The sequence below is a fragment of the Syzygium oleosum genome, unplaced genomic scaffold (assembly GCF_021117445.2).
Source record: "Syzygium oleosum isolate NSW1041296 unplaced genomic scaffold, Sole_v2.1 Sole_v2.59, whole genome shotgun sequence".
In the NCBI taxonomy this organism is placed as follows: Eukaryota; Viridiplantae; Streptophyta; class Magnoliopsida; order Myrtales; family Myrtaceae; genus Syzygium; species Syzygium oleosum.
In genome coordinates this window covers 1,135,806-1,206,522 of record NW_026607543.1, presented here as the reverse complement: position 1 = coordinate 1,206,522, position 70,717 = coordinate 1,135,806, and the positions used below count along the sequence as shown (strand labels likewise).

Sequence of the window (70,717 nt, the reverse complement as noted above, 5' to 3'; positions counted from 1 at the left end):
CAGAAGAAAGTTCAGGTCCTTGTCACTTCTTGAATATACTGTCATATCGTCAAAATTCCAACTCAACAACTTAAACTGTTAGGTAGAAAGAGACTATATGTATATGAGACAGATTACCACCACTTCTCACGTGCAGACCAAAAGAAGAACAAAATATGAAATTGGCAAACGGGAAATAAAACAGACAAGAACCACATGCCAACTGAAATATTATATGAGGTATGGAAAATTAAGACTTGGCTCTAATGCGTCCCAGAGAGTTCAACCCAAGAGACTAATTTATTGGGTAAAAGGAACCTATATGTATATAGAAGGCAGACAAATCCCATGAACAAGTGAAGTAACTATGGGATTCTCTAACCCATATGCTTAAGCCATTTTATCGAGCATACAGTGAAGGAGAGTGCATTATCGCAACCAATCTATGGTTAAAAAAGGCCAATATAGATACGAATTCTTCCTAACCTTCAATATGTCCCATCAGTTCATCATCCTCAAGTACAGCAAATAAGGCCACGTTACAGACCATTTATTTGAAAACATAAGCAAAGAAGAGAAACGGGACACTTACAGAATTTGGACCTCTGGCTTTTGCTTGTGCAGATGTCTCCACTTGCTCCATTCGTCCAACTTTATATCTTCAAAAACAGACACAGCAAACCTAATATACATTGATGCAGGAAAAGTAGACATGCAACACAGCACCAGATAAAGGTGTTCATCCTAAAAAGAATAGTCCATTATAACGTAAAGAGGATTCTAGAACCTATCAACACGGTGACTATGTCAGAAACAGATAAAGAAAACTCACTAATAACACAAACTCCTAATATTTTATCCATAAAGAAAAATTGGGGCAATTGACTAGGCTACATAATTATTATAGAAAGTAGGCCATTTTCTTACCCACGAGCAACCAGTTTCTGAACAGCATCGTCGATTCCACTCTCGGAGATTCCAACCTGGTTAGCAGGGTAGAGAAAATGAATATATCAAATTAAGCTCACTACTTTCTTGAGTAAATTGCGCACTTCTAATCGGTTCACAATATATCTAAAATGAGTTAAAAGATTCATCCAGAATACCTGCCGACATTTTCCAACACCACTTAATGTAATCTTCCAGTCAAGCTCTTTGTGACCAACGTCTGCATCCAGTTCATACAGCTCATAAAACTTTCCCTGCATCAAAAAGCATTCAATACCTTTTAGACATATGAGACCAAAGAAATATGCTGAATCATTACTAGAATTAGAGGGTGAATTCTGATCCAATAGCACAAGATGATTAAGTGACCCAAGACATGTCAAAAACTTAGGCAGAACTTGAAGCACATAGAGATTGGAAAGTACAAATAACTTTTCCTATGTGGAACAGATGTCTTGCCTGACATGCACCTAATGCACCAAACAAATATCAATGACTCTTTTTTATTATCAATTTTCAGTGAAGTGTTCTCCAATTGGAAATCTACAGTATGATCTAAATAATGTAGTATGAGAAGCAGAAGAAACTAACCACTTTAAAGAAAAGCACAACATCCATATATTGACATTTAACACTCCAATATTGTCTCTGACTAGCTGACATCTTGCTCAAAGCCTCAGGAGGTATGTAAAGCGTCCGCTTGTCATAGAGAGGATCATCAGGTCTTCTTCTGTTACCATCCCTAATTCGAGAAGGATCAAGCCATTCAAATTTGCTTGTAGGATCCTGTGTGTCTTTCTCATTCTTATTTGAGGGTTTGCAAATAGAGTCGGGAAGAATTTTCAACTTTTTGCCAGGATTGAAAGAGGATGAGTCATGTTTAGACTCGAACTTAGGAGTTTCCTCTTGAACTCGCTTAAATCGAGGCACAAGGGGTCGAACACCTGGTGTTTCGGGACCAAGAATGTCACTATCACTTTCAATTTCCATGAAACATTCATGATCGACCTTCTTGTTGAACTTGAAGTCATTGTCCGTTCTAGGATGTTCGCTGAGGTCACCGACTTTATCAAATAAAGGGGAAGCCTTAGATGTACCATAGTGCGACTGCGAATTGTTCCTGCAAAATATAAGAACGCAACTTTTAAGGAGCTCAACAAAGAAAAAGAAGCTAATTAGGGAAAAAACAAGTATCTATATATGTATGACAGTTGATGGACATAGAGGCATCACAATGCGCAGGATCAATATCAATACAACCGATGAGAACAAATAAAAGTAGCCCTTATCCACACACGCCCTCGCCAGGCACAAAAGGAAAAAATCCATAGAAGTTTTTTGTTACAGGAGTTATGGCGTTTGTTTGCCTTAGATCATTCCTAAACAAGAGCCTTATGCAGACTTAATACCTTCCTTGGAATGCAATGCAAGCATATGGGTTCTGACATTATGTGGCATAGTCAAAGGGATGCGAAGGAACTAGCACATCACAAGAATTTCAACCTACAGCATTGCTAAAGCAGGTATCACGTCATAAGCCTAAAATAAATTGCTTATCGAGAGACCGTAGCTTCGCAATGACACAGCTTGAACATAGGCCAATCACTAAAAAGCAAATTTTCACAAAATCAAACTAACATCTAGCTAAGTTCTATCAATGTGGTTTTCTCGCCAGAACACAGCAACCAAACTGAAAAAAAGAGTAACGCATATCATCGTATTCATCTCCACGCTATTCCTCAAGCTTAATCCAAGCAGAAACCCAGCTTCGAGCAAAAGTGCTCGCTAAAATTAAACGAAAAATAGAAGCAATACAACAAAGCAGAAGCACCAGACGACATAGAAAAAAGCATCCAAAAAATAACAAGCAAAACATCCCCGTCATTTCCCCGATGGATAGGGAAAACGCACCGATCGCTCGTCCTCTCCTCGCCGTCGACCCTAACGAACTTGCGCATGATGCTGGAGTACAGGGAGGGACCGCCGTCCTCGCCGCCCGACCGGAGGACCTGGCGCGGCGCCTTCTCCGGCGGAGTGTCGGTGCCGCGCACCTCCGCGGACGAGCCGGCCGCGCAATCGCCGGGGGCGGCGGCGCCCTGGAGGCCGCCGGAGCTCCGGCCGTCCGACGAGGGCCTGAGGAAGGAGAGGATGGACTTCTGGCGCTGCATCGCTGAGGTTTCTGGGCGCAGAAATGGAAGAAGAAGAAGAAGAAGAGAGAGAGAGAGAGAGAGAGAGAGGAGTGAGAAGAGGAAAGTAAAGAGTGGAACTTTGAGCGCGCCAATTTTAGCGCTCCCCGATTTTTCGAGGGCAGCGCCCCTCCGGTCGGACCGTGTTGGACCGGATAAAACCGAACCGGTTTTAGTGTTTATTTTTTTTTTTTTTTTGTTAATAGCACGAAAAACCCCGGACCGGTATACCTGTGACAAATTTACCTCCACCCAAAAAGCCCCAGACCGGTACACTCGCGACAAATTTACCCTCCGTTAGTTTTTATTAAATTAGATTAAATACCATGAAAAATCACGAACCGGTATACATATGACAAACGGAAGGTGAAAATCCAAACTGATACACCCGTCGAGTATCACATGTCATCTAACTCGATATTTTGATGGTAAAATTTGACAAAAACTAACGATAATACATTTGTTACGGTATACCGGTTTGAGATTTTTTAGAGTAGCAGATGTACAAATTTGAGATTTTCCTGATATTAATCCTTTTTTTTTTGTCAAACTTTTAGTGCTTTTCTCGTTTGTTGATTTTGTGTATCACCGAGCGAGCACTTGACCGTTCTCCATCGGTTGTGGCGGTTGTCGCCATACCTCGCTCACATCGGATGATTAATAGAGAGAGACACACACGGGTCTCCAATTTGAAAGTGATCTCAGAAGAATGCGCATTTACGACGGTTCGAATTCATGCGTTAAGCGAGGCGAACAAACACACATATCGCTCGAACAATTCAGTGCGGCGGCCTGTAAAGCCCACCTTCGACCTTCGCGCGCAGGTCGCGACTCCTTATCTTTCGATTTCCTTCTATTTTCGATCCCTCGCGCCTTACATTTCCCGCCAACTTACCCATGAGATTGTGCAGGTCCATAAATGATTTTACAGCTCCATACTATTCAAGTCCTCAAGGATGAACTTATTAAACTGAGCCCTTTCAAATTTTCAGAGCCAAGGAGAGTTGAAGATGGGAGTGACAACAGACTTGACGTGAAGATACTTGTGAAGAGCTTCCAAGCCCATGTCCCTTCCGAAGCCGCTCATCCTGCACCCTCCGTAAGGCAGATCGTTGTCGAACGCGAAGTAGCAATTGATCCAGATGATCCCTGCCCGGATCGACCGCGAGACGGTGTTCGCCACGTTAATGTCCTTTGTCAAAATTCCCGCCGCGAGGCCGTACTTGGTGCTGTTGGCTCTCCGTATTGCCTCTTCAGCAGTCCTGTACTTGCTCAGTTCTTTCATCAGCTAAATGTTTGTTGTTCACTTGCATCAGAACAGATAACCCAAATGTCTAAGGGGTTACAGAGTATATACTCACTTGAACTTCATGAGCGACATCACGGGTCCGAAAATTTCATCCTTCGCAATTGGCATATTCTCCTGATGTTTTCCGAGAAGATGACAAAAGCGCGAATCGGAACTTAAAATCCTTTTTTTTGATAATGTTTCTCTGTGAAAAGAGATCGGAATTTTTACCTGGACATTGGCGAAAATCGTCGGCTGAATGTAATGCCCTTTTGTGTCCAGAGGCTCACCCCTGTCAAAAGGGTGGCTCCTTCTCTCTTTCCGTGTTCAATGTATGAAAGTATTTTCTCGAACTGCTTCTTGTCCACCTGCGCCAGTCGTTAAATCGTAAGTGATCATTCACATAATGTCGCTCATTCGATGCCGGCTATTTCAGTTCCATCGACTTAAAGTGTCTTTTGCTTATATATTCCAGCTCTAACCTGGGGTCCTTGACGGGAATTTGGATCAAAAGGATCACCGATCAGCCAATTTTTTACCTTCTCCACCAGCTACGTCTCGAACTCCTGGTGGATCCCTTCTTGGACGTAAACACGAGACCCCGCGATGCATATTCTCCCTAAAGTCAAAGAGTTAAATCATGAGGTCTCTCTACTTCTTCGCCCCTCGGACTATGATATATCTTACTTGCAGGCATAGTTTTAAGCAGCTTACTTTGTTATAAAGGACTCCGAGGAGAGCGATATCAGTAGCTGTATCTACATCGGCATCATCAAACACTAGAAGAGGTGATTTCCCCCCCAATTCTAGTGACACCGGCTTTAAATTGCTCGTAGCCGCCGCCTGCATTACTAGGCGCCCAACTTCCGTGGATCCCGCGAAGCTGACATTTATGTTTTCGAGACAGATAATTGAAGGTTCAAATCCGAAACAAAACAAAAGAATGGTCATCATAGTTTTACTCGCATTTTATCGATCACAGGCTATTAGGGACAGATAGCATCCATAAGATTAGAACTAGGAATTTACCATATCAATGTCCATATGATTGGTAATAGCTGCACCGGCTGTTGATCCGAAACCAGTTACAACATTGATCACCCCGTCCGGAATACCGGCCTGATCAGCAAATCGATGAAAGAAACCCTCAAAAGTCAACACATTACGAATAAGACTTTAATGGAATCGAGTGTAATAGGTCTTGGTGTAAATTTTAGTTCCAAAATCAAAAGATGGAAGCAACAGAATCCAATCAAGCAGAATCAGCATTCCCTCTGTCAGTCTAGGAATACAAAGCGCACTACTAAGAATTGCCTTGCGATTGTCAATCTCCAAGAGAAGATGTCTTTGCCTCAGCTTCACATTTGGACCGCAATTGCAGGACTAGATTGACTTTCTTTCATTTTGGTTACGGAAAACCCAAATGCAATAGCTTCATGCTAAATATTCCCCTCTCTAAGAGGTAGGTAGGAATTCCTAGAAGGTGCTGCAGGATAAGGAGAATATGTACCCCAACACTCACAGATGCTTAGACAACTGCAACTGAATTTGTAAGCGGCGCAGGGCAGGATGAACGAGAAAAGCGGCGAGAAGAAGACAGAGAGGGAGGGAGGACCTGCTTCTACTGCCTTCCCAAAGATAGAAGAAATCTAGAGGAACACATACATAGCGGTTCTGACCTGACAGATCAAAAAGCTTTTAAGAGAAAAACTATGTGACAACTGTGTTTGATATTGTGTTCTGCTGGAAAACTCAACAATGTCTTTCTTTCCAATCTCACAAACTTGAAATGTAAACGTAAAGAACAAGGTGTCTGAAAATGGTTGCTTTACCTTTTTAGCTAGATGAGCATAAAAGAGGGCTGACAGTGGGGTCTGCTCGGCGGGCTTCACAACCATGGTGCAACCGGCAGCCAGCGCGGGGCTGACTTTCATGGAGAACATGTTGCTCGGGAAGTTCCATGATATGATGTGCCCGACCACACCAATGGGTTCGTGCAGCATGAACGCGTGGAGCTCGCTCTTCATCTTCAGCACCTCCCCGTGGACTTTATCCACGGCACCCGCATAGTACCCCAGCAGTGAGGCGGCGCAGGGAATGTCCAAGGCCTTGCCCCAGGAAAACAGCTTGCCGGCATCAATAGTGTCCAGAGCAGCCAGTTCTTCTATGTTATCGTCGATCAAGTCTGCGAATCTTGACATGATCCGCCCCCTTTCCTGGTCATGACACGAGTACAAGGGACACAAATAGACATGAACAATCAAAGATAGCTGTTGATGAGTCTATACAGACATTATGTGTGATACTGGCAGGAGATCTCTCTTTTCGTAATAAAGACGAGCCCACATTTTGTATGATGTGTGCTATATTTAGAATAGCAATATGAAGATACAAGGCACTACGTAGCCGGACATGTGAGGCCATGGGCCATGATCAAAGGCTTCTCGAGCGGCTTTGACAGCCAAATCAACATCTTCCTCATCACCTTCTGCAACTCTCGCTATCAGCTCTTCTGTTCTTGGATCGATCGTCTCGAAAGTCCTTCCTATCGATTCGTAACTAGGGGAAAAAGAAAACAAGAGGCCAAAGACATGCACTTGTCACAATCGAACCTTTCATCTTATATCCCGGGCCAATGGAATACCTCACTTATATCATGAACTAGGGAAGACGCAAGTCAAAACTCGAGTGGGATCGCGACAAGTTTTATGTAGTCAAGTGCCCGAAATTGAATTACCTCAAGTAAAAACTTCTGTTTACGGAGTAGTAGTATTCAAAAGAACAAGTGACTTGCTGCATACAACTTGTCTCCCAACTTGTCACCATTTTCCCTTTCGTGTTTGATGATAGATATGTTAGATTTAGAACACTAGGGCTCTGTGGTTCTAGAAGATAATTCATATAATTAAAACAAGTAACTCACTTTTCCGGACCGGCATTCTGAAAAAAAAAACTGCATAACAAATGTCATATGCGCAATTCATCTACAGTACTTTCTTTCCTAAGAACACAATCCGACTCGAGATTTACAATCCGTTTGGACTTGTCAAACGGGTGGGTCGAATTTAGATGAGTCAAAAATGGGTCCAACCCAAAAGGGAAACAATAATGTGTGGATGAATATGGTACCAAGATATTCTGTTTGTAGATCTCTTATATAAAATTCATGTGACAACTTACATTAAAATCCCATTTAGGCTGCGCATGGCAACCATTCTGTGCCCGGGAACAGATTCTGATCAGAAATGATTCTTTTTTATTATGTGCTCGGGAACTGATTCTTAGCATTTGAAGGCGTTTGGTAACGGCCCAAAATTTCTATTCCTAAAATAGTAAAAGAACAAAAATGCGTTTGGTAACGGTATAAAATTTCTTTTTATTAATAATATTTTAATAACATTCTAAATATTTTAATATTTCTTTCTTTTCTTTTTTTCTTCTCCTCCTTCTTGGCCATGGTCGGTAAAATATTTTTTAATTAATAATACTTTTATTAAAAATAACTTTTTTATTTTTTTTGGCCATGGCCGGTAAAAAAATTTCTTATAAATAATTTTTTTATTAATAATTTTTTTTTAAATATTTTACTAAAAAATATTGAAAATATTTTTTTCTTTTTTTTTCGCCATGGCCTGGTCGCTGGCCATGGCCGATAAAATATTTTTTTATTAGTAATATTTTAATAAAAAAATATTTTTATTGAAAATATTTTTTATTTTTTTTTGCCATGGCCTAGTCGCTGGCAATGGCCGGTAAAATATTTTTTATTAATAATATTTTTATTGAAAATATTTTTTTTATTTTTTTCGCCATGGCCTGGTCGCTGGCCATAGCCGGTAAAATTTTTTTAAGGGAAAAAACCCCAAACTTTGCCATCTGTGACACATTTACCCCGAACTTTTTTTTGTGACACCAAAAACCCCGAACTTTGCTTTTTGTAACACATTTACCCCAATGTATTTAGTCCATGGGCATTTTCGTCTTTTTTGCTTTTTCTTTTTTTTTTTTCTTTTTTTTTCCTTTCCGGCGAGGGGGGCCCTCGCCTGCGTCGAGCAAGGGCGGCCCTCGCCGGCATCGGGCGAGGTTCGCCCTCGCCTGGGTGAGCGAGGGCGGCCCTCGCCGGCTCGGCGAGGTCGACCCTTCTTGGCGTGCGGCAAGGGTCGACCTCGCTGAGTCGGGCGAGGGCCGCCCTACGGCCGCCCGGGCGAGGCGACCCTCGTCGGCGTCGAGGCGAGGTCGACCCTCGCCGGCGTCGAGCGAGGCCGCCCCGGCGAGGTCGACCTCGCTTTGAGTCGGGCGAGGCCGCCCTCGCTCGCCCGGGCGAGGGCGACCCTCGCCGGCGTCGGAGAGGGTCGCCCTCGCCCGATCCGGCGAGGTCGACCCTCCAGCCGGCGTCGGAGAGGGGCGCCCTCGCCCGATCCGGCGAGGTCGACCCTCGCCGGCGTCGGGCGAGGTCCACCCTCGCTCGGGCGACCGAGGGCGGCCCTCGCCCGATCCTGGCGAGGTCGACCCTCGCCGGCGTCGGCGAGGGCCGCCTCGCTGACGCCCGGCGAGGGTCGACCTCGCCGAGATCGGGCGAGGCCGCCTCGCTCGCCCGGGCGAGGGTGGACCTCGCCCGACGGCGGCGAGGGTCGCCCTCGCTTGGGCGAGCGGCGGCGGCCCTCGCCCGGCTCGGCGAGGTCGACCCTCGCCCGACGCCGACGAGGGTTGACCTCGCCCCGAGTCGGGCGAGGCCGCCTCGCTCGCCCAAGCGAGGGCCGCCTCGTCGGATCCGGCGAGGCCGCCCTCGCTCGACGCCGGCGAGGGCCCCCTCGCCGGATCCGGCGATGGGCAGCCCTCGCCCGACGCCGGCGAGGCCCCCCCTCGTAGGAAAGGAAAAAAAAAGAAAAAGCAAAAAAGACGAAAATGCCCATTGACTAAATACATTGGGGTAAATGTGTCACAAAAAGCAAAGTTCGGGGTTTTTGGTGTCACAAAAAAAAGTTTGGGGTAAATGTGTCACAAATGGCAAAATTTTGGGTTTTTGGTAGTTTTTTCCCTTTTTTTATTAATAATATTTTTTTATTTTTTTTCGCCATGGCCGGTAAATTTTTTTTATTCATAATATTTTTTTATTAAAATATTTTAATCTCGCCAGATACGGCGAGGGTGGCCCTCGCGCCGAACATTAGAAGCTATATTAAAAATCAAGAAAAAGAAGAAGAAAAAAAACTGATTCTCATCTTTGTTCCCAGAATTAAGAAGCTACTTTTTTTTTTATTCTTGATTCTGCTCCAAAACTAATTCTGGGCACAAATTTGCAAGGATTTGTGCCCAGAATCAGAAAATTAAACAAACAGATTTCTATTCCCAAACTAATTCTGGGAACAAAAAAAACATAATCAAACACTATTTGGCAAGTTGCCATGCGCAGCCTTATTTTGCAGAAAATGAATGATTTGAAAAACATTTTTCTAAAAATGATGATTTGTATCGCTTGAAATTATTAATGAAAGAGAAAAGTTTTCATTATCAACATCACTTTATGTCTAGCAACGAAAGAGCTCTCGAGAAAACTTTATAGAGACGGACCGAAGAACGATGAAGAGATGGAAATCCAGCCACCTTTCACGGAGTCGACGAATCGGCCATTGATGAAGAGCTTGGTGAACTTGATCTCCAGAACATGCGCCCGGGCTTCGCGAGGCTTCGCGCTTCCATTATCGCTGCTGTGCTGATCTGCCATTACAGTAAATGCGTCCGAGGTCTCATGTTCGTGCTAGAGACTGGTGGAATTCCTATACTCGTGGACTGGTGCTTCTTCGATTTGGCGTTTTTAGCACAGGCATCTGTTTTTCGAGCTAACACCCGAATATCGATAGAGATATTGTATATGATTTCCTTACGCGGGCTGTATAACGATGTGATTAGCTTCTCATTCTTAAACTAGTTATGCCCAAGGGAGCGAATATGCTTGGAAAAGTTTTTTCATGTTTTGCATGATTTGCTATCATAGACGGCCATAATCAATGGGAAAGTTTCCAAGTAAGGGCACAAAGTGGGGATTTCCAGGGCCGTGGCGAAATAATCGCACCCTTAGAAAAAATTGTCACTGCTCTAGTAGTTGGAAAGAGCTACCGGCTAAGATTTGGTCGGCCGGCGAGTTTGGATTCTTATTTGAGACAATATCCACTATGTACACGCTTTTGAGAGAATAACTCAACTTCAGGTTCTTATTTGAAATTTTTCCTCAATCAATGCGCACGGACAACAAGGGGCGAAGAAATGTCCGCACAAACAATTTAACAGTGTAGGTTGTACCTAACAAAAAAACTCTAGGTTACATTACATTTTGGTCTGCATTGATTTGGGTTGTATCGGAGTTTGGATTGATTGGGGTCGCGAATTCAGACATGTGATTTCAAACAAACCTTTCAACCGGTGTATGGATATGATATGATGTAAGTTTGAGAAAACCTTACCGACCATATACACTGATAACCTCTAGCCTTGGCTTTAATTACATAATTTATATTAGATTAGATGACTGCTTAGACAAAAATATTATAAATATATGTTAGTATAACGAAAACTCTTGAGGATAGACAACAAAGAAATTGCGCACAAATGCTGCCCGTTTTGTAGCATAAACCCGTTAACATCATGTGGGTGCCAAAACGATCTGCATTTTGTTACTTGTAAACTATACCTTATAATCATGTTTGATTTTGAGAAAACTTCGTCATAAAGGAAAACAGTATTCAAGAATTCATTTTCTAGGAAAATGCTTTCCCCTTTTCAAATTGGATTTTATTTTCCTAACTTTAAGCATGCATGTTTTTTTTTACCGTAAATGATTTTCCGTTAACCGATCAGTTTTAGCATTTCAAAGGCTCGAAAGTTCAGAAACTAATTCACGGAAAATACTTTCACACAAACAAATACACCCTTAATTATACATTATTTGAGCCATCATATGATGCAAAGTTTTTCCCCTCGTAAAATTCTCTCAAAGCCAGGGAGAGTTATAAATAGGGGTCACAACAGACTTAACATGTAAGTATTTGTGGAGGGCGTCCAAACCATAATCTTTGCCGAAGCCGCTCATCTTGTAGCCGCCAAAAGGACAGTCGTTGTCAAATGCAAGGTAGCAGTTTATCCAGATGGTGCCCGCTCGGATTGACCTCGAGACCGTGTTCACTAGATCTATGTTCTTGGTTAGAATCCCCGCCGCTAGACCATACCTCGTGTCGTTGGCCCTCTTGATCACCTCCTCTGTAGTCCTGCAATCCGTTGTAAAATGTTGAATGCGGCACAATATACTTTGATATTTCTCTATGTTTGTTTTAGCTACAATAGGGCTTTGCTCAATTGCATCAGAACCGGGGTAGATAGTTTCGGGGACCAATAGCGGGTTGTACTCACTTGAATTTCATGAGCGACATGACGGGGCCGAAAATCTCGTCCTTCACGATCACATTGTCCTCCTGATGAAGGGAGAGAATTAGACGAAAATGCAGAACAGACGGAAGTTTAGCTACTCTTCAACAAAGGTTCATGTTCTTAACGGAATGTGCACTGGATTGATAGCGTACCGTAACATTTGTGAAGATTGTTGGCTGAATGTAGTAACCTTTGGTGCCCAGAGGTGCGCCCCCGGTCAAAAGCGTGGCTCCTTCTCTCTTTCCATGCTCGATGTAAGAAAGTATCTTCTCAAACTGTTCCTTACTGGCCTACGATTTAGCGTAATTCGTGTCAGGCTAATTGTCAACCATATGCTTTATCGCAAAATCTAGCAGGTTCTTGCTACTTGCTAGTGTTCGTTCTTACCTGCGGTCCTTGACGGACATTCGGATCAAACGGGTCACCAACTGACCAAGCCTTTGCCTTCGCCACTATCTTCTTCTCGAACTCTTCATAGATCCGTTCTTGAACGTAGACACGAGATCCCGCAACGCATACTTCTCCCTGAAACAGAGAGTTGAATCGATAAACCATCACATTTTCGAGTATCATTCGAAGCTTATCTTTTTCTTTTTTTTTTGGTGACCGAAGATCCACCACCATTCCCCGGGGACGAGCCCGCACGGGTAATCGGGGCGCCTATACCTCGGGGGAGACTAGCCCAGCAACCCACCGCCAGGGCCCCCCACTTAAATTACGGAACCGAGCGGGGATTCGAACCCAGAACCTCTGAGGAGGGAAGGAAAGCACCCACCAACTCGGCCATGCGCAGGTGGGTCATTCGGAGCTTATCTTTGTCTTCGCAAATCCCATAAAAAGTTCAGACACCGTACCTTGTTAACGAGGATACCCGTCAGAGCAAGATCAGTAGCGGAATCTAAATCAGCATCATCAAAGACCATAATAGGCGATTTACCGCCCAATTCAAGCGACACTTGTTTCAAATTGCTCGTCGCCGCGGCCTGCATCACGATGCGTCCTACTTCCGTTGACCCCGTAAAACTGACCTGAAGTGAAGTTTTCATGCTGCATCGGTCAAAAGCTAAAAGTCGACGAGCACATCTATACTAAGTTCAACCGATGTTATGTCATTCCAAAGAAAGTATTCAGAATCGCACCATATCAATGTCCATATGACCGCTTATCGCCGCACCGGCCGTTGGTCCAAAACCGTTTACGACATTGATCACTCCATCAGGAACACCGGCCTGATACAAAGCAAACCAAAATTTTAGGCAGAAAAATTACCTGAACAATTTCCTGGGATAGCCTCATTTTTTTCTGAAAACTGTTTTTAGGAGCAACTTTCACATGGCATAAATTATGTTCAGTATTATGTTTTCACTTGCTCTTATATTGCTGTCTTCGAAAGTTTGATTAAAAACCTGTGGAACATTATTACTATAAAGCTTAACCATCACTTCTAGACTAACGAATGAAAATTCTTTCATTTTGTTTAGTGAAACTAATTCTTAGTAATTAAGACATACTTATTAGCACAATTATATGCTAGAAAAATGACTTATTCTCTCACAAATTAACTTTTTTGACTTGGATCGATGTACCTTCTTAGCCAAGTGAGCGTAAAAGAGAGCCGATAGAGGGGTTTGCTCGGCGGGCTTCACAACCATGGTGCAGCCTGCCGCAAGTGCCGGCGCAACCTTCATCATGAACATGGTGGCCGGGCCGTTCCAAGGGATGATGTGCCCGACCACGCCAATCGGCTCCCGCAGCGTGTACCCGTGAAGGTCACGCGACATTTTCAGTACCTCACCATGGATCTTGTCCGCTGCACCGGCATAGTACCTGAGCGACGTGACAGCGTAAGGGATTTCCATGGCCTTGGAGAAGCTGAATAGCTTCCCACCATTTATAGTGTCCAAAGCTGCCAATTCGTCTATGTTCTCTTCGATTAAGACCGCGAATTTTGACATGATCCTTCCCCTTTGCTAGTGATGAAATTTATAAACACATGTCACATAAAAATCAAAATACATGATCATTAGAATTTAGAATGAAATGTGGCTAAACTATGTGTTGGAGGTTTAGATAGAACTACATAAATTTCGCCATCTGTTTATTCTTTTGGCACTAGATTGTTATGATTATGAAACGAAAATTAAAAGGAAAAAAAAAACAAAAGAAAGGACTTATATTACTAACTGAAATCGAACAATGCTACACTCATTCAAGTTGTCTCAAACTATAAGTGGCCTTTTAAACAAATGAGCCACATTCAAGAACCTATACAGTTGACACATCGTTTTGTAAACCGATTTGTCTAGCATTTTCTATTGCGATAACACTAGATATGTATCTTCATGTATGCTTCTCTAGATGCAAGAAAATGAATCAAAAGCATATGTTCCTAGCAAAAATGAACTAAAACACATGTTGTCTATAATAACTAGTAGTCAAGAAAAACTGTACTTCTGCAGCTTTGGGAATATATTAGATAGATCATTCAAGTTGATTATGTGCTCTAGCTTCTATGATTGATTGAAAGTATCTTCTTCAACATAATTATTACAATGAAGTGTTCAATAATGCAGATGTGATGTGAGTGGGCCCCCCCAATTTAGTGATTTCAAAAAGACAAGCAAGTAGGAAAAAGACATAAAATAATCTTATCTCCATCATTATCATGGCCGAGAAGATGCAATTAAAATACGATTTTGAGAAATTTAAAAAAAAAAAAATAGTTCTGTCCTTTTCCCCAATCTTGTAAGGTTAGCGTTTTGCGGGGGATCATGTTCGGCCCACCAAAAGTACCCCCACCAAAAAAAATTATATCTTTAATTGGGTGTTGAATCAGGAGGTGTATCAATCAAGATAGTATTAACAAATCACAAGTAATGAACCTTAGAAAATTGTCTTAGGTTTTGTTATGTGTGCTTTTCTGCTAATTGTGTGAAAAGACAATGTTACACGTTTGTCATTATTTATAACAAAGTCATGATATGATTGGAAGGGAGGAGGAGAAACTGAACGGAAAAATATATTGTACTATCGTATCCGTTAGATGTATCATCTAATGGCATGATTCGCATTATACCTATCTCAATCGTATTTTTGTGTTTGAGTTTCGAATCTTTCTATTCTTATTATTTGGTGCTCTTCACGTGTCATTGCTAGGTGACGTGCTGGCTGACGATTTTGGGATATCTAGAAGGGGTATCATCTTTCTGCCCCTAGAAAGCCAAAAAAATTCCGCTCCTGACCTTGAGGGTAAGCTTTGGGACACCGCGCTTTACGCTCTTGACTTGTAAAGATTTTACATTGTAGTCACCCGTCATTTTTCTTAGCTTCAAGACTACACTCGAACCCGTCAACGATTCTTTAATGAAAATAGAGATCAAAGACAAAGATCACACGATCAATCACTAAAATCAATTTACTAAATGATGCATCAAATTCTAATTTCTACCCGGTCGCCTGGCTCATGAGCTCGAGGCTAGAAAGGAATGCAGTCATTTCGATAAAATTAGTTTTTTTTTGGTAGAATGATGAAATTAGATTCATAAGGTAATTTATGAATTGATTTTTTAGTGGTATTATCTTTTTAATTTGATGGAAAAAGAAGATGAGAAAGGGAGAGAAAAAGGGAGGGAGGGACGTACATAGCCGGGCATGCGCGGCCAAGGGCCGTGGTCGAATGCTTGGCGAGCAGCTTCCACGGCCAAATCCACGTCCTCTTTGTCTCCCTCTGCAACTCTCGCCGTCACTTGTCCATTTCTTGGATCTACCGTCTCCAATGTCCTCCCTGTTCATCCAGTTTCAATCGCCATAACAAATTAGAAACCCAAGAAGAAGAAGAAGAAGAAGAAGAAACCAACAAGAACAAGGCTTTGTTAGGACTGCGAGTGTAAAGACTCTCTCAAGATCAATCTTGATTCAGATGGCCATTTTTCCCTGTACATACTCTGTTTTCTGTACTTCCGAACAGAGCAATGAACTGTACTCATCAAAAAGAGAACTGCTTGAAAGAGAAACAACAGAACTGTTTGTTTACGGCGCAACTCTACTCTTTTTCCATCCTGCGAAAGAGGGCAAGCTAAGCAAGAACAGATCTTGACCAGCAACATCTGTCTGAGAGGAGAGTGTGGGGGAACCACGAAACCAAGCAATGGATCTTCATCGAGACAGTGCAAAGACTCGACGAGAAGCTGGCGATTTCTACCTTTGACGGAATCGACGAACTCGCCATTGATGAAGAGCTTGGTGAACTTAATCTCTGGGACATGATCATCATAAGTCTTCAGACTTCCGTTCGCATCGCTCTGGTTCTCTGCCATCTCTCTTCTCTGCACTCAGAATATCTTGCGTTTTTGGCACAGGAGGGAGGGCCTCTTTATATAATAGGTAGTCGTTTTCCTTCTCGCAATTCGTAGGAGTAGCTTGGGAAGAAACACTTCTTTAGCGTTATATATTTGTTGGTTATAGAATCAGTCATCCTACATGATTAATCTAGTTTCCCCGATCTTTTTGTCAAAGGAAAACCATAAGCAGACGGCACCGTCGGCGTGGTCTGCGCCACATATTTTGCTAAGGGAACCGGGCAACTTGCTTGTCCGGTCTCCTTGGAATATTAATAAGGATCCCCCCTCGGTGAAAAGGCATTGGGAGCCCCACGTCTGACGCTCTGCTCTGCTCTGCTGTATTCCCGCTACTCTCTTTCTCTTTTCTCTCTATGGAAATTAAAGAAATAAATGAATGAAAAACAGAGATCTCCAGGCAGTCGCAACTTCAGAGCGTCGAAATGAAACTGTTCTTTTACTGACCAAAGAAGAAGAAACACACTGCCCTTACCTTTTTCATTTCAATCATGCCAACGAACTCGAAAAGAAAAAACACAGCTCCTTTCCTTCTTGATCTCCCAGCTCAAAAAAATCGTATTCTAATAGACTTGTACGATCTCAGAATTTACAGAAAGAAAGAAAGAAAGAAAAACCATATGTATTTCCCCTGGCTTGAATAGCTCGACAAGAACTCGGAAAAAGAACAGCAAAAATAAATGCAGAAAAAAGAGCGCTGGCCAGTAATTTCCTCAAAACCGAGACTGAGTAATCGAGGATCCGGGCGGCGAATGCTGTGCACGGCGAGGGCGGCGTCAGAAGGAGAAGAGGTCGGGTTCGAGGACGGGGAGCATTCGAGGGGTGGAGTTGTGGGCAGGAGGGTCGACAGGCGAGAGCCTGTGCTCAGGAGCTTGAGTAGCAAGAAGGCAGCGTTGGTGATGGCGGGGACGAAGAGGATGGCGCAGACCGGGGGGGAGCACTCGAGGGGTCGATGGCGGATAGGACGGAGGCCCAGTTGCCCAAAGTCGCTGGAGGAATTGAGGATGTTGCTGCCTTGCTGGAGAGTGGAGAGAGAGATCAAGGAGAGGAGGAAGAAGAAATTAAAGCGAGAGAAGAGACAGTATAGCAGGAGCGTGAGTGGTGCAGATGAATGAAAAAGATGGAATCAGACGTGGGGCCAGTCATGTACACGTGGCAACTGATAAGTGGGGTCGAATAAATTCAACACGTATTTAATATTTTCTCTCCCACTCGGTTGCCCATCCCATCCGGGGTTATCCATCCCTTTTGCAAAATACAACATGCGGTCCAGCTTGCACCGTTACAATTTGCCCATATGACGGTGCCCGCCGTTATGCTAGCCAGGTCCAAGTTAAATCACTCGAAACCCTTCGATTGCCTATGTTAAGAGTTGAAGGCCTTCGATGTGCAGCATCGTTGGTGAGAAGATAATATGCATTTGACGTGAATGGACCTATTATACTGTTGGTACTTATATGGATAAGATTTTGCTCAAAGGTCATGTGAACGTGATTCTATTCTCTAGATTTACATGTTAATCACTAAGCTCTATAAGCTAGAAAAACGTTAAAAATATATCTCGAATTTGAAATTGACCAACAAACACGGTCCGAGTTAAATCGAGCAACTCTGGCGAGCGCCGCTCAAGACGAAGAATGCGGCTGGAAGGAAGCGCACAGCCGCAAAAGGGGAAGTCCAAAATTGCTGCCTTCATTTATTGAAAATAGTGAGGCCCTTTCTTTTGTTTTATTAGGGCGAGTCTTAATTGGTGTTGGATTCTCTGAACGTGAAAGGAGAATGGCAATGTAAGTGGGACTTCTTCACGTGTGAACCGTCGTGAAGAGAGACAAAGAGGAGATGAAGTGCAATAATGATGACCATTGAATGGTCATGGCCATTGAATGATGAAGACTCTCTCTTCTGCATTATAAAAGAGAGTGAGAGACGTCCAACGAAGAGCAGCGCCGAGAGAGCGCTAAGTCCTTTTGGTGGCCGAGAGACGACACAGAGTTCTTCTCGAGAGGATTTGTTCGTTGTAATTATATCCGAGTGATTTTAGCCAGTTAAATTCTTGTAAGTAGAATTTATTTAATTCCTTGAGTGAGATTTCGCTAGTAATTGTAAAAAGCTAAACACTGAGTGAATTATTAAGTGTAATTAAAGGTTGGGAAACACCGAGAGAGTGTTTGAGTGCTCGAGTGATTGTAATCTTCGTTGCATCGCTTATTTCTATAATAGAATTCCATGCTACTCTTCCCATAGACGTAGATTTCGATATTTGGATCAAATCACGTAAATTCGATGGCCAAATTTCCTTTCCTTCCTTCCGACTATTTATTCGATCCGCTTGCCTATTATTCTCAACAAGGAAACACTTTTGTAGTGATATTTATATTGGTCACAGGTGACAAAAGTAAAAACCAATCGTGATACACAATTAATCTAAATTCCACAATACACTTTTGTCTAATGACGTAAGATAAGGGCTAGTAATTCACACCAGCGATATTTAAGTTAAGGGCATATAATGTTAAAAATGTTACCCTTAGATTGCCTATATTAAGAGTTTAAGACCTTCAATGTGCAATGGGAAGACATGCAATCTGACGTGAATGAACCAATTTTACTGTTGGTACTTATACGGGTATGACTTCGCTCAAAGGTCATGTGAACGTAATTATGTTCTCCAGATTTACGTGTTAAGCACTTTGCTCCTTTAGCTAGAGGAAACACTTTTGTAGCGATATATCTCTATTTGTTTTAGATGACGAGAGTAAAAATATTCATGATACACAATTAATCTAAATTCCACGATACAATTTTGTCGAATGACATTAGATAAGTGCTAGTAATTCACACTGGCGATATTTAAGTTAAGGACATATAACATTAAAAATGTTAGTCACTCGAAAGCCTTCGATTGCTTATAGTAAGAGTTTAAGACCTTCGATGTGCAACAAAATTGGTGGAAAGATAAATGACATTTGACGTGAATGAACCAATCTTACTGTTGGTACTTATATGGGTAAGACTTCACTCAAAGGTCATGTGAACGTAATTCTACTCTCTAGATTTACGTGTTAAGCACTTTGCATCATAAGCTAGAGGAAACACTTTTGTAGCGATATATATCTATTGGTTATAGGTGCGATATATATCTATTGGTTATAGGTGACAAGAGTAAAAATCAGTCATGATACTCGATCAATCTAAATTCCACGATACACTTTTGTCGAATGACATTAGGTAAGGGCTAGTAATTTGCACAAGCGGTATTTAAGTTAAGGGCATATAACATTAAAAATGTTAATCACTCGACACCCTTCGATTGCCTATGTTAAGAGTTTAAGACCTTCGATGGGCAACATAATTGGTGGGAAGATATATGCATTTGACGTGACTTAACCAATTTTATTGTTGGTACTTAGATGGGTAAGACTTCACTCAAAGGTCATGTGAACGTAATTTTATTCTCTACATTTACTTGTTCAGCACTTTGCTCCATAAGCTAAAGGAAACACTTTTGTACCTATATATATATTGGTATATAGGCGACGAGAGTAAAAATCAGTCATGATACACAATTAATCTAAATTCCAGGATACATTTTTGTCGAATGACATTAGATAAGGGCTAGTAATTTGCACTCGCAGTATTTAGGGGCATATAATGTTAAAAATGTTTGATCACACAATACCTTTCAATCAACAACATTAAGAGTTTAAGACCTACGGCGTGCAACATAATTGGTGAGAAGATATACACAATCTAACGTGTATGGACCATATTAATTGATTGATATTTATGGGAAAGACTTTGCTCGAAGGTCATGTGAACTTAATTCTATTCGCTATATTGACGTGTCAAGACTTCACTCAATTAGCTATGTCTACCCGTTGATTTCTCTAATTGCGATGCAAACGATGTGTGTACCATCTAGCAATATCATGGCATCTTTTGACCAATTTTCATTCGAGGATGTGGTTTCATTATATTCACAATCTTTGAAAAGTTTTATCTCCACATTTTTTTTTTGGTCAGAGAAAAGTTTTATCTCCGCACGTAATCGTTCCTGACAGAGAGAGAAAAAGATGGATTTCTCTTATTTCTTTCCCCTACCAAAGCACTACTCGATCAATTATTGCTCTTTCGACCACCGCTCGGCTCCTCGTGGATGATATATGGAAGACTAGCCAAGTCAATGTGATGGTGGACAACGGAGGAAACGTAAGGGGTGCGGGTGATGGACGAACGAGAGATCTGCGTTCGACAACGTGTCCGCGAATGAGTACTTCCTTCTATGAGTGCTTGCGTGTTCTCTAACTTTCAAAGCGGAAATAATTACACAAATTAAGGGTGAGCGTGATCCGAACAGGCGATTCCTGACATGAAGTCAAGAACCGCCTACTAGGGATCGATTTCGAGAAATTGGAACTGAGAACCGCCCGTTAGTTCTATGGATCCACCTAGGAACCGGACCGTCGATCCAGTCCGGTTTCCGAGTGGATCCATGGAACCGGTCCCATCAAGTTTCACGCAAATAGAGGTGACCGAGAGTGAGAGAGGGAGGCGATGAACGGCTAAAGGCGCGATCGTGAGTTGATGGGAGTTGAGAGTCAAGCTTTAGATTAGGGATTTTATAGTTTTCATTTTTCTAAAAATGCTTTCTTTTTTTTTTGGGTAAAATTTTTCCAAAAAAATTATATATATGCATATATATATTACCGGTCCGGTCTGTGTGGGCGGGTGGGCAGTTTCACGCCTAGAACCGGGAACCGGATCAGTCCTCACGGGAACCGCCGGTTCCGGGCCAGTCCGGTCCTGTTCCGGGTTGTCCGAGCGGTTCCCGGTTCATTTGCATACCCTTAACACAAATAATCTCTGAATTTTACCACAATTATAATGTAGTACATGAATATTTAATTTACTTAATGTGATCAATGTACTTTAACCTAATGTGCAATGTGGTCCTGAACTAATTTGTTCAATGTAATCTTTGAACTTTTGATACATGTTAGTTCAGGAACTAGATTGAACATTTTCCAAAAGTTCATGGACCACATTAAACAAATTAAAAGTTCATTGACCATATTGAACATTGGATTAAGGTTCATGAATCAGATTGAAGAAATTAAAAGTTCAGGGACCACATTATAAATCGGAGCAAAATTTAGAGATTATTTACATTATTATAACCTATCTCAATTAAAGCTCAAAACCATGTCCTTTTACTCATGAAATTCGGCAAGTCCTCCCCCATATTGGCCGAATTCTACTGTCTTTACATGCCTAGTCCATATAATTCAATTAAGTCCACTCAACACCGCCAGTCTAATTAAAATTCATTTTTATGAACTTAATTATATAATATGAAATGCAAAATACTCCTGAGACTATATGTAATTTAATTTAATTTTTTGTTTAGAGGCCAAAGTCGGTCTCTAATTTTCTAGGAAATAAATACCTGATTGAGTTGCCAAAATTTATGTGTCAATAATGACGATTTTATTTTTGAACAATCTTGATAAAAAATTAATTGTCGATTCGTAGCTTTTCTGGTTTTCGACATGGATGAAACTATTAAATTGATTGGTACTTATATGATAAAGCGTTCGCTCAAAGGTCATGTCAACATAATTCTACTAGCTAGATTCATGTGCTGATTTCTTTTAAGTGCGATGCAAATGATATGTCTAGCATTTAGCAATATCATGACATTTTTCCTCCCTTTTTCGTTCAAGGATGTTATATTCACAATATCCTAAAAAACTCACACACCGTACTTGCTGTATCTAACAAGTATCCCTAGGTCACATTACATTCCGTTCCGTATCGATTTGGCTTGTATTGGAGTTTCGATTGATTGGCGTCGCAAATTCATTCGCGTGATCTCGAGGAAACTTTATGACCACTGTTTGGATATGATATGATATAAGGTTAAGTTAGATTAGATGATTCCTTAGACAAAAATATTATAAATAAATGTTAGTATAACGACAACTTGAGGAAAGATAACAAAGAAATTGCGCACAAAAGCTGCCCGTTTTGTACTATGAAACCCTTAACACCATGCGAGTGCCAAAATTAGGGGTGTGCAAAAAACCCGATACCCGCCCAACCTGCCCAGGACCGCCCGGAACCGGACCAGGACCGGTGGGTTCTAAGGGTTTCGGTCCGGTTCCCGGTTCCAATTTTTTGGAACCGGTGGGTACCGGTCCGGTTCCCGGTTCCGGGTGTGGAACCGCCCACCCACCCACCCGGACCGGACCGATATAATATATATAATATAATATTTTTTAGTTTTTCGTTCTGAGTTCTGCATCTGAAGAATTTCTGTGTCTGCTTCTGAAAAATTTCAGCTTCTGCATCTGCTTCTGAAAATTTCTCCGTCTGCGTCTGAATAATTTCAGCGTCTGAATAATTTCAGACATAACTTAGATTATGTGGGTCTTCAATAATGTATTTACCAGCTTGTAAAGTCTGAAAAACTTCCTTCTGAGCTTCCAGAATATACGTACTTGGAATAAATTAATTCAGAATAAGTATCAGATTTACAATAACATGGAAGGTTTTGTCAACTTCAAAATCAATAGGAGTTTTCCTCAACAGCCACTCACTGCGCTCGGTCCGGTCCGAACCCATTGGGTCGGTTGGTCTCGGGTTAAACCTGGTACAAAAAATGAAATAAAAAAATTATCGGTTGGTCCCGGGTTGACCCTGGACCGGACCGAACCCATTGGGTCGGTTCGGTCCTCGGTCCTAGGCTCAATAGGGTCGGTCCTCGGTCCCAAAAATTGAGGACCAACACTGTGCGGGTTGGTCCTAGGGTTAGGGGGTGGACCGGCCCAACCCGGACCATGCTCACCCCTAGCCAAAATGATCTGCATTCTGTTCTTGCAGATCATGCATTAGTTAGAACCCTATGATGCAAAGTTTTTTTCCCTGTAGAATTTTCTCAAAGCCAGGGAGAGTTATATACGGGGGTCACAACAGATTTGACATGCAGGTATTTGTGGAGGGCGTCCAAACCGAAATCTCTCCCGAAGCCGCTCATCTTGTAGCCGCCGTAAGGACAGTCGTTGTCGAACGCAAAGTAGCAGTTTATCCAGATGATGCCCGCTCGGATTGACCTTGAGACCGTGTTCGCCAAATCTATGTTCTTCGTCAGAATTCCCGCTGCTAGACCGTACCTCGTGTCGTTAGCCCTCTTGATCGCCTCCTCCACGGTCCTGCAATCCATCATAAAATGATCAATGTCGCACAATATACTTTGTTAATTGTCTATGCTTGTTTCAGTTACAAATAGTACTTGCTCAATGGCATCGGAACCGGGTAAGCGATAGTTCTGCGGACCAATAACGGGTCATACTCACTTGAATTTCATGAGCGACATGACGGGACCGAAAATCTCGTCCTTGACGATCACATTGTCCTCCTGATGAAAGGAGAGAGTTGGACGATAACGCAAAACAGTTAGAAGTTTTAATTCCTGTGAAAACAAAGGTTCATGTTCATTAAGGAATGTGCTGTGGATTGATATCGTACCTTAACATTTGTGAAGATTGTTGGTTGAATGTAGTAACCTTTGGTGCCCAGAGGGGCGCCCCCGGTCAAAAGCGTGGCTCCTTCTCTCTTTCCATGCTCGATGTAAGAAAGTATCTTCTCAAACTGTTTCTTATCGACCTAGGATTTACCATAATTCGTGTCAGGCTAATTGTCAACCATATGCTTTATCCCAAAATCTAGCTGGTTCTCGCTTCCTGCTAGTGTTCGTTCTTACCTGCGGTCCTTGACGGACATTCGGATCAAACGGGTCACCGACCGACCAAGCCTTCGCCTTCGCCACTAGCTTCTTCTCGAAGACTTCATAGATCGCTTCTTGAACATAGACACGAGATCCCGCAACGCATACTTCTCCCTGAAACAGAGAATTAGAATCAAGAAATCGTCACGATGTTGAGTATTAAGAGCTTATTCTTTAATTTTGCAAATGGCATAAAAAGTTCATACACCATACCTTGTTATAGACGATACAGGCTAGAGCAAGATCGGTAGCGGTATCTATATCGACATCATCAAAGACTATAAGAGGCGATTTCCCTCTCAATTCGAGCGATACTTGTTTCAAATTACTCGTCGCCGCAGCTTGCATCACCATGCGTCCTACTTCCGTAGATCCCGTAAAACTGACCTAAAGTGAGGTTTTCACGCCGCATCAGTTAAAGCTAAAGAAGGACGAGCATATCCTCACATAATTCAAGTGATGTCATGTCGTACAATAATAAAACATTTCACGAGAGAAAGAACTCGGAATCATACCATATCTATATCCATATGACTGCTTATCGCTGCACCAGCCGTCGGTCCAAAACCGGTTACGACATTGATCACTCCATTAGGAACACCGGCCTGATACAAAGCAAATCAAGATTTATAGGCAGAAAAATTACCTGAATAATTTTCTCGTCTATCCTTTTTTTTCTTGACAACTATTTTTGGGGAAGACTTTGTTGTGGCATAACAATTAGTCAAAATCATTTTTTTTCACTTGCTCCGCAATTGCTGTCTTTAGATTTTTGATAAAAAAAACCTGTGGGACATTATAACTAGAAAGCTTAATCATCAGTTCTAGGCTGATAAATGACGATATTGTTTCGTTTTGTCTAGTGATAACTTATTCCAATCAATTAGATTACCTACTTAGTAATCCAATTACATGCTAGAAAAAATGACTACTGCTCTCAATAACAACTTTTCCGAGTCTGATTGACGTACCTTCTTAGCCAAATGAGCGGAAAAGAGAGCCGATAGAGGGGTTTGCTCGGCGGCCTTAATGACCATGGTGCAACCAGCCGCCAGCGCCGGGGCGACCTTCATAAAGAACATGCCGGTCGGGAAGTTCCAAGGGATGATGTGCCCGACCACGCCAACCGGCTCCCGCAGCGTGTACCCGTGAAGCTCACTCGACATCTTCAATACCTCGCCGTGGATCTTATCTGCTGCACCAGCATAGTACCTCAACAGCTTGGTTGCAGTAGGGATGTCTCGGGCCTTGCCGACACTAAATAGCTTCCCGGCATCTATAGTGTCCAGAGCAGCCAGTTCATCCATGTTCTCATCGATCAAGTCTGCGAATTTCAACATGATCCTTCCCCTTTGCTATTTGATGAAATATATAATCGTGTCATATAAAAATTGAAATTCTTGGACATTAAAAATTATAATGAAATGTTGGCTTCCACACAATTCTTGAAGGATTAGATAGAACTACATAAATTTCGCTATTCATTTATTCTTTTGGCCACTAGATGGTTATGATTATAAAGTGGAAACTCAAAAAAACAAAAAAAAAAACAAAAGAAAGGCCTTTCGTTACTAATTGAAATAGAGCAATGCTACACTTATTTAGACTCGGTACACAAGTTTTGTTTGCTAAGTGATAGGTCAGATTGTAAGTGGCCCTTTAAACAAGTGAGCCGCATTCGAGAACCTATAATAGTTTGACACATTATGTAGTAATTCGATTTCAGTTGCATAGCATTTTCTATCGAGATAACACCAAGACATATATCTCCATGTATGCTTCTTCGGATGCAAAAAAAAAAAAAGAGAACAAAAACATATATTCTTGGCAAAGATGAACTAAGACATGCTGCATATAATAACTTGTATTCAAAAGAGGCATTCCCAGCGTTCGAAACAAATGCAAAGACTAACTATAGCAATGAAGTGTTTCTAGCATTTCTAGCACTGGTCGAAGGATCTTCCTCCACTTGGTTACAATGAAGCGTTCAAATTTCCTACCAAATCCCCTTTTTTTAAAGCATGATCATATATATAATACACATGTGAGTAGGCCCCAAAATTTTTTTTAGTTGTCCATTAAATTAGGAAGTGGCCGACACTATCAATCAATATTAGGTACAAATGATAACAAAGTATTGATATGATGGGGGAAGAACAACGAGAAAGAACAAAAACAAAAATAGTATCTTACCTACCAGTCACATGTAAATTAATCGATGAACATATTGTTCGCATTATATGCATCTCAATCGACTCTTATGTTTCTATTTTGAATCTCTCCATTCTTATTGATTAGTTTTTTTCATGTGTCATATTACGTGGTGTGCCATCACATTAAGTCACATTCATGTTAACAGTCGATTTACATTCAAAGAGATTGCTTTACTACCAAAATGTAAAAGCATATACTTGGAACGTCATACTTTATTATAGTCTACTCTATGAACAATAAAGATTTTTCCAAGTATTCACCCATAATTTTTCTTGGTTTAAGATTACATTTGAACCCGTTAATCATTCTTTAATTGATACAGAGATTAAGATAAGCACGAAAAATCAATCCACTAAAAATCAACTTACTAAATGAGATGTCAAAGTACTAACTTCTAAGTGGTTGTTTTGCTTAAGTTATCTCACATAAACATCCCGGCCAAAATTGACGGTGTTCTTTCGATAAAATTATTTTCATAAGCGAATTTGCGAATTGGTATCCATTGGTATTATCTTTTTAATTTGATGGAAAAGAGAAGACAAAAAGGGAGAGAAAAAGGGGACGGGACGTACATAGCCGGGCATGCGTGGCCAAGGGCCGTGATCGAATGCTTGGCGGGCAGCTTTCACAGCCAAATCCACGTCCTCTTCGTCTCCCTCCGCAACTCTTGCAGTCACTTCTCCATTTCTTGGATCTATCGTCTCGAATGTCCTCCCTATTCATCCAATTTCATTCACTGTAATGGATCAGAAACCCAAAAAGCCGAAGGAGGAGGAGGAGGAGGAGAATTTGTTAGGACTGCGAGTTTTTCTGCGGTACTGTGCAAAACCTTTCTCAAGATCAATCTTGATTCAGATGGGTCCTTTCCCTTTCGATACTCCGTTTTCTGTACTTCCGAACAGAGCAAGGAGTTGCAGTCATCAAATAAAGCACTGCTTGAAGGAGACAAACCCAACTTCGGAACGGTTTGGCCATGGCACGAATTTACTTTCTTTTTTGTTTCTCTATTTGAGAAAAAGAATAAGCAAGCAAGAACAGAACTAGACAAGAACATCGGTAAGAGAGACGAGTGCGGCGAAACATGAAACCAAGTAGTGAATTCTTCATCAAGTGCAGTGCAAAAGCTTGACAAGAAACTGGTGATTGAATTGGAGGGCCTTCATGAAATTCTAAAGAAACTGAAGGGACATAAGAACACAGAGCTGTTCTTTTGCGAGTCACCGAGAAAATCACAATTCGAACGAGTATTCCGAATCCTACCTTTGACAGAATCGACGAACTCGCCGTTGATGAAGAGCTTGGTGAACTTAATCTCGGGAACATGATCATCATAAGTCTTTAGACTTCCATTTCCATTGCCGTGGTGCTCTGCCATCTCTCTCTTCTCTGCACTCAAGCTCTCGCGATTTTGGGCAGGAGAGAGGGTCCCTTTGTTGTATAGTCAATTTTCCTTCTCGTAACAGGTAGGGGTATTTTGGGAAGAGAAACTTTTGGAGCCATCCTTATTATTCTTCTACGTTTGTTTAGCGGAAAATGAATGATTTAATTTTTTTTAAATGATCGCTTATATGTCTTACAAAAATAAATAAACAAAAAATATTTTCATCGTTCGCGAAAATACTTGGATATAAATTATTGGTAATAATGAAAATATTTTTCATTAATAAATGCAAATGATCCTTTTTAGGAAAATACTTTTCAAAACATTAATTTTTTACGAAACAAACGGAGCCTTATATGTAGGTTATATAGGTGACGAGACGAACAATCAGTCACAATATACAATTCGTCTAAATTCCATGAATTCCTCCTTTTTTTCTCAACAATTTTATGTGCGTTGCAATCATTGTTCCGCAAAATGGGTCGAAGCAATTTTTTTATAAAAATATTTCTAAAAAAACAATGAAAGAGGTGTTAGATTTCAGGGTTAATACCATGAAAAATCCTAAACTTGTACACTTATGATAATTTTACCCTAAACTATTTTTCTGACTACAAAAAATCCCAAACTGGTACACTTATGACAAATTTACCCAAAACTAATATTTTGACCACTAAAAACCCTAAATTGGTACGTTTGTGACAAATTTACCTTCCGTTAATTTACGTTAAATTAGATTTATATCACAAAAAATCACAAATTGGTACACCTGTGACAAATAGAGGGTAAAACATAAAACTAGCAAATCAGACAATTATCATGTGTCGTTTAACAAAGTAATTTGACAGTAAAATTTAACGGAAACAAACTTAGGGTAAATTTGTCACAGGTGTACCAATTTGGGGTTTTTCGTGGTATTAACCCTAGATTTCACTAGTGCAAGAGATATTAAAATGATTCATTCAACCCTTATTATACTCAAGTTAATGGTCAAGTCGAAGCATCAAATAGGCCATAGTCAATCTTATTAAGAAACATCTCGAAGAGAATACGGGAAGCTGTTAATTCAGTCCTTAAATGGTAGAATGCAAACTAATGTATTAAATAAACATTACGAATGGTCATTGTATATGAATTTATATGAGTTGGATGAATTCAAGCATTAGCACTAGAGAATATTATTGCTGAAAAGAAAAGAGTTGATAACAAGTTGCCATTGGTGACTTGGCCCGGAAGACTTTTATCGATTAATTCAACAAGTGATGAGCTTGGTAAGTGACCCCCCAGATGTATTGACTAGTAACACTAATTGTGTTGTAACTTGTGACACGACCTAAGCGAATTGTAACTTTACAATTAAATCGAGAGCTATAAAAATCGACAAAGAAATAAAACGTGAAATAATAAAATGACACAAGAAATTTACGTGAATGTCCAAACCTACGTCCACAGGAGAGCCAGCAAATAATCCACTAATAAATCGGAGAATTATAGAGTTTTACAATCATTCACACACTCGAGCGTTTCCCAGCCTTGGTTTGTACCCAATACCCACAGTGTCGAACAGCTCAACTCGATGGACTCGACTCTGCGCACAAATCTCTCCGAGCTCTCACCTCACTTCATCTCTTGAGCTCTCTACTTCTGTTCGTCTCTTGCTTGTGGAGAACTCACAGTGAGCTTCTCTATTTATGCACACAGAAGAGCCCGCACTCATTTATTATTACGAATGGAGAAGCCTTCCCTTCTCTTCGGCTGCCGCGGGAGGAAATCAATGAACAAAACAAACCAAGCCCACACCTTTTGATTGTTATATATAATACTGTCAAAGTTAGGGCCCCCTTCATTTATGTGTGCAGAGAAGATCTCACCGTATCGGTTGTCTTTCATGCAACTCCTTATAGTGCCAAACATTTGGAGTCTTCTTCATCAAATGTGCAGCCTGTCGCAGTCCTGTGCGTGAAGGAAATTGAAGACTCTGCTGCGGGTTAGTCCAAAAAAGTACCGTCTCATTTGTCTACAACACGAGGGAACTCTCTTAAATGGGACTCATGCGGAGCTTCCGATAAATGCAGCTCATGCGCCACCGAACATTAAATGAAAATGTGTGCAACCGAATCCACAAAATCAACAAGATGACCTACGTTAAATAATTTTAGATTGGGTATTGTCCAATGGCTCAAACTCGAGATATTTTAACAAGTTGATTGGTGGACCTAGATGGCATTGTCACAATCGATAAACGAAAAAGACTTTAAATTCTCTCATTCGACGAGTTGAAGGAGAGTTTGAGTTTGGTTGAGAACTGAACCTTGAGGAGATGAAAGCTTCGGTGAAAGGTTGAAGGTGAAGCGACTGTGAAGGTAAAAATGAAAAAAATGTAACCTTTGCTCAGAATTTGTACTATCTGAAGGATGTGCCGACTGACATGTCATGATTTTTTCAGAGCAGGTAACGGTAGAAAAAGTAAAAAGTAACCATCAGTTGTACGAGACAAAATAGAGTAAGCATTAAATGCATGTTTTTTATGATCACCACAAATAATAATGACTCGTTTAAATATTAAAAAGAATTAAATAATCAATGAAATCATTCAATCATTTTAGAAGGGGCATGTTTGTATACAAAAAATGACTAAGTTTTATTATCGACAAACAATGAGTTTAATCGATTAGTCATCAAAAATCAACATGCCATCATAAGAATCATTGACGATAGGTGAGAGGAGTTACCGACAAGGACTATTGTCAGTCGAGGATGCTTAACGACATCCATCACCACAAATTTTACTAAGAGTAGAAATTAGAGGACAAGGAGAATGTGTCGATTCTGATATCAAATGATGGTTCCTATGGCAATCCTGATGACCTTGGAAGTCGTAACTTCATTTGGATGATGATTATCAACATACGAAAAACATGCTTAAAATCTAGGAGAACATGCAACGCTAACTGCAGTTAGAGAAGTTAATGTTTATGGGTAACTTTTGCTCTAGTGGGCAATAAATGCTCATTGTATGTGCTGCAAGCAGGCTCTCTCTCTCTTTTCCCAGACACTTCAGTCCATAGAAGTTATTAATTACCTTTTATCTTGACTTTAAATTCTAGAATTTGTTCTTCATTTTCTAACAATTTCAGGCCAAGTAATATCCTAGATCAACGTAAAACCCTTCTTTTTCGTAAAAAATCAAAATCAACCAATTTGGTAAAAAAAATTTTTCACTTTTTAGGTGAAATATGTATAACGAAAACTCTTGGGGATAGACAACAAAGAAATTGCGCACAAAAGCTGCCGGTTTTGTAGCATGAAACCGTTAACATCCTGTGAGTGCCAAAACAATTTGAATTCTATATCTTGCAAATTATGCTTTGTTATTCAGAATTATACATCATTCAAGCCACCATAAGATGCAAAGCTTTTCCCCGTAAAATTCTCTCAAAGCCAGGGAGAATTATAAATGGGGGTCACAACAGATTTGACATGTAGGTATTTGTGGAGGCCGTCCAGACCGAGATCTCTCCCGAAGCCACTCATTTTGTAGCCGCCATAAGGACAGTCGTTGTCGAATGCAAAGTAGCAGTTTATCCAGATGACGCCCGCTCGGATTGACCTCGAGACCGTGTTCGCTAGATCTATGTTCTTCGTCAGAATCCCCGTCGCTAGACCATACCTCGTGTCGTTAGCCCTCTTGATTGCCTCTTCCACAGTCCTGCAATCCGTCATAAAATGATCAATGTAGCACAATATACTTGCTCTATGGCATCGGAACCGGGTAAGCAATAGTTTCGGGGACCAATAGCGCGGTAGTACTCACTTGAATTTCATGAGCGACATGACGGGGCCAAAAATCTCGTCCTTCACAATCATGTTGTCCTCCTGATGGAAGGATAGAGTTAGACGAAAACGCAGAACAGTCGAAAGTTCAGCTCCTCTCAAAACAGCAGTTCATGTTCTTTAAGGAATGTGTTGTGGATTGATAGAGGACCTTAACATCTGTGAAGATTGTTGGCTGAATGTAGTACCCTTCGGTGCCCACGCGCTCACCCCCGGTCAGAAGCGTGGCTCCTTCTCTCTTTCCATGCTCGATGTAAGAAAGTATCTTCTCGAACTGTTTCTTATCGGCCTGGGATTTACCGTAGTTTGTATCAAGCCAATTGTCAACCATATGCTTAATCGCAAAATCTAGCAGTTTCTTGCTTTTTGCAAGTGTTCGTTCTTACCTGCGGTCCTTGATGGACATTCGGATCAAACGGGTCACCGACCGACCAATCCGTCGCCTTCGCCACTAGCTTCTTCTCGAACTCTTCATAGATCCCTTCTTGAACATACACACGAGAGCCGGCAACGCATATTTCTCCCTGAAATAGAGAGTTGAATCGAGAAACCGTAATGATTTCGAGTATTCGGAGCTTATCTCTGTGTTCGCAAATCTTATAAAAAGTTCATATGTCGTACCTTGTTGAAGAGGATACCGGTCAGAGCTAGATCAGTAGCAGCCTCTAAATCAGCATCATCAAAGACTATAAGAGGCGATTTACCGCCCAATTCAAGCGACACATGTTTCAAATTGCTCGTCGCCGCGGCTTGCATCACAACGCGTCCTACTTCTGTAGACCCCGTAAAACTGACCTGAAGTGAGGTTTTCATGCTGCATCAGTCCAAGCTAAAATCTCACGAGCACATTGTCACAGAATTCAACCAATGTTATGTCGTATGATAATAGAAATTTTCATCAACGAAAGAACTCGGAATTGTACCATATCAATGTCCATATGACTACTTATCGCTGCACCAGCCGTCGATCCAAAACCGGTTACGACATTGATCACTCCATCAGGAACACCGGCCTGATACAAAGCAAACCAAGATTTAAGGCAGAAAATTTACTCGAATAATTTTCATGTGTCCTCTTTTTTTTTTTTTTGGACAACTGTTTTTTTGGAACAAGTTCGTTATGGCATAACAAAGATTCAAATTCGTGTTTTCACTTGCCCCCCAATTGCTGTCTTTAATATTTTGATAAGAACCTATGAAACATTATAACTAGAAAGCTTAACCATCACTTCTAGACTAATAAATGACGAAATTATTTCATTTTGTCTACTGAACTAATTCCAAGTAATTAAATTATCTACTTATTAATCCAATTACATGCTAGAAAAATGACTTCTACCCTCAAAAAGCATCTTTTCCAAGTCGATTGACGTACCTTCTTAGCCAAATGAGCATAAAAGAGAGCCGATAGAGGGGTTTGCTCGGCAGGCTTCACGACCATGGTGCAACCAGCCGCAAGTGCCGGGGCGACCTTCATAAAGAACATGGTGGTCGGGAAGTTCCAAGGGATGATGTGCCCGACCACACCGACCGGCTCCTGCAACGTGTACCCGTGAAGCTCGCGCGACATCTTCAGTACCTCGCCGTGGATCTTGTCCGCTGCGCCGGCATAGTACCTAAGCAGCGTGGCAGCTTGAGGGATGTCCAGGACCTTGCAGATGCTGAATAGCTTCCCGGCGTCGATAGTGTCCAAAGCGGCAAGTTCATCTATATTCTCTTCGATCAAGTCCGCGAATTTTGACATGATCCTTCCCCTTTGCTGTTGATGAAATTTATAACCAAAAGTGATATGAAAATCAAAATTCATGGGCATTAGGATTTAGAAAGAAATGTGGCTTCCACACAGAAAATTATGTTTTGGAGGTTTAGATAGAACTACAAGAATTTCGCTATTCGTTTATTCTTTTGGCCACTAGAATGTTATGATTATGAAATGAAAATAATCAGAAAGCAAGGCCCAGTGTTACTAATTGAAATAGAACAATGCGCTACTTCTTTAGACCGGTCTACAAAGTTAGTTTACTAGGTGATGTGTCGGGCTATAAGTGACATTTTAAATAAGTAAGCCACATTCAAGAACCTAAAATAGTTTAACACATCATCTAATAAACCAATTTAATTGTCAAGCATTTTCTATTAAGATAACGCTAGACATATGTCTCCATATACACTTCTTTAGATATAGGAAAATGAACCAAAATATATGTTCTCAATAAAAAAATGAACTAAAACCTATGTTGCGTATAGTAACTAGTAGTCCAAAGGGGGATTCCTAGCATTCAAAACAATTGCAGAGACTAAGTATAAATTCAATCGAGTCAATCGCATCTCCGGAATTAGTAATCATCACCCCAAGAAGAATGACTGTACCCGATATATATTTTTTCTCATAATGATTGACTAATTCTAAAAAGTGCTAAAGTTAGAAATGCTGAAATATTTATTTTCCTAATCCAGCATAAACAACTGTAAGAAATAAGAGAGGAAAAATGAAATAAAATTATCTTCTCCATGACTATAATGGCTGAGATGGTGACAATTAAAATGCGATTTCGAGCAAAATAACGTAATTGGTAAATATTTTCCATATTTCTCCCTATCTTATGGGGGCTCCACAAAAGTATTTAATGGACCGTTGAATTAGGAGGTGTTTGACATTGTCAATCAAAATCATAAGGGACAAAATCACAAGTTGCGAGCATTGAAGGGCTTCGTGGAATTGAATGATTCCCATTCCGAGGGAATAAAGATTTACAAATTGATGAATTTTCGAAATTGATCTTTTTTTGGTTTGGTCGTGTGTCCTTTTTGCTAATTGTGTAAATTTTCCGCACTTCCACGTTTGAAAACACATAATACACGTTATCAAATATTTATAACAAAGTATTGATACGATGGGGAAGAACAAAGAGAGAAAAGAACGGACAAAAATATCTTTTGCGGTCGATCTGATGCACATCAATCGGCCGATGATGTTGCTTTTTAGTGATTGGTTTTCTTCATGTGTCGTTCTTATGTGGTGCGCCATCAAATAAAATCACGGTCATGTCCACCCGCATGTTGCTCTTAAGAAAATACAATTGTTGCCGTATGATCGAAGAGATTGCTTAAGTACCCAAAATGTAAGAGGAGCCACTTGAGATGCCACTCTTTATTATAGTCTACGCTCATGAATCATCTCTTCAACCATCATTTTTCTTGGGTTTAAGATTACGCTCGAGTCCGTTAACTATTCTTCAATAAAATGGATATTGCGCAAACATGGAAATCGATTCGTTAAAATCAATTTACTAAACGAGGCGTCAGGTCCTAATTTCTAAAATTAATAGCGTAATTTCAATGAAATAATATTCAGGAGTGAATTTATGAGTTTATTTCTAACGGGTATTATCCTTGCTATTTGATGGAAAAAAGAATTCGCAGAAAATGAAATGAGGACAAAAAGGGAGAGAGAGAGAGAGAGAGAGAGAGAGAGGGGAAGGAAGGGACGTACGTAGCCGGGCATCCGTGGCCAAGGACCATCGTCAAAGGCATGGCGAGCGGCTTCCACAGCCAAATCAACGTCCTCTTTGTCTCCCTCTGCAACTCGCGCCGTCACCTGTCCGTTTCTCGGATCTATGGTCTCGAATGTCCTCCCTGTTCGTCCAAGTTTCATCCGCCGTCATAACCAAGAAACCCGAAAAGGAAGAAAAACACAAGAAGGAAGAAACCAACGAGAACAAGAATTTGTGGGGACTGCGCGGTTTTCTATGGTCAACTGCAATACTGTGCACGATTCTCTCGAGGTCAATCTCGATTCGAACGGCCTGTTTTTTTTTTTTTTCTTCTCTTTCGATGCTCTGTTTCTATGTGCTCCGAACAGAGCGGTGAATTTCGCTCGTCCAAAAACAGAACTGCTTGAACGAGACCGAGACCGACTTCAGGACAATTAGTTCATGGCACAACTGTACTTGTGTTTTTTTTAATCTCTTTTTGAGAAAAAAGGACAAGCTAGCAAAGGACAGAACTTTAAAAGCACGTCTGTCCGCGAGAAAAGTGTGGTGAAACATGAAACTGAGCGACAAATCTTCACGTGGGCAGTGCAAAAAACTTGACAAGAGGCTGGTGATTGAATTGGAGGGCCCTCATGAGATACTAAAGAAAGTGCAGACAATATTTTTCTGAAGAAGAAGAGAAACTAAATTTACTAAGCATAAGAACACAGAACTAGGATTGTTCGTCGTCGTCGTCGTTTGAGTTACCGAGAAAACAACAATTCGAACGAGTATTCTGAATTCTACCTTTGACGGAATCGACGAACTCGCCATTGATGAAGAGCTTGGTGAACTTAATCTCCGGAACATGTTCATCATACTTCTTCAGGCTCCCGTTCGCGTTGCTCTGGTTCTCCGCCATCTCTCTCTCTTCTCTGCACTCAAACTCTCTTGCCTTTTTTGGGAGGAGGGAGGAGGGACGGTCCCTTTATATAGAAGTGTAGCTAGTCGTTTGCCTTCTCGCAACGCGTGGGGGTATTTTGGGAAGAGAAGCTTTTGTAACAATATCTATTTATTGCTCATGGGTGACAACACTAGAGGGAAAATCAGTCACGACACACAATTCACCTAATTTCCATGAATTCCTCCTTGTTTTTTGCCTTTTGTTCGGACTTTAGTCCATGAAAAAGAAAAATTCACAGACGCCATTGGTCGGATTCGACAAGGGCTCGTGGTTCATGTTCACGATATTTAAGTTAAGGGCATGTGCCGATAAAATTGTTAGTCACACGAAACCCTTCGATCGGTTATGTTAAGAGTTCAAAAAGTCCGTCAAAACTCATGTGGGCACAAATGCGTTAGCTAGATTTATGTGTTGATTTCTTCAAATACCATGCAAATGATATGTCTAGCATCCTCCTTTCTTCCATTCAGGATGGAGTTTCTTTATTTTTACGGTCATCGGAAAGTTTTTATCCCCGCATGTAGTATTTATGACGTAATAATTGTGTAAATATGAGGGAGATTGAGTTCTTAATGATCTGCATGAATATTAAGGAAAGGGACAAAACCCTTCGAAGGACAACTTAACAAAACCATTTTAAAGACAACTTACTTTTTGTTATGATGGTTGACATAAGACTTCAAAGAAAGCAAGGCATGGTGGACAAGTTTTAATAGCCACGTTCACACGTGTTGACCACGCCTTATTTTTCCTTTAATTTATATATATATGGAATTATTTGAGGTTCAAAAGTCAGAGGACATCAATTAATAGATTGTTTTTCTTTTTTATTTTCAGAGTAGATTGTCATTTGAATGAAAATACTTACGGTGCATTTGTTTTGCGGAAAACTCAATAATAAAGGAAAATATTTTCCGAAAAAGCATTTTTCGATAATACGATTAGTTTTCCTTTGTTTGGTGATATACGATCGAAAACATTTTCTAATGTTTGGATTTTATTAGAAAATGATTTCAATCTCATGACTTTATCTCAAGTAAAAAAAAATCTAAATTTTTAATAATTTTAATTTTAATTTTTTTATTTTATTTTTTCTCTTTTCTTTTTCTTTTCCCTTTTCTTTCCTTTTCTTTTCCTCCTTCCTCCTTCCTCGGCCGCGACCGGTTGGCGACGGCCACAGGCGAGCTCTCACTGAGATCTGGCGAGCCTCGAGCGAGCTCCGACCTCGGGCAAGGTCGAGGTGAGGTGGAGGCGGCGACGTCGAGGCGACGAGGTTGAGGCGAGGTCGAGGCGACGAGGTTGAGGCAAGGTCGAGGCGACGAGGTTGAGGCAAGGTTGAGGCGGCGAGGTGGGCGAGGCTCGAGCTCGAGCCTCAAGCTCGTCGGACTCAAGCGAGCTCGACCTCGCCCTGGCGAGGCTGGCGAGCTCGGCCTCCATTGAGGCCGGCTGTCGCCGTCCCACACTTATGGCCGGTCGCCGAGAGGAAGAAGGAAAAAGAAAATAAATAATATTAACAAAATCAAGATGAGCAATTCCGGAAAGTGTTTTTACATTCTTAAATTAGGGAATTCACTTTCTTAATTTTATACATGAACGTTTTCCTTGACTGAAAAGTATTTTCGGTTGACTTACCATTTTCGGTAAAGTCCGAAAAATGGATTCAGGGAAAACACTTTCCCTCAAACAAACGCACCCTTAATCTCAATACAACAAAAACATGAGAATTACCTTTGAGATAAAAAGGCTTACAACTTTGAAATTGATGCGTGGAGTAACTTTTATTTTGTTTTCGTTTTCGTGGTGCAAGTTTTTGATATTAACATCTTTTGTAAATCTAAGTATTTTGACTTATTTTCACTTTTAAACGCTTGAAAACTTCTAAAATTGCAAATAGTAACATGCTAATTCACATATGATATTGCATAAGTTTTAAAAATTAGAAGAATATTTTAAATGTTGGCGGAAAAGAAATAAATTGCTTTTCACTATTTAGGAATCGCAACAAACAAACTCTACTACCACCAGCCTGGATGGCGCTGCTGGAACGCGCACTCTTCGTCTCGCAAAAGGTTGAGTATTCGAATCCCGGGTGCCGTAGGGTGACTTAACCGGTGCACGTGTGTGGTGGCTAGCACGTGTCGCCCCCAGGGTTTACCTCCCGGCTGTCGGCCGTGCGAGGGTTCCCTGGGTCATCAAAAAAAAAAAAAAAAACAAACAAACTCTACTTAATTACTCAATTGTGACACAAGGGGAAAGAAATTATACATCATTGAAAAAGATTATCGAGCAAAAGAATGCGAGTATCGCATGAAATAGTTGAAAAGTAAAATGAAAGTAGAGAAAATTTTAAAAACGAATGATTATCGGGCTTTTTTAATGATTAAATAAACGCATATATGTTTTGAAGAGTCGTGAATTAGGCGCATGACATAAATTCCTTCAGTTGTGTTACGCAGTGATTCGATTATTCCTGCTAATGTCGTACTGTTTACGGCTTGATCTACATAAAATAAAAGATTTAGTGCGGTCCTTTCTCCACTATATAATTATACTTCCCCATTTTTCTCCCAAATTTTTTTTATCAGCAGCCCTACAATTCGAGGGATAAGAAAGAAAACTAAATGCAAATCAATCACGCAAGCTGGCCATAGAATTCGGTCAGAACAAGCTAAAAAGCACGTTCAAATTTAACTTTTGCAAGCGAAACCTATCTTTCTATTTCACATTATAGAAAACAAAGCAAAGATTACTTCATCTTTTCTTAAAATATGTTTTTGTACACCGAATAACACACATTAATTTCTTTTCGAGAAAATAATCAATTGAACACCGCGACAAAAAAAACGGGCAAAGTAATTTCGTCGAGCCGATTTGTGCTTCAGGTACTTTGATTTCGCTAATTAGTTCGATTTGAATAATCGGATTGAAATAGAAATTTTGGTCCCTAGAAGTTTTTGGGAAAAAAAACTTAATTGTGATCGATCAATGCTCCAACTTCCACCATCTTGCGGTAGGGCCATGCAAAATCAAGGAATTAAAGGGCTGTGCTAGGAGCTGATAAAGTTGGGTACGGCAGGTTCTTTGGGTTTTGTAGGCGTGGACGAAATACTATCTCAAAATATAGTAAAGACAAGGTTTGCACATATTAAAAGATTGCCAATTATTCAATTTATTTGCAAGTGGATTCTCGCAATCTCACTGTTCGTTCTTCTATCTGTAAGATGAAATGTCTTGTCGTTAGAAGGTCAAGTATAGGAAAATGGGCTAATATATTTTCCTCCATCCCAACTTGGAGGATTGCTACTAATCAAAAGGAATTTGCTTCGGTCAGAGATGAAGCCGAAACTTAGAAAATTGTCTCGCCATTCTTCATTCCGGTTTGATTGCGGGATGAGTTATACCATGTCCCCCATGTTTGCGCACGAGCGTCACGATAGCCTTTTTATATATCCTCAACTAGCTATCCTCAATGATGTTGGGTATCGAAAATGGTCAACCAATTCCCATAAACACATGGGTATCATCTACTACAGACAAATTTAGTGATGTTTTGACCTTTGGAATGACGAGCGAATGACGGGCGTGATCTCGAAATTGCATCAAATCGAATAAGCTATGATTTGAATGCATAATATGCAATCTTATTCCCTAAATGTGTAACCGTTCTGGGTTGTCGCAATCTCCATTCAATAAGTCAACGTTTATCATTGACATCACTTGCCTTAAAAAAACAACATAAAGAAATCGACATTTGCAGGTCAAACTCAAGCCATCTCAAGCCGCCCGACGTAATTATCGGGTCCACATGGGCTGTTCATGGAGCGGTGCAGGATGTGTCGACGGATGCGGGGACACCATTTGGGCGAGGCAGGGCAATGTCGTTGAATTTGTCAAAGTTCTACCTCCCTCACTGCGTCTACACATTCGTATATATTTATATATAGAGTTAGAATGGGCAGAGAAAAAAAGGGCGGTGCTAGCATAATGGTACCGTTAGATGGAATTTCTAACGATGCCGTTGACACCACATATTTCCTTCCAATACAAGCGTTGTCAATTGAGAGTGGAAATGAGTTTCCTTTCAAACAAGTTTTTTGGAACAAATTTGTGGCAGCGAGAGTACCGTTACTCTCACCGCTTCCCCCCCAAAGAAAAAAGGAAGCATAGGGAGAGATTGAAAAGGAAAAAAACCAAACAGATATACTTGCTTTGAAAATGGAAATGGGGGAATTTGTCCAATTGGTGACATGTTAATTCAATCCCAAACTTTTTAGTTTTATAAATTTAGTCATGAACCTTTACACGAAATTTTAATATAATCTTTTTGATCAATTTTAGCCGGAAGTCGCTAATGTAGGACGGTCGGCGATGACTTGATCGCCACGCTAGCAATTTCTGATAAAAATTGATCGGAATGACTATATTAGAATTTCGAGTAAAAGTTTAGGATTAAATTGATAAAATTGAAAAAGTTTAGAACTAAATTTATATCAGTATAATATGTTTAGAACTAATTAAGTAATTTTATTATATCGAAATGTTTCACTATATTTTTTTGTTCGAAAAATGTCTCCCTATCACCCATGTAGCTCTGTCTTTATCTCAACCGACAACAACTGGCGTTAGCTTGTTTCAAGGCTAGCTCCAACCGATATTTCTTTTCGGTTTTTCTTAACTAACAAATAAGTGCGTTGACTTTTCATAAAAAAACAGGCGAAGTCGATAAATCCAAAAAAAATCTTGAAAGATGTGTAGGGTTTTAAAGATCCGAGGAACCCAATAGAAAACAAGGTCGACACTCAAATGATATAAATAAAAAAAATTGAAAATAAAATTAATTCTAAACACATCGGTAACATCGAAGAATTAAATCTTTGAATCTCAATTAGATGAATTCTATACATAATCTAATGGGAAATGCTTGGAGTACGGTACTATCACTTTTCACAAAGTGATCATACCCTCTGATCACAAATCTCATGTATATGTAGTCAGGCGTCCATTTTTAAACATATTTTAAATAAATTTTGTCAATTTGAAAAATCCAACGCTTAAGGATGTGTGATCAGGAGGATACCGTCACCTTGTGGAAAGTGACGGTACCGTCCTCCAAATACTGCCCTAATCCAATTATACTTACTCTTTTTTTACTAGAAATTACTAAAAAGATTAAAGCTCTATGATTACTTCTTCTACGATTAACTTTCATCATATACTCTTATATATATGTATATCGTAACGGTTACAAATAATTTTATCAGAATTCAACCTTATAATGTTAGTAGCGTCACCATGAGCGAGTAGATCTATCGACAAAGAAAACTTTTTTCCTCGTATATCGTCCCTAAATTTCTGCATTAGCGCACTAAATTATACGTAAAACATTTCACCGTACCGCACTAAGTAATAACCCTTTTAAAGCAATTACCAGCCATCCATGTAGTGGACTCCTTTTGCTGGCTGACATCCATCCACGTATTGCTACGTTCATCACCTCCTTAGACTTTCTCATTTGACATTTCTGGAAGACTTAGAGGTACGCAAAGAATACTATATTTAAGAGTAGATTATTCACAAGAAATCAAATTCAATTGCCCACCATTTGCTCACGCAAGCGATGATGAAGACTCTTCAATAAAGTGATCATCTGGTGAATTTGACTGGCTCATAAACATCTTTTTAGCCACAAGAAAGAAATGTCAATTGGGTAAACTTTAAGATTTATTAGATAATTGACCGACCCAGCTATAAACTGCCTTAATTCAAATCAAATTAATCAGATTATCACGTTTAATCACGAGTCTTACCCCGTTTGATTTCATTCTGTGAATGGTCCAGTGAAAGGGGATGATGGGCAGTTCGCGTAGCCTTATTTGGTTGTACATTTAATGCACATCTTTGCACCAATGGGAAATGGGAAGAAATGGTGTCTGGTCATTAATTAGAGTTGACTTTTTTCTATTGAACAAGATGATTCTTTTCCTACAAAAAAGTAGGCAATCGCTTTGAGCCTTTGAGGGTTCCACGCGAAATCTAACTTGCTCTTTCCCTTTTTTTTTTGGATGAAAATTGAAAATAAAAATGCATTCCGACCTTTGGGAGGGCGGATATATTTGAAAAATTGATGTAGAGTACAAAGTAAATTTCAAGTACGCATTATTTTCTTCGAGTACTTTCAAATTTGTGATCGATATCGATGTCTGAAAAAATATTCACGTGAATTAGAATGATCAAATTGAGCAACGAGGGAATCATGAAACGTTGTCTCACGGTCAAATTGAGCAACATGCCGTTGGCTGAAATTATGGGTAGCTTGTGTGATTAGTGCATTAGTGGCGTTAGTTGATGGACAAGTGAAGTCAAGAATTATTGGTGGTTATCATATATTTTGAGTCAATAGATACGTGTCAGGCATTTCTCTTGCCGCTCTGATCTTTTTGGCAGATAATAAGAGTTTAATTAAAATAATAGATTCTAGCAAAATAAGGCATAATTGTCCGAAAAGTCTTAAACATAATGGACGACCGCCAAATTTTCAATCCTAAATTTTTTAATTTGGCCAATTTAGTCTGAAGTCTTTAAACAATTTTTCAATATAGCCATTTCAGTTAATTTTGGCCGAAAATCATTGACGTCGATGATTTTTTTGTAATTTTTTTTTTGGTTTTTTTGAATTTTTTCCTTCCTTTTTCTTTTTTTAGTTTTTTCGTATTTCCCTCCACCGGTCGATGGGCACAACCAAAAATTGAATTTCTAGTCAAAATTGGCCAGAATAGCACATTGACAAATCGTCAAAAGTTGATAACTAAATTAACTAAATTGAAAAGTTTAAAACTGAAATGGCCGCCGTACAATAAGTTTAGAACTTTTTGGATAATTTTCCCATTAAAATAATTGAGAAAGGACACAAAATGGAAGGTCTCAATGTGAACCGATTTCTCATTTCTTATAATCTAAACATACATATTTCTACGCCATTCACAACTATATTTCCTAAATCTGCTCCTATAGTTATGGCAAGCATAAATGAAAGATTGAATAAAACATCTCATGGGATGACATGGGGGCATATGATCACGCTAAGACTCCCCTCAAGTTGGCGCCTGTAGTTTAGCCCAATTTGGAAAGTAGCCGCATGTACTAATCTCTGCGTAGTGGTTTCGTAAACACGTAGCTAGTTGTGACTCCGTACCAATCTTCAATGGAGCAAAGAGGCCGGCTTGTATTTTTTCACGAACGAGATGGCAATCAATTTCAATGCGTTTCGTTCGCTTGTGAAAATCTGGGTTTGCAGCAATGTGGAGTGCACCCTGGTTATCACAGTGTAAGGAAACTGGGGATTGGAGATGCATGCTAATGTCTTGTAAGAGGTATGATAACCAAGTAGTTTCGCATATAATTACTGCCATTGCACAATATTTCACTTTAGCATAAGAGTGTGAGACTGTGCTTTGTTTCTTGGTTTTCCAAGAAATGGGGCTATCACCCAATAAAATGCAATACCCAGTTATTGAACGGCGAGTCATGAAGCAACTAGCCCAATATGAGTCAAAATAAGCCGTGAGTTGGAGTTCATTTTAGCTAGGTAAAAGAGCCATTGGCCTATAGCAGTCTTTAGATACCGTAGGAGACAGTGTGCTGCATCCAAATGTGGTTGGCGTGATGCATGCATAAATTGACTCAGGATGTTGACACAAAATGGAAAATCCCAATGTGAACCGATTCCTCATTTCTTGTATCTAAATGTACACATTTACACACCATTCACAACTATATTTTTAAGTCTACTCCTACAATTATTGTAAGTACAACCAAAAGATTTAATAAAACAACTCATGAGATAAGGATGCTATGGTGGCATATGATCACGCTGAGAATAATACAGGATACAGAGATTAAGGATATTTTCGTAAATATGGAGGTTGACACCAAATTCAAAAGGTTGCCCTATAATTAGTATACATAGATATTTTTATGTCTACACTAACACGCGACATCGTCATCAATCCTAATTAAATTCTTCTTTGTTTTTCTCAAAATGAAAACTGGTGCTGATGACCAATGGTCAGACCAATAATAGAATTCGCTCTTGCAGTACTCGCGGCACATTTCGTCAGATTGTGGAAATAAAACTTAAATCGTTTCCCATCACTCAGACAACGACGGTACAAAGAATGTTTACCAGCATAATTAAAGCTTATGCAACGAAGCATGCCATCATGTGGAATGATTAATTAATGCTTCATTTGTTTTGCGAAAAATGCAACAAATGCAACAATTCTGAAAAATATTTTTCAGGAAAATGATAATATTTTCCGGTTTTTAGCTGAAATCTGAAAAAGAATCGGAAAATATCTTCCATCGTTTAGTAAGAAAAATTTACCTTTTTTTTTTTTTTTCAAAATAGATATACATTATTCGACCGCCATTAACTTGCGTACGCGCAGTTGAGGAAATGGGTACGGGAGCTAAGGTACTGGACTGCCTGGGCTCAGGTACATCGAGGCTTGCTGCGAGACCCTGGTGCTCGTGCCCCGGATCCCTGACGCTTTGGCTCGGGTCCATCAAGGTTGGGCCCGAGTCCATGAAGGTCGGGTGAACCAAATTGCAAAAATGGGTCCTTCACACGTTTTCACAGTGCTACACTAAAAAATTCCTCGAGAAGCAGCCTTAACGAGTGAGAAAATTCAGTCTCACGTTTCACTAAACAAGAAGATGATGCACAAATAAACTACTTCTTTCACCTCCTTACTCTTTGTTTCGCTCTACCGTGCTGGATTACTCTGAGAAAGAGAAAGGGAGTGAGCTTGTGCCAGACGACGCATAGAGTTGACCCAATAATATCCATACTATAAAAAGTCTTAAAGTACTAACAATAACAAAATAAAAAAAAAGCACATATACTCTTTGGAAACAAAGTTTAATAAAATGTATAATTGATTATGTTCTCCTTTGCTTAGAAATTTATCAATCTACACCTTTTTGATGATTCGCACTCTTCACCATGAATTCTTCTCCAATTTTTTCATTCCCAACTTGATAGCCAAAAACTAATCCAAGGGTAACTTCATCGTATCTGTAACGCCCCAGAACATCACTCGCAACACGTGTCTTTTTCGAGTATTACTCATAGTTATTATAAGCATGCAGAAGCACAATAAAGCATTCAAAATATTTCATACAAGAAATCACCCGAGTTCAATAATATGCATGTCTTCTCTTTATACAAACATTGGTATTATTACCTTTAATACATCGTTTTAGCAAAACGCTATTACAAAAGTCTTGGGAAGGGTCCGGTTCATCTATTTCCAACACTACTCCTACACCCAAAAACCTGCCAATTCCAAGGTCAAGTTATTCGCTAAGGATCGACAGCATCGCCCATCGAATTGTTGCTGTCACCATCGAAACCCCTTAACGGTCCAACTAACTTACCATTAATATTCAAGTACCAAGCGACAAACCGGTGAGGAATCCACTTTAGGAACCTCACGTCAACTCATACACGTTTTTTGTGAAGAGGGTTGACGACACCCTCTGAACTATCTTATTATGGTTCAACCTTACAAAGTTAGTTTCAACACTGTGAGTAAGTAGATCCATCAACAGTGGGGGTAGCAGCAGTGTGTGGGCCACTCTTAGCCTGGTCTTTTTGCTCGGACCTAAGTGTAGATATATTGAATTGGGGAGGCAATTGGGAACCGGAAAGATTTAAAATCATGACCTCTAGTTCTAATATCATGTAAGATTTTGTAGGATCACTGCCAACTGTTTTAAAAGCTTAAGCTATTATATGAAGGTGTGGTATTAGAGAGGCAAATGGGGCTCGGAAAGATTTGAATTCGGGACATCCTGGAGATTTTGTAGGACCACTGCCAACTATTCTAAAAATTTAAGCTGTTGGATGTAGGCACGATTTAATATTTAATTACTCTAACATTGTTAGCAATATTAGGATATTTAGATATCTCTTAAAGATATTTAAGATATTTCCTAAGATTTTTGTATATCTATTTTGATTATGCATATCATATTTGATTTCCTTTGATTTTCTCTATCTAAGCCTATAAATAGGCTCTCCATGTACTCTTTTCGATATCATCGAATTATACAGAAATTTCCCATATCTTATCTTAAGCATTATTCTTAACTTCGTATTAGAGCCAACGTTCCTAAGCAACCTAGTGCACCGAGTGCACAGTGCACCCTTGCATGTAATGGCAAGGACCACAGTAGTGAAATAAATACATCCCCGCTGCTTGATAGTGTTCATCCAAATACCTCATTCTCGTCTGAGTAAGCACCATGGTGGTCGTGTTACGACGTCGGTGACGCATCGCCAAGTCAAGGTTTCCTTTTTTTCACGGAGGTATTTTTCGACAATGCGAAGTCTTCGCACAATAACTTTTCCCTCAACAAAGTCTGGCTTATTCCGTTTGTTGCAACCATGCCAACCGTATCAACCACGTTTAAGTTACTGTCCTGATAGCAAGGTTGACTGCAAAGGATGCATGTTGGTCGGTTTCAATACCTCCGATTCTCGACTTTTCACTTCTCATTTCGAGAATTCGACGCCACCACCAGACTCGCAGCTATTAGATAAGAAAAATACTAAAATCTTCTCGTCAATGGAAGCTTGGTGCCATCACACCCGCCACCTCGTCTCGGATCCGTTGAGCTTATTTTAATCAAAGATTTTGTGATATTGTTCGGATTATTTTTCAAACTCAAGTTGATTTGTTTCAACTTAACTTGCGTTTGAGGGGATGTTAGCAATATTAGGGTATTTAGATATCTCTTAAAGATATTTTGGATATTTCCTATGATTTTTTTATATCTATTTTGTTTATGCATATCAGATTTGATTGCTTTGATTTCCTCTATCTAAGCTTATAAATAGGCTCTCCATGTACTCTTTTCGACATCATCGAATTATAAAAAAATTCTCATATCTTATCTTCTGCATTATTCTTAACTACTACAATGCGATGGTTTTTTTTTTTCCTTTGTTTGATAGTCCTTTTTTCAGATTTTTCATTATCTAAAGTTTTTTTTTTAAATTCCCCGGAACCTTCAACTGGCTTTTTTTTTGGTTTATTTCCTTATGTTCGTCTGATTTTCTTTTATTCTTTTTTCTAAAATGGCTGACAAGGCTATCACATCATAACTTCCCTCTTCAAAAAATCGATAAAAAAGCCACGTCAGGTTTTTCCGTTAGTCAAATTGGACGGAGTTAACGGAGAGACTTGATTGCACCAATTTGACAAGTTTTAAGACTTGATTGCATATTTTAGAAATTTTTAGGACTCAATTACACTTTCGTGTTAAATTTTAGGACTTCCGGTGTACTTATCCCAAAATATTACCCAAAAGACAGTGAAAAAGTTCATAGAAGTAATTTATCAGTTTAGTATCTCGAAACAATATCTCCCGATCCGGGTGCGATCATACCATCACTAATGCACCGGATCCCATCAAAACTCCGAAGTTAAGCGTGCTTGGGCGAGAGTAGTACTAGGATGGGTGACCTCCTGGGAAGTCCTCGTGTTGCACTCCTATTTTTCGTTTTTCTTTTTATTTTCCTTACCAAAAAAAAAACAATATCTCCCGATCAAAAAACTGCTTTCACTGGAAGAGGTATTAGATTTCACAAGAGCAAGACAATTTAAGAAAGTTCATTTGATACCTTATTATGTTCATAGGCTAATAGTCAAGCTGAATCATTATAGTCGATCTTATTAAGAAACATCTCGAAGAGAATCCTAGAGATTGAAATTCCACCTTGTCAACATACTGTAGGCCTATAGAACTTCAAAGAGGTCTAGAACAAACATAAGTCCATATATGTTGACATATGATCAAACACCTGTAATCCCTTTGGAAATTACAGTTGAGTGCTCAAGAGTTATATTGCAAACTAATGTAGTAAGGAAGATTATGACAGTAAATGTATATGAATTTAGATGAGTTGGATCAAATTTGAGCATCAATACTAAAGCATATTATTGCTTGGGGAAAATTATCCAAAAATTCATAAACCTATCGTGCGACGGCCAATTCAGCCCTAGACTTTTTCAATTGTGTCAATTTATTTCTAAACCTTTTGACAATTTGTCAATTCAGTCCTAAAAATTTCAATTGTGTCAATTTAATCCTAAACCTTTTGAGGATTTGCTAATTTAGTCATAAACCTTTTAATGAATTAAATGTAGTTCTTTCGGCTAATTTTGGTTAGAAATCACTGACGTGGTGGTCTAGTCAGTGCTGGTTGTTCTACGTGGCACGAAGGTGCTGAAGTGGATAATTTTTTATTTTTTAAAATGTTTTCCACTTTTTCCAATTTTTCAATTTTTTATTTTATTTTCTCTATTTTTTTTCTTCACTGGACTGGTGGGAATTCGAAATTTTTTTTGAAAAAATTAAAAAATTATCCACTTTAGCGCCAACTGCACTGTCTGGGACGGCCGACTGTAATTTTTTATCAAAATTAGTCAGAAGGACTGTATTAGCATTTAGGACTAAATCGGCACAAGTTAAAGGTTTATGACTAAATTAACTAACATATAATAGATATGAGTTTTTGGACAATTTCCTCTCATTGCTCGAAAGAAAAGAGTTGCCGAGGCTTATAATAAGCATGTCAAGATAAAATAATTTGTCATTGGTGACTTGGTATGGAAGACTACTCTACCGATTAATAAAAAATAACGAGTTCGGTAAGTAGTCCCCAACTTGGGAAGGGCCACACCAAGTGATCAATGTACTGAGTGGTAAGGCCTATCGATTGACGGACCAAAATGGTATAATATTGTCACGATCGAGAAAGGGAAAATAATAAAAAATCTTTCATCCAACGTTGTGGAAATTGAAGTAGAGTTTGAGTTTTGTTGTAAACCAAGCTCCGAGGGAATGAAAGCTTGAGCGAAATGTCGAAGATGAACCCACTATGAAGGTAAAGGTAAAAAAATTTAGTGAAAAAGTCACAAAAAAACTCCAAATTATACCCATTGCGACTCATTTATTTGGAACCTTTTTTTGTGACATCAAACACTTTAAACTATGTCCATTGTGATATATTTACCCGAAACTTTTTCTTGTGACATAAAAAAATCCAAACTTGTATCTATGTTACACATTTACCTTCCGACAAGGTTCAATTAGATGATTTTTCAGATAAAACAATGTCGTTTTTATTTCATTGAAGCCACGTGGGCGCCATGTTAACACTATTTGTTTATGGCGTCCACGTGGGTAGATTTTTAACGGTTCTCATTTACAGAATTTTGACGAAGAGTAAATGTGTCATACTGGGCATAATTTAGAATTTTGGTGGCTTCTGCCTTAACTTTTATTACCGACAAATAATGAATTTGATCGATTAGTCAGTTTAGTCAACTATAAACAAGGAAATTGATTTAACCAAAAAAAAAAACAAGGAAATTGATTTGAGGGATAATGAGAAATCGATAGGCCATCGGAAGAATCATCGACAACAGGTGAGAGGAGTTATCGGCAATGACTATTGCCAGTCGACAATGCTTAACAATGATCCATCACACAAATTCTACTTAGTGTTGAAATTAAAGGACAAGGAAAATAGCTGCGCAATATTCAAGAAACAACTAGGAAAAACTCTCTCGCTTGGAAGAGATGGCCTCTACCCCTCATGGTGGTAGAAACCCTAATCCCCAAAACCCACCTTAAAACCTAATCCTCTAATATATTTTCTCTGTTCTTCATCCTTCAACCTCCTCCCCCACCCGTGGCGGTTGCTCTGGCTGTTTCTTTTTCGTTGAAGGTGACGTTAGCTCTCCTGGATTGTAGCAACACCAAATATTTTGGTGAGGACCTTCTACTCTTTACAACTCACGGACCTCCTCACGCACTCACCTGCAAGAAACTATGGAGGAACAGAGAGAAGGGGCTATGTACTGCGGCATCTGTCCTGGGGTCTGTCAATGTGATCCAGGTTGATGATAGAAGCTTCACAACATCTAGAGTAGACAAGGTTGTAGCCTTTGACCCAGGTGAAAACATTCACAGCCTTGACAGGGAGAACACTCAAAAGGAGACAATAAACAGAGGCAACTTGGACAAAGGAAAGTCCCCAGCACAGTATCAGGGACAAGCTAAAAGCCAGGGACCTGTCCTGTTACTCACTGGTTCAGGAAATATTCGGGCAGACGAGACTCCTATTCCGGACATGTTGAGGGTTGGAAATCTAAAGACAAAGCCAAAGACCTTTAAGGTCTCAAGTAGCAAGAAATCAAGACGTCAAAAGATTGACCCTATTGCATTAGATGAAATGATGCTTTTGGACACTCCAATCCAGATTTCTGGGAATTCCAACGACTGGGCTTTGGTGGCTAGCCCGAATAAGCCACTGGGGGACAAATGAAGTTTATATGTTGGAACTGTCAAGGGTTGGGCACATCCTTGACAGTCCAAGAATTGAGAGCCTTAGGCTGCGCATGACAACGACTCGCGCCTGAATGTATTCTCGCTCGAAATGATTCTTTTTATTCCGCGCCCGACTGATTCTCGAGTATTTTAAGGCGTTTGTTAACGGCCCAAAATTCCATCCCCGGAATAGAAAAAGAACAGAAATGCGTTTGGTAACGCCACAAAATTTCTTTTTATTAATAATATTTTTAAATATTTTAATATTTCTTTCTTTTTTTTCTTTTCTTTTTTTCTTTTCCTCCTTCTTGGCCATAGCCTGCTCGCCGGCCATGACCGATAAAATATTTTTTTATTGATAATATTTTCATTAAAAGTATTTTTTCTTTTTCTTTGCCATGGCCTGGTCGCCGGCCATAACCGGTAAAATATTTTTTTTATTAAAAATATATATTTTTATTTTTTTTGGCCATGGCCTAGTTGCCGGCCATGGCCGGTAAAATATTTTTTTTATTAATAATATTTTTTATTAAAATAATTTTATTAAAAATATACATTTTTATTTTTTTGGGCCATGGCCGGTAAAATATTTTTTATTAAAAAATATATTTTTAATTTTTTTGGCCATGGCCTGGTCGTCGGCCATGGCTGGTAAAATTTTTTTTATTAAAAATATATTTTTTTCTTTTTTTTTGCCATGGCCTAATCGCCGGCCATGGCCTGTAAAAAATTTTTTTATTAATAATTTTTTTTATTAAAAATATACATTTTTATTTTTTTTGGCCATGGCTTGGTCGCTGGCCATGGCCGGTAAAATATTTTTTTTATTAATAATATTTTTTATTAAAATATTTTTATTAAAAATATATATTTTTTCTTTTTTTGCCATGGCCTAGTCACCGGCCATGGCAGGTAAACTATTTTTTTTATTAATAATATTTTTTATTAAAAATATATTTTTTTTCTTTTTTATGGCCATTGCCGGTAAAATATTTTTTATTAAAATATTTTATTCTTGTCAGATCCAGCGAGGGCGGTCCTCGGGCCGGACATTAGAAGCTAAATTAAAAACCAAGAAAAGGAAGAAGAAAAAAAAATTGATTCTCAAAATTGTTCCCTAATCGAGAAGTTACTTTTTTTTATTCTCGATTCTCGCTTCCAAAATCGATTTCGGAACAATTTTTGACAAAATTGTGCCCAATCAAAAAATTAAACAAACGCATTGCGCTCCCAAACCGATTCTGGAATAAAAGAACAGTAATCAAACACCTGTTTTGGCAAGTTGTCATGCGCAGCCTTAGTGGCTCAAGAAAGGCCTACCGTTCTATTCTTAATGGAGACGAAAAACCAGGAACTAGTAGTACAAAGGCTGAAAAGGAGACTGAATTTTCAAAACTTATTTGTGGTGAACCCAGTAGGTACTGCGGGGGGGTTGGCTCTTTTTTGGAATGATGAAACTTCAATCACAATTGATATGGCTACGCAGGAGTTTTTGGATTTGACGTGTAAGGATTTGGTTTACAGAAACACCACCAGAGTTACTTTCGTCCATGCCCCAACAATCTTCCAACAAAGGGTTCATCTCTAGAACTACTTGACAAACATAAGCCCTTATAACACTCGTCCATGGGTTTGTATGGGCAACTTTAACGAAGTTCTTTATCATTGGGAGAAAGTTGGGAAGAGACCCCCTGAGTATTATCGAATGAATGCGTTTCGAGACTTCCTGAATAACTGTTCGTTAATGGATATGGGGAGCAAGGGCTGTGCTTACACATGGGCTAACAATAGAGAAGGAGCAGAATTTGTGAAAGAGAGACTGGATAGAGTTATGTGCAATATTGAGTGGAGAGTCCAATTCCCTCAAGCTGAAGCTTTCGCCTTGCCGGCAATTGGGTCTGACCATAGTCCTATTTTGCTGTCTTTATTTGCTAATCCAGTTAAACGTAAAAGGGAGTTCAAGTTCGAGGCCTACTGGTTAGAGGACGAAGAATGCGGAAGAATTATAAAAGAAGCCTGGGAGGCTCCAAATCTGGTGGGCAAAAGCCTAGTAGTGAGACAAAGGGCTGTGAAACAAGAGCTAACGAAATGGAGTAGGGAAAAATATGCAAATGGGCAAAAAAAGATAAAAGAGTTGAAGGACGAACTACGGTGCATAACCAATTATCGACACCTCAGTCTAGAGTCACGAAGAGCCCAAGAGTTGAAAAGACACATTGAAGAGATTCGGAGACGAGAGATGTATTGGGGGATGCGATCTCGAATTAATTGGCTAAAGTTGGGGGACAAAAACACAAAATATTTCCATGTAACGACCATCCAAAGGCGACAGAGAAAGAGAATTTCCATGGTGAAAAATCCAGAAGAGATGTGGGTAAGCAACCTGAGCCAGTTGAAGGAGATGATCCAGAATTACTACACTGACTTGTATAAATCAGTAGGAGAGCGAAACTTGCAGCCTTTGCTGGACATTTGCCCCTGTTTGGTAACGGAAGAAATGAATCAAAGTCTAACTAAGAAAGTCACCATGGATGAAGTTAAAACTGCTGTTTCCCAGCTTGGAGCAGCAAAAGCGCCGGGCCCTGATGGTCTCAATGGTCAATTTTACCAACACTATTGGGAAACTCTTAAACAGAAGATTTTTGACGAGGTAGAGGAATTCTTTGCTTCAGGGAGGATGCAGCCAGGCTTAAACGAGACATACTTATCCCTTGTGCCAAAAGTTTAAAACCTAGAAAAGTTAGACCACTTCAGACCCATCAGCCTCTGCAACTTTTCCTTTAAGATAATTTCAAAAATCTTGGCAAATAGATTAAAACCATGGCTTCCAGTCTTGATTAAGGAGGATCAAAGTGCCTTTGTGGGTGGTCGATTAATCCAAGATAATATAATGATTGTCCAAGAGATCCTTCACCAGCTAAGGATTCGGAAGAGGAAAAAACGATTTCAGGTGGTTCTTAAGTTAGACATGAGGAAAGCCTATGACCGAATTGAGTGGGACTTCTTGGAAGCAAGTCTAATGAAAATGGGGTTTGATGAGAGGTGGGTGAATTGGATAATGCAATGCGTGACAACAACATCTCTTAGTGTAAAGTTCAATGGTGAACCCCTTAATTTCTTCCAACCCACAAGGGGAATTAGGCAAGGGGATCCCCTTTCCCCTTATCTATTCATACTGGTTGCTAACTCCCTGTCTATCCTGATGTCAAAAGCGATAGAAGATGAAAGTATTAAAGGGATAAGGCTGAATAGCAGTTGCCCGACATTATCCCACTTGCTATTCGCTGACGATTCTATTTTTTTCCTAGATGGATCAGTGCTGGAATGCCAAAACTTGGCGAATATCTTGAATCAATATTGCTATGCAACTGGACAGGAGATTAATCTGAACAAATCGGGGATTTTCTTTAGTGCTGGCTATCCGCAAAGGCTGAGAAGCAACATGGCGGAAACCCTACGAGTCCCGTAAATTGCAAAAACAGGGAAATACCTTGGAATCCCATCTGATTGGGGAGCATCCAAGAAGCAAATGTTTGCTTGGATATTGGCTAGGGTAAATTCTAAATTAGAAGGATGGAAGGAAAATCTCATGTCAAGAGCGGCAAAGGAACTTCTCATTAAAGCTGTGGTTCAAGCCTTACCTCAATACGCCATGCCGATCTTTAAAATTCCAGCTTCAATATGTCGTGCCATTGAACAGAAAATAGCTCAATTTTGGTGGAGAAGTAACGGCTCAAAATCTGGGCTACATTGGAAGAGGTGGGACGTGCTAAAAACAGGGAAAGATGACGGGGGCTTGGGGTTTAGAGACCTAATGTCCTTCAACAAGGCCATGCTTGGAAAGCAAGCTTGGAGATTAACCCAACAACCCACGACATTATGGAGTAAACTCTTTAAGGGTCTTTATTTCCCTCGGAGGAACTTCATGCAGGCAGTAAAGGGCTTTCGACCTTCTTGGGGATGGCAGAGCCTTATCATAGGCAAAGACGCAATTGCTGATTCCGTTATGTGGTCGGTGGGTACAGGAGAACGTATCCAAATCAGAGAAGATAAATGGTTAAAGAGGGGCATCATAGGAGGACCAGCGAACAGGCATGACCCTAAAATTGTTTGTGAGCTGTTGAACAGAGAGGAAAATGCATGGAGTGAACAGGTGCTTCGGGGACTCTTTGGTGACCAAATAGCAAATGAAATACTAACAATCCCTTTGAGAACTGATGTTTTAGAAGACAAAATTGTGTGGACAGGAACTAAATCAGGTGATTTTTCAGTGAAAAGTGCCTACCATGTCATCAGAACAGAAGCCTCAAAACCGAATAGCAATCAAACATCAACCTCTTTTCAGCCCCCACGGAAGCTATGGAACATAATTTGGCATATGTTATCCCCCCCAAAAATTAAATCTTTTGTCTGGAGTTTATGTCAAAACGCCCTTCCGACTAAGGACAACATGTTTGGTAGAAGAATCATATCTGATCCATTGTGTCCGATCTGTCGAAGCCTCCCAGAGACTAGCGAGCATTTGTTTTTGCTTTGCCCTTGGACGAAGCCTATCCGGAAGAACCCAGCCCTACAAATCAATATTCAAAGCCAAGGTTTGACTAGTGTAGAAGAGTGGCTGTGGAGTTTTGTAAGAAATCAAGGAAATTCACCGAAATTTGAATTGGTCTCAGGAGTCCTATGGCTTATTAGGAAGACACGAAACAATACCGTATTCCGAGTTCTCCGACCAGAATCGTCTAATATTGTCCAATCTGCCCAAACTCTGCTTGAAAATTATGCAAAATGGAATGACAGGGAAAATTTAACAAGGAATCAATGCGACAACCCCCGAGCTCTCAGTACGACGGATCAAGTAAGGAAACCACCGACGAAGGACGCTTTAAAAGTAACTATTGATGGAGCTTACTCTCCCAGCTCAAACGAAGGCGCTGTAGCCTGCATTGTACGCAATACCGCCGGGTCCCTAATTGATGGATTTGCTAGATCGGTGAGGGTTGCATCGGTGTATCAGGTGGAAACTTTAGCTCTTGTCCACGGATTGCGCTTTCTCTCTCCTCGAAGAAGTTTTAAGCTGGAACTCAACTCCGACTGCTTGAGTTTAATCTCCTCTTTGAAGTCAGCTGATCAGCAAGGGTGGGAAGAACGAGCACTATTCATGGAAGCTTCTCATCTGTTGTCTTGCTTTTCGGATATTAAAGTCGAGTTTTGTAATAGGGAGCAAAATAGAGCTGTGGATTGGGTTGTCAAAGCCCAATACACGAATTCTCTCCCTTCGAATTGGATAGCCAATCCCCCCGCAACTTTTTTGGACCTACTATGTTTAGATGCCCCTGCTACGGGCTTTGTTTCTTAAGTTATTAATATTAATACTTTGTGTTTCTAGACCAAAAAAAAAAGGACAAGGAAGATGTGTCGATTTCAATATCAAATGACGGTTCCTGTACCAAGTGACGGTTGGCAAACTAGATGACCTTGGAAGTTCTGCACTTCAAATTCCAGAATTTGTTCTTCATTTTCCTCCAAAAATTTCCTATCCTAGATCAACGCAGAACCCCTTCTTTTTCATATAAAACCAAACTCAACCTTTTTGGTGAAAGATTTTTCACTGTCGGGGGATGGAGCAAGTATAACGAAAACTCTTGATGATAGACAACAAAGAAATTGTGCACAAAAGCTGCCCGTTTTGTAGCATCAAACCGTTAACATCATGTGAGTGCCACAATGATTTGCATTCTGTTTCTTGTAAATTATACCTTATAATTTGAATTACACATTATTTAGGCCACCATGAGATGCAAAGTTCTTTCCCTGTAAAATTCTCTCAAAGCCAGGGAGAATTATAAATCGGGGTCACCACAGATTTGACATGCAGGTATTTGTGGAGAGCGTCCAAACCGAGATCTCTCCCGAAGCCACTCATCTTGTAGCCGCCGTAAGGACAGTCGTTGTCCATCGCAAAGTAGCAGTTTATCCAGATGACGCCCGCTCGGATTGACCTCGAGACCGTGTTCGCTAGATCTATGTTCTTCGTCAGAACCCCCGCCGCTAGACCGTACCTCGTGTCGTTGGCTCTCTTGATCGCCTCCTCCACAGTCCTGCAATCCGTTGTCAAATGATGAATGTCGCACAATATACTTCGATAGTTCTGTATGTTTGTTTTAGCTACATATGGTACTTGCTCGATTGCATTGGAACCGGGTAAGTAATAGTTTCGGGGACCAAGTTTTACTCACTTGAATTTCATGAGCGACATGACAGGGCCGAAAATCTCATCCTTCACGATCAAGTTGTCCTCCTGATGAAACAAGAGAGTTCGACGATAACGCAAAACAGTTTGAAGTTCAGTTTCTCTCAAAATAAAGCTTCATGTTCTTTAAGGAATGTGTTGTGGATTGATAGTGTACCTTGACATTTGTGAAGACTGTTGGCTGAATGCAGTACCCTTTGGTGCCCAGACGCTCGCCCCCTGTCAAAAGCGTGGCTCCTTCTCTCTTTCCATGCTCGATGTAAGAAAGTATCTTCTCAAACTGTTCCTTACTGGCCTGGAATTTAGCGTAATTCGTGTCAGGCTAATTGTCAACCATATGCTTTGTCGCAAAACCTAGCAGGTTCTTGCTACTGCTAGTGTTCGTTCTTACCTGCGGTCCTTGACGGACATTTGGATCAAACGGGTCACCGACCGTCCAAGCCTTCGCCTTTGCCACTAGCTTCTTCTCAAACTCTTCATAGATCCCTTCTTGAACATACACACGAGAGCCCGCAACGCATATTTCTCCCTGAAACAGAGTTGAATCGAGAAACCTTCATGATTTCGAGTATTCGGAGCTTATCTCTGTTTTTGCAATTGCCATATAAAGTTCGGACACTGTACCTTGTTGAAGAGGATACCAGTCAGAGCAAGATCAGTAGCAGTATCTAAATCAGTATCATCAAAGATTATAAGAGGCGATTTACCGCCCAATTCAACCGACACTTGTTTCAAATTGCTCGTCGCCGCGGCCTGCATCACAATGCGTCCTACTTCCGTTGATCCCGTAAAACTGACCTGAAGTGAGGTTTTCACGCGGCATCAGTCAAGCTAAAAACTCACAATCACATAGTCACAGAATTCACCCGATATTATATGGTTCGATAATTGAAATTTTCATGAAAGAAAGAACCTAGAAACATACCATATCAATATCCATATGACTGCTTATCGCTGCACCAGCCGTCGATCCAAAACCAGTTACGACATTGACCACTCCATCAGGAACACCAGCCTGATACAAAGCAAACCAAGATTTAAAGGCAGAAAATTTACTTGAATAATTTTCATGTGTGTCCTCTTTTTTTTTTTTTCCGACAACTGTTTTTTTGAACGATTTTGTTATGGCATAACAAAGATCCAAAATCGTGTTTTCACTTGCTCCCCAATTTCTGTCTTTAATACTTTGATAAGCACCTATGGAACATTATAACTAGAAAGCTTAACTATCACTTGTAGACTTATAAATGACTGAAATTATTTCAATTTGTCTACTGAAAACTAATTCCAAGTAATTAAATTATCTACTTATTAATACAGTTACACGCTAGAAAAGATGACTTTTCTGCTCTCAAAAAGCATCTTTTCTGAGTCGATTGACGTACCTTCTTAGCCAAATGAGCATAAAAGAGAGCCGATAGAGGGGTTTGCTCGGCGGGCTTCACGACCATGGTGCAACCAGCCGCCAATGCTGGGGCGACCTTCATAAAGAACAAGCTGGTCGGGTAGTTCCAGGGGATGATGTGCCCAACCACGCCAATTGGCTCCCGGAGCGTGTACCCGTGAAGGTCACGCGACATCTTCAATACCTCGCCGTGGATCTTGTCAGCTGCGCCGGCATAGTACCTGAGACATGTGGCAGCAAGAGGGATGTCCACAGCCTTGCCTATACTGAATAGCTTCCCAGCGTCAATAGTGTCCAGAGCCGCCAGTTCCTCTATGTTCTCATCGATCAAGTCCGCGAGTTTTGACATGATCCTTCCTCTTTCCTGTTGATGAAATTTATAATCATATGTCATATAATAAACAAAATTCATGGACGTTAGGATTTAGAATGAAATGAGGCTTCCACACAGAAAATTATGTTTTGGAGTTTTAGATAGAACTACAAAATTATGTTTTCTCATGATGATTGACTCATTCGACAAAGTGGTAAAGTTAGTTATGCTGAAATACTTGTTTTCCTAATCTAGCATAAACAACTGTAACATCCAAAATAATATATGTGCAACTGCAGCGTCTAGCAATAAAATTAGAAATATCATTTAATTTTACCATGCACTCTGGCTTCTATGATTGGATCTAAGAATGTCCTTCAACTTAATTTATAATGGAGGTCAATTTTCCTACCAAAGAAAATTTCCCATTTTATATATGACAAGATCATAAATATAAATCAAATCTGACTGGTCCCTAAATTTGCTGATTTCAAAGATGCAAGCAAGAGGAGGAGGGCGGCGTTGACCCTAATATATAAGAGAGGGAAAAATGAAATAAAAATATCTTGTCCATGACTATAGTGGCCGAGATGATGACAACTAAAATACGATTTTGAGCAAAATAATATAAAAATTAATTATGTTGGTAAATATTTTTCAATTTTCCCCCATCTTCTGGGGGCCCCACAACAGTATTTAATGGCCCGTTGAATTGAAAGGCACCGTGGAATCGAGTGATTCTGATTCCGATGGAATAAAAAATTTACAAATTGATGAATTTCCCAAATTGATCTTTTTTTCGTTTGGTTATGTGTCCTTTTTGCTAATTATATTTAATTTTCCGCACTTCCACTTTTGAAAACACATAATACACATTTGTAATTATTTATAACAAAGTATGGGTATGACAAGGAAGAACAGAGAGAAAAAAGAACGGAAAGCACGGAAACCGATTCGCCGAAATCAATTTACTAAATAGGGTGCCGAATTCTAATTTCTAAGCGATTGTTTTGCTCAAGTTATCTCACACAGGCATCCCGGGTAAAATTATAGTGTAATTTCGATAAAATTATGTACATAAGTGAATTTGTGAATTAATTTCTACTGGTATTATCTTCTCAATTTGATGGAATAGGAACCTGTGATAAATAAACACTAGAAAAAGAAGAGAGAAAAAAGGGGGAGAGAGAAAGGAAGGGACGCACGTAGCCGGACATGCGCGGCCAAGGGCCATTATCAAATGCTTGGCGGGCAGCTTTGACAGCCAGATCCACGTCCTCTTTGTCTCCCTCTGCAACTCTTGCTGTCACTCGTTCATTTCTCGGATCTATGGTCTCGAATGTCCTCCCTGTCCATCCAAGTTTCATTCGCCGTCATAACCAAGAAACCCAGAAAGGAATAAAAAAAACAAGAAGAAGGAACCGACGAGAACAAGAATTTGTGGGGACTGCGAGTTTTTCTATGGTCAGCTGCAATACGGCGTGTGTAAGATTCTCTCAAGGCCAATCTTGATTCAGATGGTCGATGCTCTGTTTTTTTCTGTGCTCCGAACAGAGCAGTGAATTTCACTCATCGAAAACAGAACTGCTCGAATGAGAACTTTACTTTTCTTTTTCTTTTCTAGAAAAAAAGGATAAGCTAGCAAGAGCAGAGAACTTTACGAGCACATCTGCCTGAGAGAAAAGTGCGGTGAGACACGACAAAACCGTGCAACGAATCTTCATCAAGGCAGTGCAAAAACTTGACAAGAAGCCGGTGAATTCTACCTTTGACGGAATCGACGAACTCGCCATTGATGAAGAGCTTGGTGAACTTGATCTCCGGAACAAGTTCATCATAAGTCTTCAGGCTCCCGTTTGTATTGCTCTGGTTCTCTGCCATCTCTCTCTTCTCTGCACTCAAACTCTCTTCACTCTTTTGGGAGCAGGAGGGAGGAAGGAGGTCCCTTTAAATAATATATCGTCGTTTTCCTTCGCGCAACACGTAGGGGTATTTTGGGAAGAGAAACTTTTGTGGCAATATTTATATATTGCTCATAGGTGACAAGGGAGGAAAATCAGTCACCAACGCCATTGGTCAAATTCAACGCCGGCTCGCAATTCGTGTTCACAATATTTAATTATCGGTAAAATTGTTAGCCGCACAAAATCCTTTCGAGAGTTCAAGACACCGGTCAAAATTGATGCGAAGACAAATGTAAATCGGCTAGATTTACGTGTTGGTTTCTTTTATCACCATGCAAATGATATGTCTAGCGGCCGGCAATATCATGACATTTTTTTTTCTCCTTTTTCCACTCAAGGATGGAGTTTCGTTATTATATGGTCATTGAAAAGTTTTGATCTCCACATGCGGTATTTATGATGTAATAATTGTATAAACATGACGATGATTGAGTTCTTAATGATCCACATTTTTTTTTTGTCATACTTAATGATCCGTATGAATATTGCGGAAAAGGACAAAACTCTTTTAAGTACAACTTAACAAAATCATTTTAGGTTCCGTTTGTTTTGCGGAAAATGGATGATTTAAAATATATTTTCCTAAAAATAATTATTTATATCGCTTGAAATACTTGATCAATGAAAAATTTTTCATTATCGATAATTATTTATGTCTAAATATTTTCGTAGATAATGAAAAAAAAATTGTTCGTTTATTATTTGTTAAGCGAAACAAGCGATTATTTTAAAAAAAATATATATTTTTTTAAATCATTCATTTTTTACGAAAGAAACAGTACCGTTAATGACGACGTACTTTTAGTTAGGATGGGTGACATGAGATTCAAATAACGAATTCATCTTCTTTTTTTTTATAAAAAAGTAAGGCATGATCAATACGTGTGTAGTCACGCCTCACGTGTTGACCCTGCCTTCTTTTTCCTTCATTTATATATATGAAATTATTTGAGGTTTAGAAGTCAGAGAAAATCAATTAATAGATTGTTTTTTCCCTTTTATTTTCATAATAGATTATCATTTGAATCAGAATACTTAATCTCAGTACAACAAACACATGACATTTATTGTAGAGATAAAAAGACTTACAACTTTGAAATTAATGTGTGGAGTAACTTTTATATTTTGCTTTTTCTGATGCAAGTGTTTTGAAATTAACATCTTCTGTAAATCTTATGGTGGAAGCATGTTGACTTATTTTCCCTTTTAAACACTTGAAAACTTCTAAAATATACAAATAGTAACATGCTAATTCACATATAAAATTGCACAAGTTTTAAAATTTAGAATAACATTTTAAATGTCGGCAGAAAAGAAATAGATTGCTTTTCACTATTTAGAAGCCAAAACAAATAAACTCTAATTAATTATTCAACTGTGACACAAGGGTAAGAAAATATACATCATTGAAAAAGATTAACGGGCAAAAGAATGCGAGTATCGCATGAAATAGTCGATAAGTAAAATGAAAGGAGGGAAAACTTTCAAATGAATAATTATCGGGCTTTTTTAATGATTAAATGAATGCATTTATGTTTTGTAGAGTCATGGATTAGGCGTATGACATAGATTTGGTGAACTAACTCACTATCATGATACCTTCGGTTGTGATACACATTTATGTTTAAGGCTTGATCTACATAAAATAAACGATTTAGTGGGGTCCTTTCTCCACTATATATTATACTTCAGTATTTTTCTCCCTAATATTTTTTTTATCAGCAGCCCTACAAGTAGAGTGGTAAGAAAAATAGAAAGAAATCAAGAAAACTAAATGCAAGCCGGCCATAGAATTGGGTCAGAGCGAGCTAAAAAGCATGTTCAAATTGTAGACAAGCACGGATCACCTTATCTTTACTTAAAATATATTTTTGTACACCGAATAGCACACATTAGTTTCTTTTCGAAAGTGACCCAAAAAAAATTATTTTCGAAAAATAATCAATTGAACACTGCGACTAACCAAACGGGCAAAGTAATTTCGTCGAGCCGATCCATGCTTCAAGTGCTTTGATTTTGGTAATTAGTTCGATTTGAATTATAAAACTGCAATAGAAATTTTGGTCTATAAGTTTTTTATTAAAAAAACTTTATATAATAGATCTATGCTCCATCTTCCACCGTTTTAAGGTAGGGCATGCATAACGAAGGGAATTAAAGGGCTTAGCTAGGAGCTGATAAAGTTGGGTACAGAAGGTTCCATTTGGTAGCCAAGATAAAAGTCAGGACGGGATAAATTTCCGGGTTTTGTCCCTGCCAAAGACAGGATAAGGTTTTATATATGAGAGATATAGTCTGGATAAAAATATCACATGGGGAAGGTGGGATAAAGGTAGATAGTATTTGTAATATCCACGGCATTAAAGTTATTTTTATCGAATAAAAACTTCTTAAATTAATAAAATTAAGATAATAATTAATTATAAATAATATTTGAACTCTAATATAAAAAGGGAAAATTCAAAATATAAAAAAAAATCAAGTTTTGTTTTTATTTATTACTATTTATATACGAATTTGAATTTCTTTCTATTCTATAATATAGATATTCTATATATATTTAGTATTTATATTTATCCCATATTTTAGGCATATTAGGATAATTTATTATTTAATAAATTTTTAATTAAGGAATGATGGAAGGGAATAAAAAAGAAAAGCAATTGAAAAAAGAGAGGGAAAAATAATACCTAAATAAAAATGAAGTAAGAGAACCCAAATTTTAAATGAACAAATTCAAACTTGAAAATGATCTTTCTAATTCTCGAAGAATAAGGAGCACTAAGATTTATAAAAAGGAAAAAAGAAAAAACTACCCTCATCGTCTCCTTCTACTTCACATCTCTGGTTTGTGTTAAAGCTTCACAATTACTCCATAATTTTTTGGTTCATGTCAAAGCTCCACGAAAACGGCTAGCGAGTCAGGCTCTTTATCCTTTGTAACCCTCTTGTTCATGTCAAAAGTCCACGAAAGTAGCAAGAGAGTTGAAGCTCTTTCTTCTCCATAACTCTGTAGTTCATATTGAAACTTTACAAATTCACAAAAGTAGCAAGAGAATCAAAGAACTATACTTTTCAAAATCACGAAGATAAATGATCTTGTTTTCTCTCTCTTACTAGTTTGGGTATTCACTAGTTGATCTACCTATTCTATATTGCTAATGCTCATTCACATTTCTTGTCATAGTTGAACTCGTGGCTCAAGAATGTTGCAATGCGCTTGTTTGCTATTTAAGATTTAAATTCATATAATAATCTTGGATATTTTTATGGAGGTTATCTCCATTTTTGCATTGTGGTTTGTTTAATAGTGAATCGTAATAGATTTTTACTATTTTCGATTGTGCATTTTTAGGTTCGTTTGCACTATTATGCGATTCATAATATGAAATGAAAGTATTTGGTTTTATTACTATGATTCAGCAAATAATGTATATAATATAGCAAAATCCATGTATTTTTTTTTGTCATATTCTGTCCAATCCTATCATGACTAAAATCCAGATAACTAAATGCAGCCTTGAAATATGCAGCGTGTCCATCACCCCAGCTTTGTTGGTGCAAGAAATATGACCCTCCTTCCAAAAGGTTTCTTTTGTGCAATTGCTACCGCAAATAAATCCACATGCGCGACTTCTAAAAAAGTGTCAAAAACTCTAATCAGTTAACTGTCATGCTCGGCACTCGTTTTCATTTTCTTTTCGTTCTTTTGGCCGGACATTACTCAACAATCTACTCGATCAATTTGGTCAATGTGAATTAAAGAACTTAGACAAATTAATGTCACCTCCATGTCATAATCCTTTGTTCTCCTATTGATAAAGATATATAAGGACTATTTCAATTGGTTGATCATTTTTGGGAAAATGACACAAATAGTCCATGAACTTTGGTCCAATATGCAATGTAGTTCTTGAACTTTTAATTTGTTCAATATGGTCCCCGAACTATAACCCAATGTGCAATATCGTCATTGGACTTTTAATTTATTCAATATCGTCTCTGAACTTTTGATACATAATTTAGTCCATGAATTATACGAAATTGTTTAATATAGTTCTTCCATTAATTCTAATTCGTGGATTACATTGAATATTTTTATTGAACATATACCAAAAGCCCAAGAACCATATTGAACAAATTAAAGTTCAGGAACCACATTGAATATTATACTAAAAGTTCATGAATTACATCGAATAAATTAAAAGTTCATGGATCACATTGCACATTGAGCCAAATTTCATGGACTATTTGTGTCATTATCCCATCATTCTTTTTGTTCTTTTTGTTTGGTTATAGACCGAAGGCAAAAAGGGACAACCAACCTAACATTACCTCTGTTAGATTACAGACCGAAAACCAAAAGGGACAACCCACCTAACCTACCCTTTGCTTATTGCAGCAAGAATGTCCCTCTTGCTACTAAATATCCCAAACGGGTTCTTTTGTGCACTTGCTAACCGCAAATAAATCCACGAGCGCAACTTTTAAAAATCAGTCGAAAACCTTAATCACTTGACTACCATGTTCCGCGCTCGTTATTCATTTTCTTATTTTTCTTCTTTTGGATTGTCAATTCATATATGAACATTTATCTCATGTTAGACATGAAATCTCTCGTGAAGGACGAAAGAACCCTAGAAATGAAGGCGAGATTATGTCCATTTGAAAAATATTGGAATTTTTTGACTTAGCATAGAAACTGATTTCAAAATTCTATCTATAATGAGTGCAAATCTCATGGTGTTATCATTCTCTTCTTTTCTTTCTCTTTTCTTTTTCCAATCTGATTCGACCTTAGCCTCTTGTTGATCTGTACCATCGATCCCAATTTTAGAGAAATGCATACCCTTTTCTCATTTGGGTCTATTCAATGCGTTACTTTCTAGGTAGAATATACATAAAATACTTCACCGTACACAAGTAATAAACCTTTTCAAGCAATGACTAGCCATCGACATCGTGAGCTCCTTTTGCTAGCTTACATGCATCTACGTATTGCTACATTCATCGCCTCCTCAAACTTTCTTCATTTGACATTTCTAGAAGACTTAGAGGTAAGGAGATATTATATTTTTCTAGCAAAAAAAAAGGAGATATTATATTTAATAGTAAATAATCTAATTCACAAGTAATTGAATTCAATTGCACACCATTTGCTCACGCAAGCCATGATGACACTCTTTAATAAAAGTGATCATCCGGTGAATTGATTGGTGCAATGTAACATACTTTTTAGGTTCCATTTGTTTCGTTGAAAATAAATAATTTGAAAAATATTTTTCTAAAAATGATCATTTATATCGCTTACAAAAATGAATCAACGAAAAATATTTTCTCCGTCCATGAAAATTATTAAACAAATGTTTAGACATAATTTTTTATCAATAACAAAGATACTTTTCGCTGATTAAATATTTCAAGCGATACAAGCGATCGTTTTTAGGAAAATATTTTTAAAACCATTTATTTTTCCTGAAATAAATGGAGCCTTGGCCGCTAGAAAGCAAGTAAAATGGGTAAATTTTTAAGGGTTATTATATTTTCCCATGAAGATAAAGTTTCTCAAGAACATTGCGCACAAACGAAGGTTGCGGTTAGATAATTAATCGTCTTTTTACAAAGTTAATTCTCGTGCATGGTCCAGTCAAAGGGTAAAATAGGCAGCTTGCGTAGCATTGGTCAGCGATACTCGATCGTCGTAAACTTACGTAGTTGTTCAAATCAATGCACATCTTCCCACCAATGAGAAACGGTCTTCTTCTTTAGCTGGCCTTTTCTTTTATCAATTCTTTAGTTCGTCTTGATAAGAAAACAACGGTAATCGGGTCATCAATTGAAACGAGATGATTCTTTTGCTACAGAAAAAGTGGCATATTAGATAGGGAATTGCTTTGAGTGTTTCATTGATGAAATCTGACTCCTTCTTTACTTTTCGTTATGTTGAAAGTTGAAAATGAGTGTGTTTTAGTCGTTTAGAGGGTGGGACACTGAATTTGAAAAATCAACTTCAAATCATAAACTAGGTATCAAGTACGCGTGGTTGTTCTTGTGCTCTTTAAAATTTGCAATCAGTATCGCTGTCCGAAAAAATCTCTATCCGAATGTAAATAATCAAATTGGGCAACTTGTAAATTATGAAATGTTTCGGAATGATAAAATTTGAAACTTATTGAGGTTTACAAAAAGACATCATAAAGGAAGAGGTTGTAAGCAACCTGTCTCTACTCGAAATTATAGGTAGCTATTGTCGTGTAGTGGCGAGAAATAGTGAACGAGTGAAGTCAAGAATGATCAGCGGTTGTCATATCTTTGAATATGTAAATTAGTGGCGTGTATTTCTCTAACCACTTCGATATTCTTAGCGGGGCGATAAGAGTTTGGTCATATTAAAGTATTTTAACGAAATAATAAATAACGGAGAAATTCAGAACATTCTCATAAATATGAGGATGGTCATCAAATTCAAAAAGTTTGATTTGCAATTGATAAACATAGATATATTTACATCCATACTCACCCCCACGACAGCATCGTCGATTTTCACAATTTCTTTATTTGGTTTTTTCTCAAAATCAAAACTGGCGATGGTAACGATGGTCAGACCAATAATTGAATTCGCTCTTGTAGTAGTCGCAACCCATCTGGTCAGATCGTGGATATGATCAAATTGACATTGTGGCGATGAAAATCCATATCTGGGGGAAATCCCTAAGTTATTAAACAGAAAAAAATTGATGGTCTAGATGTCACCCTTTGATATATACATATATATTTATTTATATTATTCATAGAAGTACATAGCTTGTGTTTTATTAGTATTAAGGTAGTAAGGAGCAATCATCTTAAGGTCATCGAATCATCAAATTGACTTCTTTGTAGTAGTTAGCCTTAGCCAGCTTTAATTATTCAATACAAAACTTAAATTGTCAAGATAATATAAGTCTATGCAATGCATCGGGTCATCATGTCAAAAGGTCAAAAGGTTTATAATTCAATTGGCACAATTGAAAAGTTTAGGACTGAAGTCGGCGAGGTCAACCCCCGCCTGAGGCCAGTCACCGACCATTGCAAAGGCCCGGTGAATAGTGGACGAAAAAGGAAAAAAAATATTAAAAAATTTCAATTTCTTTTAATAATTTACAAAAATTGTCCACATCGACAAATTCCGGCAAAAATTGGCCGAAAGTACAAAATTGGCAAATTGTCAAAAGGTTCAGGACTCAATTGAAACAACTGAAAGATTTAAGAATGAATTTGCATAAGTGGAATAGGTTTAAAACTTTTTGGGTGAAATCTCCCTTTTTCCCTATGCATTAAAAATGTGTATTAAGGGACTTTGACAAATGATGTTACCCCAATGTCGTAAAAAAATCCCTTACCCTTGTATTGATAAAGATATCCAACTGCTATTTCAATTTATCGATTAGTCTTATCTTCTTGGGTTAGAGTCCGAAGACACAAAGGGAGCAATCAACCTAACAATCCCTTTGCATATTGCAGCATGAATTCCACGCTCGATATCCAATGTTCAATCCGAACCGTGATTCCTAGACGAGCGAAAGATAATCCCTCGAAATGAGGTATACCCATCACCGCAGCTTCGCTCGTGCAAGAAATATGATCCCTTCCATAAGGTTCATCCTGTGCAACTACTACAACAAATAAATCCACAGCTTCGTTGTTTATCTCTAATTTTCTCTTCCTTCTTTGATTGTCCGTGCTTGTATTAACTTGATGTCTAGGCATATGACATCTCACGTGAAGAACAAGATAACCCTAGAGAAGAAGTCAAGATTATGTTCATTTGTATTGTATTCGATTTTCCTGGACGTACTGTAAAAGCTGATCTAGAAATCCTATCTACGATGATTGCAAGCAAACCTCACGTTGTCCTCGTTATCTCCTTTTCTTTTGTTTCTTTCCTCCCCAGTGTGGTTTAACCTCAGCCTCTTGTTGATCTCTACCCTCGATCCCAACGTCCGACTATTGCATGAATTTTTTCATAAAGTTCTATGCGATGCTTTGTGTGTTATTTTCGAATTAGGAAAAATCTTAAATTTATTACATTTATATCAACTGAATTTTTAAAATTTAGCCAATTTAGTACTAAATCTTTTGGCAATTTGTCAATTAGTCCTTCAGCTAATTTTTGATTGAAAATCGCTGACCTGGATAGAGATTATCTTACGTAGAACGGGCGTCTCTACCACCACCATTCCTAATCTTTTTATCAGCATGGCCGTATGCCTACATCAATCTTTTGCCAATTGCCTTCATCCTACGCAAGGCCATGGACCAAAGTGAAAGCAATTATTTAATCATTTCAAAATATGCAATTCCTTAAAAAGTCAAAAGAATAAAAAGGAGGAGGAACAAGAAGTGGCCCCGGATAAGGGGTTGATTTTCTTCTTTTATTTTTTTTGTAATAATTTGTGCTTCGAAATTAGTCGTGTGATTCGTTTGCTTAAAACGTGTTGCCCACCATGACATTAATTTGTTTTAAGGGAAGGTCGTTGCCCGGAAGAGGTACAGTTGAAGCTGTATCCACTATCCACAATCCAAACAAGAACAGTCGTGATAGGGTGGGTGACCATAGTATATATGCATACCTAATCAAGTATCTTAGATTGGATAATTCTTGATCGTGGAGTTGGCAAGGTAGGTATATAAGTGATGTCTAGATTATCATTCTCGTGATAGGGTGGGCTATTCAACGAGGACTGTGGGTATAAAAAACTGTTGTTTGTTAGGCGCTGAGCATTAATACACTTCACAAACACATCTCATCGACGATGTTAGACACCCAAAAGTGATCGATTTTTTGTTAGAATTGACAAGCGACAGACTTATCCGATAATAGAAGAGTTTGATGAACAACAAAAATCATTGATGAAAAGAGCAGTCAACTTGATGAGCTTCGACAACTCACCAAGGATGTTAGTAACAACAAACATCACTTATCGATGAGAATCCTCACTAGGGATGAAGTCATCTACATTGACCTGTAACTGCCGAGTATCGATATTTTCGGATATGTAACTTCTTTTAGATAAGTGTTACTAGATATTAGTACTTGGTGGTTATGTTTATTGCCAATATTTTAGGATTTTGTAATTTCTTGTGTATAAGTGTTGTAACTTCCTGTAACTGCAAATACGATTAAGAAATTATTAGTGCTAATGACACGATTAGGAAGTTATCTTTTCAAATTCAATAACCACTTGTAACCGTGGATTATGGGCTTTAAATAGCTACATTGTACCCCACAATCAATCACATAATCTCGACGTTAATTTATCTTTATCTTTACTTTTCCGTAATTTAAATGGCTGGCCGCATTTCCTCCAGTTTTCGTGCATTTAAATTCATTGGCATTTACTTTCTTGTCCAAAATCAACAAAGGACTTTTCATAACCTTTGTCGATTTATATCTATCTATCTATCTATCTATCCATATTCTTGAAGAATATTTCATGAACACTTTTCAATGAAACATCTTTTGACACACTTGGTGGGACATATTTAGTTGATTTGAGGAGATTACAATGGCAAGAACTAGAAATGAAAGACTCCAACAATACTACTGAGATAAAAAAAAAAACTACCCATTACCACAAATTGAAAATGAGACCGCCGTGCATTTTGATACTTCAGCCACTGGTAGAGCAGCAAAAGATACTCGGCATGAGGAAGTTGATCATCCGATGCATCAAACTAAAGAGCAATTGAGGGATGTTGCTCCAAATTTCACCATGATATCAATCAATGGTTAGAAGAGCAATACAATGATATAGCCATTCACATTGTGAGTGACATGTCAGACGTGATCAAGATGATCATCATCAACAATGTGAAGAACGCCATATCGAGGCCAAGATCGTTCAACCAACCACTATAAACAAATCCAGTGGTATCGTGGTACATTCCTAATCCCTATTCATCTTTCAAGGCAAATGTTGGTCAAAATAACCATATCGATAACAATAATTTGGCAAATCATTGCTTAACAAGCAGGTCAATTGCCAAATATTTGATAGGCTAGTAACTCCATCAGTACCACCCAATGCGAATATTCATGTTAGGCCTAACATGCCGATTAACACAGATAATTCGACAAGATCAGCATCACCGCCTAGAGGGAAAAATGGCCAAGCAAATATATAATTGAACATAGTATAGTTTGTTGAGAAGTTCAACAACGATTGAGATTAGGCATGAATACATATTTATAGGAAACTACATTCCGGATAGGTTGATAATTGGTCTTTTCCAAGAGGTTTCAAAATGCTTCACTTTGTCATTTTTTTCTAGCGAAGATGAACAATCGACCATCAAACATATTGTTTGATTTATAGCCCAGTGTTGGGAAGCATGGATAAATGAATTTTTTAAAACTCAGGTTATGTTCTTTGTCTTTGTAAAAAAAATGCTTTTACTTGGTACACTAATTTACCATCTAATTCGGTGTGTATTTGGTCGGAGATGGAAATACAATTTCATTATCAATTTTATAGAGCGATACCTTAAGTATCGATTGCTAATTTGGCCA

At 39.1% G+C, this 70,717-nt stretch overlaps 5 protein-coding genes, 1 non-coding gene and 1 pseudogene across 7 annotated transcripts in view; 1 reads left to right on the top strand and 6 right to left on the bottom strand.

Annotated features, from left to right (window-relative positions):
- Positions 1 to 3,163, bottom strand: part of LOC130137060 (DNA mismatch repair protein MSH7-like) — a gene marked incomplete at its 3' end in the record, with an annotated part of 4,755 nt that extends 1,592 nt beyond the window's left edge. Inside the window, exons 1-5 of the mRNA XM_056307772.1 lie at positions 2,839 to 3,163; positions 1,519 to 2,047; positions 1,086 to 1,181; positions 907 to 962; positions 572 to 638 (exon numbers count right to left, since the gene is read on the bottom strand). Of these exons, the coding sequence (XP_056163747.1) occupies positions 572 to 638; positions 907 to 962; positions 1,086 to 1,181; positions 1,519 to 2,047; positions 2,839 to 3,095 (1,005 nt within the window). The remainder of the gene's footprint in view (positions 1 to 571; positions 639 to 906; positions 963 to 1,085; positions 1,182 to 1,518; positions 2,048 to 2,838) is intronic.
- A 646-nt stretch (positions 3,164 to 3,809) lies between these two features.
- LOC130137053 (aldehyde dehydrogenase family 2 member C4-like) lies at positions 3,810 to 10,126 on the bottom strand (annotated as a pseudogene).
- A 1,181-nt stretch (positions 10,127 to 11,307) lies between these two features.
- LOC130134468 (aldehyde dehydrogenase family 2 member C4-like) lies at positions 11,308 to 16,258 on the bottom strand. Its single transcript, XM_056307757.1, has 9 exons — positions 16,025 to 16,258; positions 15,465 to 15,607; positions 13,410 to 13,793; positions 12,963 to 13,052; positions 12,678 to 12,851; positions 12,211 to 12,348; positions 11,976 to 12,113; positions 11,806 to 11,867; positions 11,308 to 11,663 (listed from the first exon to the last, which is right to left on the bottom strand). Exons 1-9 carry the CDS (start codon positions 16,137 to 16,139, stop codon positions 11,390 to 11,392), a joined length of 1,518 nt encoding a protein of 505 aa, XP_056163732.1. The 5' UTR covers positions 16,140 to 16,258; the 3' UTR covers positions 11,308 to 11,389.
- Positions 16,259 to 23,031: 6,773 nt separating this feature from the next.
- LOC115663266 (aldehyde dehydrogenase family 2 member C4-like) lies at positions 23,032 to 27,665 on the bottom strand. 2 transcript variants are annotated; one of them, XM_030585280.2, is made up of 9 exons: positions 27,439 to 27,663; positions 26,751 to 26,893; positions 24,936 to 25,319; positions 24,480 to 24,569; positions 24,178 to 24,351; positions 23,941 to 24,078; positions 23,706 to 23,843; positions 23,534 to 23,595; positions 23,032 to 23,389 (listed from the first exon to the last, which is right to left on the bottom strand). In XM_030585280.2, exons 1-9 carry the CDS (start codon positions 27,551 to 27,553, stop codon positions 23,116 to 23,118), a joined length of 1,518 nt encoding a protein of 505 aa, XP_030441140.2. In that variant the 5' UTR covers positions 27,554 to 27,663; the 3' UTR covers positions 23,032 to 23,115. The 2 variants fall into 2 exon arrangements, with proteins under 2 accessions (XP_030441140.2, XP_056163734.1); XM_056307759.1 differs by lacking the exon at positions 23,534 to 23,595 and having other exon boundaries at positions 23,237 to 23,389; positions 27,439 to 27,665.
- A 3,135-nt stretch (positions 27,666 to 30,800) lies between these two features.
- LOC115663265 (aldehyde dehydrogenase family 2 member C4-like) lies at positions 30,801 to 35,821 on the bottom strand. The gene is made up of 9 exons (XM_030585279.2): positions 35,674 to 35,821; positions 34,887 to 35,029; positions 32,769 to 33,152; positions 32,317 to 32,406; positions 32,015 to 32,188; positions 31,780 to 31,917; positions 31,545 to 31,682; positions 31,374 to 31,435; positions 30,801 to 31,268 (listed from the first exon to the last, which is right to left on the bottom strand). The coding sequence occupies exons 1-9, from the start codon at positions 35,786 to 35,788 to the stop codon at positions 30,995 to 30,997; spliced, it is 1,518 nt and encodes a 505-aa protein (XP_030441139.2). The 5' UTR covers positions 35,789 to 35,821; the 3' UTR covers positions 30,801 to 30,994.
- Positions 35,822 to 47,270: 11,449 nt separating this feature from the next.
- Positions 47,271 to 47,389, top strand: LOC115666571 (5S ribosomal RNA). Its single transcript, XR_004003917.1, has one exon. It is a non-coding gene; the product is annotated as a 5S ribosomal RNA (ribosomal RNA).
- An 8,474-nt stretch (positions 47,390 to 55,863) lies between these two features.
- On the bottom strand, positions 55,864 to 60,132 carry LOC115666347 (aldehyde dehydrogenase family 2 member C4-like). Its single transcript, XM_056307758.1, has 9 exons — positions 59,968 to 60,132; positions 59,407 to 59,549; positions 57,869 to 58,252; positions 57,409 to 57,498; positions 57,108 to 57,281; positions 56,875 to 57,012; positions 56,641 to 56,778; positions 56,470 to 56,531; positions 55,864 to 56,331 (listed from the first exon to the last, which is right to left on the bottom strand). The coding sequence occupies exons 1-9, from the start codon at positions 60,080 to 60,082 to the stop codon at positions 56,058 to 56,060; spliced, it is 1,518 nt and encodes a 505-aa protein (XP_056163733.1). The 5' UTR covers positions 60,083 to 60,132; the 3' UTR covers positions 55,864 to 56,057.
- Positions 60,133 to 70,717: the final 10,585 nt, after the last annotated feature.

Excerpts from the sequence above, each read along its gene's own strand:
- LOC130134468 (XM_056307757.1), bottom strand. The coding sequence starts at position 16,139 with ATGGCAGAGAACCAGAGCGATGCGAACGGAAGTCTGAAGACTTATGAT. Across the intron at positions 12,852-12,962 it reads GTCATATGGACATTGATATG|GTCAGTTTTACGGGGTCAAC; the intron begins GTGCGATTCTGA and ends ACTTCACTTCAG. Across the intron at positions 12,114-12,210 it reads ATGTCCGTCAAGGACCGCAG|GCCAGTAAGGAACAGTTTGA; the intron begins GTAAGAACGAAC and ends GCTAAATCGTAG.
- LOC115663266 (XM_030585280.2), bottom strand. The coding sequence starts at position 27,553 with ATGGCAGAGCACCACGGCAATGGAAATGGAAGTCTAAAGACTTATGAT. Across the intron at positions 24,079-24,177 it reads CCTGTATCGTCTATAACAAG|GGAGAAGTATGCGTTGCGGG; the intron begins GTATGGTGTATG and ends TCTCTGTTTCAG. Across the intron at positions 23,596-23,705 it reads CAATCTTCACAAATGTTAAG|GAGGACAATGTGATCGTCAA; the intron begins GTACGATATCAA and ends TCCTTTCATCAG.
- LOC115663265 (XM_030585279.2), bottom strand. The coding sequence starts at position 35,788 with ATGGCGGAGAACCAGAGCAACGCGAACGGGAGCCTGAAGAAGTATGAT. Across the intron at positions 31,436-31,544 it reads CAATCTTCACAGATGTTAAG|GAGGACAACATGATTGTGAA; the intron begins GTCCTCTATCAA and ends TCCTTCCATCAG. Across the intron at positions 31,269-31,373 it reads ATGTCGCTCATGAAATTCAA|GACTGTGGAAGAGGCAATCA; the intron begins GTGAGTACTACC and ends GACGGATTGCAG.
- LOC115666347 (XM_056307758.1), bottom strand. The coding sequence starts at position 60,082 with ATGGCAGAGAACCAGAGCAATACAAACGGGAGCCTGAAGACTTATGAT. Across the intron at positions 58,253-59,406 it reads GGCCGCGCATGTCCGGCTAC|GAAAGAGGAAGGATCATGTC; the intron begins GTGCGTCCCTTC and ends TTTCATCAACAG. Across the intron at positions 57,499-57,868 it reads ATGCTCATTTGGCTAAGAAG|GCTGGTGTTCCTGATGGAGT; the intron begins GTACGTCAATCG and ends GCTTTGTATCAG.